The sequence below is a fragment of the Myotis myotis genome, unplaced genomic scaffold (genome assembly GCF_014108235.1).
Source record: "Myotis myotis isolate mMyoMyo1 unplaced genomic scaffold, mMyoMyo1.p scaffold_m19_p_62, whole genome shotgun sequence".
NCBI lineage: Eukaryota > Metazoa > Chordata > Mammalia > Chiroptera > Vespertilionidae > Myotis > Myotis myotis.
The window spans coordinates 2832-63779 of record NW_023416371.1 but is presented as its reverse complement, the minus strand read 5'-3'; the positions used below and the strand labels follow the sequence as shown (position 1 = coordinate 63779).

Here is a 60948-nt window from a genome sequence, read left to right as displayed (position 1 = left end):
GAATCCCCTGCGGGGCCCATCCTGGGCAGGAAGGGCGCTCCCCTTGCAGGTGTGGAGAAGACAGAAGTGGGAGCAGGGCCTGGCATCCTGAGGACAGGCTGGGCAGGTTTGGGGAAGAACCCTCCCTACTCTCCCATTCACCCTACAGCCTGGAAGAAACGAAGTGCAATTGGGAGAGACCAGCATGGAAGACAGAAGCCCGCTCAATGTGACAGTTCTGCACCCCGTCCTGGAACAGCCTTTCCACCACCATAACCGGGGCCTCCTGCCCTTGAAAGTGTCCCCTGAACCACAACTGACCAAGGACCAAACACATTCCTCTTCCGGGTAATAGGGACCGAGATAGTGAACATTTTCAGAGAATCTTCAAGTGACAAACTACCACAGCCACATCCTGTGCAGTCCACCCTTCCCTCGTGCCCTCCTCTCTGGAGACCTCCAGTGAGTTGTCTTTCCTGCAGAGTTTATTCATTGTAAGTGCCCGCTTCCTGAGTGGAGGGAAAGAGGAAAGACATGTTTAGGAAAGATGGGGGAGATGGGTTAAGGGCAAATTCTTGTTGAAAGTGTCATGTTTCAAACTGCCTCAGGGTTCCTCTGAGCAGGAAGGTCTCCCTGGGACTGGGGCAGGGCTCTCATATTGGTCACGTTGGACCCCTCTCCATATCTATGGAGCAGCTCTGTTTTGAACAGTTTGGGTTTGAACTGGGCATACAGTTCAGGTGCTGAAAACACTTGAAAATCTCCCATTTGGCTCAGTGCCGTCTCTGACAATGGAGGAAACTGACTCCTGAAGCAGAGCTAGTGGACTGAGGTCCCAGGGAGCCTTAGTCACCCCGCCCACCAGCCCAGTTCCTGTCCCCATGGTTGGCTGCCTCCCAGGAGGTGAGGGGACACTGGGAGACATTTGGGTGACAACACCTCCCCATGCCTCCTCTGATGGGAGAGGCCTACGCACCTGGAAACTTTCCCCCATGTTTTCTTCAATCGATGGACAGCCACGCTCTGCAGAGCAGCGAGGATGGCGTGCAGGGAGGAGAAGTTTCTTAGGATTCTGCACTCCTGGGGAAGGGGACACATGGGCTGTGAGGTAGGAGCTGCAGCTGGTGCTTCAATCCCCCTCGAATGAAACCCTCCCCTGGTGGGACAGATGCTCAGGGTGGGCACGTTTAGCAGCCAAAGACAAACTCTCAGAGCGAGGAGGATCCCAGCTCAAGCCAAGGAAGGAGCCAGGTAGGAAGTGAGCCTCCCAACACCAACACCTGGGCTACAAGGTCCGCGTGCCCCTGGTAGAGAGGACATGGAGGCTGTGCTGGGGCTCAGACCTCTGGCCTCAGTCCTGAGAGCTGACCAAGCAGCAGAGGCATTTTTCAAGGCTCCGCATAGGGATGCTGGGCCTCCCCCAACAGGCCTTGGCCACCTTCATCCAGTGCTCCACCACTTTGGCCCTGTCCTGGGCCATCATGCTTGGGTCCCCAAGGCAGGTGGTGATCACACAGGTGGCCACACGATTGAACTGTCTGACGGTAGCACTGACAGTGGAGGCCACGTGCTCCTTGCCAGGCTTCCTCCTCTGGGACCAGACAGAGCCCAGGCACTGGTGGGGCAGCACCTTCTTGAATAGCTCCTGGGGAGAACGGGGAATGTCATCAGCCCTGCCACACCGCATCTCAGGGTCCCCAGTCCCCTGAAGGGTTCACTAGACAAGACTGAAGCTCAGGAAGCTGAGGATGTGCCTGAGCCTTGGAGTCCATGGGATTCACTCTCTGTCCACCGAGGGCACCCAGCACTGGATGACCAAGGACCCAAGACTGGTGGGGAAGGGACAGGAGCATCTGCCTCCAGCCCATCCTCACTTACTCCAAGCTCCAGGAAGTGGCTCAATTCTGCTCACCCTAAGGGGGCATCTTCCAGCATCTGACACCCCTCTGGTCCAAATCCCCATTCAGTGCACATTCCCCTGTGGCAGCTACAACCACAGCTGTTTGTCTCCCTTATGGTTAAACACACATCAGGGGCCTAATAAGTGCTGAGGCCGCTGAGCCTCATAGGCACATGGATGGACAACCCATGGATCTGGCTGCACGCAGTGAGTTCCCCTCCCACAAACCAGGCCAGGCCCCACCCAGCATTCTGTCTAGTCTCCCTCATTCAATCTGCACAGCCACTCTGTGCAGCAGCGCCTGGGGTGCCCACCTCCACTGTCCACAGGTGGACAGCAAAGGCTGGGGGTTGAGAAATTTGCCCAGGACCCATGGGTGGTAAAGTGGTGGAGCTGAGATTTGCATCAAGATCATAGGAGTTGGGATCAGGGAAGGCAGGTCGGAGCGGCCAAGGGCAGAGGGAAGGCCTGTCCCACCCACCCTGAGAGCCCCAGACTCACCGCATCCATTGCTGTCAGTTGCTCGGCCACCAGTCTTGGAGGGAAGGTCAGGATGTTAACCTTCTCCTCCCTTATAAGGTGCTTAGGGGTCCCAGCCCTGGGGTAGTCAGTTGTTGGGGGTGGAGCTGGCTCTGTTGTTGGGATTCGGATCAGAGTTGGTGGTCCAGATGGCTCCAGCACCACCACAGCTGGACCAGGCTTTAGCCCAGGAGCAGGCCCTTCCTCCGGCTCTGGAGTGCGCTTGAGCTCTGGAGGTGGTTCTGGAGCAGGTTAAAGAGGCGGGTTCTCACACATGCCTCACTCTCCCGTGCATTTCCATAGACAGGAAAGATGCAACTGCCTTTTAGGGAATTCTGGCCCCTGAAACACCCCTGCCCCCTGCCCCACTCCCCTAATCATCTTCCCCGACTGCAGTCCCCTCACCTTCCCACTGTGCCTCAGTGGGCTCTAGATGCGCCAGCTCCACCCAAAGACTTCTGACGAGGCCCACCGGGTGTGGGGCAGGGCGACTGTGCAGCACCAAGGCCTGCTTCAGGCTGAACCAGGGAGAAAGGAGGGGCTGGCCCAAATATTGTGCCTGGTCCGGCCAGGTATCCATCACAGAAGCGGTGGCCCTGGGGAGAGGCAGGTGGGCAGCAGAGTCTGAGTCCTGGTCTTCCACTCTGCCCTACCATGGCACCCTTGTTTGGGACTGAGCCTCTGTGCAGGCCCCTCCCCTTCCAGCGCACAGCCCCATGCCAACCCCGGCCCCTGTGTGGCTGTCCCGGTGGTAGCAGGTGTGGGATCCATCAGGTTCAACACGGAGTCTGTGTGAGATTCTTCTTCCCACTGGCAGCTCTCCTGAAGGTCCCGTGCACTGGCCACCCCCACCCTCCAGGCCCTGGGCATCTGGGCTGAGGACTGAGACAGACTTGTGAGCAGCCTGCTCACCAGAATCCTGTTCTGCACCTGGCCACGGTGGTCAGGGGAGATGGATGTGGAGAGGGGCAGGCAGAGCGGGGTGGGTCTGTGGCGGGGAGGGGACTCTGAGGGACAACTCAGCCCAGCGTCCCCTCTGGGTCTACAAGGCCCGGGACCCCACCCACTGTCCTCTTTGACTCATGTCTCCTTGCAGGGGAGCCACCAGAGCTCAGCCCTCCCTTGGGAATCAGAAGATGTGTAAGATCAGGGTTCTGCCAGGCCCTGCCCAACCTAAGCCCCCACTCTGCTAACACAGGAGACCCACCTTCTGCACCCACAGACCACTCAGTTTGCTAATTGCTCCTGCGGTGTGTCTCCCCGGTCATTATGAGGAGGTGTCCCTCCAGCAAACACCTTGATGGCATCAGCTCTGATGGACAGGAACTGTGAATGATGGACAGTGTGACGACTGTCTGACTCACTGACTAGAACTGAGGCCAGAGATCGTGTCTGCTTCGTTCCTTGAGTCAGGCTAAGTGTCTCCAAAAGTGCCTGCCTGTAGTAGGAGCTGAATGCACATTGTCAAGTGCATCTGAGTGGGCCTGGGGCCCTGCTCTCCCCTGCCATCCCCCATGTGGCTCCACCAAGGACCAGGACAAGGTCAGCGAGGTGACATCTCTCACTGCTTGACAGGTTGTTCCCCATGTGCTTTTCCACACTCAGATGCCACAGGCCGCTGATGGGAGAGTCAGGGGACTTTCCATGGGACCGAGAGACATAACTGACAGGAACAACCATAGATGGTCCAGCAGCCCTTTCTGCAGAGTTGGCAGCAGATAGGCCCTGCCATGGCTTGTCCCCATAGCCGTACGTAACAGAACACTATGAGGTGGATCATGTACCACCCACTTTTCAGAGGAGCATTCTGAGCCTCAGACCGATGTGATGACATTGTGAAGACACACAGCTAGGAGCGGGCAGACTCCCCACTCTACTGAAGAGGGGACCCGTGCTCACCTAGTTAACAGCTCGTCCAGGAACCTTTGGGCTCTGGAGAAGGCCGGGTGGGTGGGCATCAGGGTGCAGATGTGGGGGATATTGCCAGTCAGGAAAGCTGGTACCAGGGATGCTGCCACCTTCTTCAATGTGCCTTTCTGCAGGGCTCGCATCCTGTGGGCCTCACACAGTGTCAGAGTGAACTCAGCTGCACACTGAGGGGGCAAGGAGGGACATCCAGTCAGCGGCATCACCGTGATTCCCAGGCGGATGGAGGTCTGGAGCTCACACAGGAGTCCCAGCCCCTCAGGGACGTGGCAAGAGGAGGGACAGGAGTGTCCAGGCTGAATGAGGTTCTAGGTTTTCAAAGTTCCACTTTAGTTCAGCAGGTGGGGGATGTTCATACAATTGTTACCTTCAGGGCATGTTTTTTGTTTGTGTGTTTTAGCTGAGAAACAACAAACTTGCATGTATTAATGGTTTCTATGATGAGCATTGTCCCCGTGAGTCCTCAAGAAACATCCCCATTATAGAGATGAGAACACAGAGGCTTAGGGATGTCACATGCCTTCTCAAGGTCCTGCACGTCAGAACTGTGAACTGTCCTGCATGACATTCTCTCACAGCTACCTGAAACTTATCTGCTCCCGAAATGGATGGAAAGGGTGTGGGAACCTTGCCCATCCCTGTGTGGGGACAGTGTACATGGCAGACATGGCCTATGAAAACCATGCCTTCAAAAAAGACACTCTCATTTCATCCCTTTACATTAAAGGGCATTTTAAGACCCTCAGTGTTGTGATCCCAGATTCTGCAAAGAGGCAAATGCCTGCAGACTCCAGACTGGAGAAATGTGATCAACAGGCAGGAATATTAGCAGAGGACTCGAGAGGGAGCAAATCCATGTGGTGAGTGTAAAGTCACAGGTGACTCAGTGTCCCTGTGAGGCAATTGCCAATGAAGGAACACTGTGGTTGCCTTGAACAGCCTGACATCAGACAGGTGAAAATTTCAATGAGTGAGAAAACCCTGGGCCAGGCTGGGAGCAAGGCAGCAGCCATCATCAGAAACTGCTGTTGGCAACGTCCCTGCCACAGTCCTTTGGATTTGGAATCTGCTTGCAGCCGTTACATTTTACATGTGCTCGTCCTTCCCCCAGCAGTGGGCGTCCATCTCCAGAGGGGGTGGTACATGTTGTGATCTGAATTGTGTCCCCCCAATTCCATGACTTTGGGACCCCTAGAACTTCATTATGTGTCTGCATTTGAGTTTTAGTCTTCAAGCAAGTCATTCAGGTGACGTGAATTCAGTGGTGTGGGTCTTCATCTAATCTGACCAGTGTCCTTAGAAGAGGAGGGGAGGACACGTGGCAGTGCAGAGGGGAGTCCATGTGACACACAGAGAGAAGACAGCCATCTACAAGCTGAGGAGCGACCCCCTCAGGAGATACCAGCCCCGCTGACAGCACCATCTCGCACTTGTAGCCTCCGGAATTGTGAGAAAATGAATGTCTGCTGTTACCACCACCCAGTGTGGTCCTATGTTATGGCAGCCCAAGCAAGCAACCTAACGCAGTCCATTCCGGCACACATCAGTGTTCCGGGCAGCACTGCTGACATGGCAGCTGAACTGAATTAGGCCCACGTCCGACAGCACTGGAAGGCTGCTTCACTGGCCAAAGGATCTCCGTTATTGGGCCAGGCCTACAAGGATAGTAGAGCTGAGTGCTCCACAGGATACTGGCAAGGGTAGTTTAAATAATAAAAACAGCGATAGGCAAAAGTGCTCTTGCTCTACCATGAAGTGAAACAATATTATTTCACTCTAATATTTCCACAGATATATGAGGAGCGTCTTTCTACTCTCTCATGTAACTGGCGGGAAGAGTGGAGGCCCGGATCCCTCTGTCATGGGGCTGAGTCACCCTTAGGGGCCATGGGAGGGCCTCTTAGGGTCCCCAGATTTGAGTCTGGGTTCTGGGCACTGCCAGGTTGTCTCGAGTTTGTGGGTGTAGAGACCCTCAAGGCCAGTTCTCACCTGAGTCCGGCCCTGGATGGTGTCTGTGGCCTGATGCACCTTCCCCGGGTCGAGGGAGGTCAAGTAGTTGAACCCATTGACCAGCCCTTCAGTGATGTCCCGGTTGGAGCTCTACAAAGACAGAGCCCGCTACCGGGCCAGAAGGCTTCAGGAACCTTCCACCCCAATCTGGGGCTCTACCCCATGGCAGGCATGGCAAACTAAGACAGTCTCTTAGGACACAGTGAGGATGTTCCGGCAGCCCTGCTGAACTAGCAGCAGAGGTGCAGCATGTCACGGTCAACAGCCCTGAGGAAGACTGCATCCTTTATGGGATGATATGGAGGTGAGTAGCCACAGCTACTGGTCCACGGGCCTACGGTGGTTTGCCCTGCTCTGCGAGATGACAAATTGCAGAGAAAAGTATCCAGTACTTTGCCTCCTCCCATCTTTTTGACAAGCCACCCAGTCAAGTGTGGAGGCTTAGAGAAGGTCTGCAAGGACAGTGGAGCTGACTGCTCCACAGGTTACCTGGGGCGAGTAGTTACAACATCAAAATAGCAAAATCCAAATGTGCTCCTGGCCTACTGTGAGATAAAACAACTTATTATAGTCTTTAAAATTCCCACAAATATGTGAGGAGTGTCTTTCCATTCTCTCGTGTAGCTGGTGGGGGGAGTAGAGGTTTAGATTGCTTTGTTATGTGACTATGGACACCCTAGTGGGAAAGCCCTGGGAGGGCCCTGGGGGAGTTTGCAGATTGAAGTCTGGATTCTCAGCCCTCCTTGGTCATGTTGAGGTCCTGGGTGTGGAAACCACCCGGGGCCAGCTCTCACCTCAGACAGATACTGGATGGTGTCGTCAGCCTGCTTCACCTGCACCCTGACCTGGTAGGTAGTGTAGCTGGGCCCATAGGCCACCACCTCCATAATGTCCTCCTTAGAGGTCTGCAAAGACAGAGAGGGTATTGAGCCAGCAGGTGTCAGGAACCTTCCACCACATCTGTGTTCCTGTGTAATGGCAGACCTAGCACACTCATACAGTCTATTAGGACACAGTGAGGTTGTCCAGCAGCCCTGCTGAAGTAGCAAGAACTGATTCACATCAAGGTCTAACAAGAGTGAAAGCCTGAATCACTGAGGAAAACAATGTCCTCAATGGGATGATATGGAGATGGGTAGGGCCACAGCTCCTGACCAGGCCGCATTTCAATGGTTGGCCGTGTTCTATGGGATATGAGGTTTTAGAGAAATATATCCAATACTTTAATCCCTTCCCATTTTTTTTTTTTAATACACAGCACTATTACGTGGGATGATGTGTAAGGTTTGAAGAAAGTCTACAAGGACAGTTGAGCTGGGATTGGTCCACAGGATACTTGGGGCAGGGAGTTCAACATTTGAAATGGTGTGGTCCTCTTTGGATTCCTTTTGTTTGGGGTTCTCAACTTGTAAGTCTATTTCTTTCACCAGGTAAGGGAAGTTTTCTGTCATTATTTCTTCAAATACGTTTTCAGTATCTTGTTCTCTCTCTTCTTCTGGCACCCCTATAATTCAGATGTTGGTGCGCTTGAAGTTGTCCCAGAGACTCCTTACACTATCTTCATATTTTTGGATTCTTTTTGCTTTTCTGGCTGGGTATTTTTTGCTTCTTCGTATTTCAAATCTTTGACTTGATTCTTGCGATCCTCTTGTCTGCTGTTGGATCTCTGTATATTATTCTTTATTTCAGTCAGTGTATGCTTAATTTCTAGTTGGTCTTTTTTTATATCCTCCAGGGTCTCACTAAATTTATTGGCGGTTTCTAGAAAATTCTTGAAAAACCTTATAAACGTGGTTTTGAACTCTATATCCAGTCATTTGCTTTCCTCCATTTCTGTCATTTGTGACCTGTTTCTTTGTCTCCGCATTTTTTATGCTCCCCTGTGTTGGTAGAGTGGCTTGTGTGCTAGGTGTCCTATAGGGCCCAGTGGCTCAGCCTCTCCAATTACCTGAGGTGGACACTCTTGGTGCACCCCTTTGTGGGCTTTGTGCACAGTCTTGTAGTTAAGCCTTGATTGCTATAGTTATCACTGGGAGGAATTGACCTCCAGGCCAATTGGCTGTGAGAATCAGCTGTGTCTACGGTGGGAGAACTTCTTTGCTGAAGATACCCTTATGGGGCAAGACTTGCTTCAGTGGGGCTTTGGTACTGAGTCTGCCCCCTCAGTGTGTCCCTTATGGATCTGAGGAGTTGTAATCTGGATGGTCCCACTCTGACCACTGGGTACACTGGCTCTTGTATCTAAGGAGGTGCTAATTTAGCCTCTGCCTGAGGCTACCCAGCAGGAGCTATGAAGAGATCTGCAGATTCCCCTTCCTTGTTTGGGGTTTGGAGGTGCCCAAATGAGGTCCAGCTGTGAAGCAATGCAAGCTGCTGTGGGGCCTTGGGCCTTCTCTTGGAAGTTCTGGGTCTGTCTGGCCCAGCTGCAGTTTGTTAGGTAATTTTCAGATTGCAAAGGACCATGGCATTCATATGCAAAAGCCTCTGCACACCGCTTGGGTGGGGCGGGGTCTCAGGGAAACAACAGGCAGAGCAAGCAGCTATGACTGATCCTCAGCCCTGCCCTAAGGGGACACTGATTACCTCAGTGTCCCGGTAATCACTGCAAGCACCTTTGAGAGAAAGCCACCCTCGAGTTCCGAGTTCTGCCCACTGCCAGACAGTCCAGTTTCTCTCTGTATGAGTTTGGGTCCCCAGAGACTCACCCGGAACTGGAGTTCAGAGCAGTCGGGGGCTTGTGACTCCCTCCCGATTCAAAAAGACAGCCGCATCCTCAGTTGCCAGCCCTTGCTGCGTGTGCCTCTGTACCTCTGCACTTCCGCACCTCCTCTGAGTCTCAGTGTGCTTTTCTCTTCCCTTCTAGTTGTAGAATTTCCACTCAGCCAGCCTTCCTGTGGTTCTGGATGATGTCCGTTTTGTCTTTTGGTTGTATTTTTGAATTTGTTGTGGGAGGCAGCAATTTCCCATGTTTACCTATGCCGCCATCTTGGTTTCTCTTATATTCACTTTTAAAGAAAAGACAACTCCAATAGTTGCTGGAAGACAAAGTTAATACCAGTATGAGACTAGGCCACCCTTACACAGTAAGATGAAAAGAAATGTAAATGAGTAAGTTGGAATATAAACCAAATGAAATAACTTGTTTTTTGCTTTGTTCCCTTATAGGTACTGTAGATGCTTTGTAGTTGGTAAGGGCTACATTCCAGGCAGAGTGGGTTTGTTGTAAAGATGGGTCCCAATCCCAAATGCCTGGCGAGTGTTGCTCAGTGGTTGACTGTTGACCTATAAACCAGGAGGTCATGGTTTGATTCCCAGTCAGGGCACATGCCCAGGTTAGAGGCTCATCCCCAGTACGGGTGTGCAGGAGCAGCCGATCAATGATTCTCTCTCATTATTGATGTTTCTATCTCTCTCCCTCTCCCTCCCTCTCTGAAATAAAAAAATACACATTTAAAAAAAATCATACAGAAGTCTTTAAGCAGGTAAGGCAGTTAGCAATTGTATGGCTTATGTTTAAAAGTGCACATGTAAATGCTTTTCCACCCATTAGCCTGAGATCCTCACAGCCCTGCTCTAAGGCACACAGATATGATAAACAAAGCTCAGAAAGCTAAGTGACCCCAGGCTTCAGCGTCCTGCCTCTAAAATAAGGACAGCACCGGACTTGAAAATGCTTCTCCACCTACCCTAAAGCCCACAAGCCTAGGACCCAGCCAAGAGGACACTGAGAATGAGGATACGGCTAACAGGTAGTGTGCATCAAGCGGGAAGCTAAACAGTTTACAGGCATTGCCTCATTCGATCCTCAGAACCACCCTCCCTCCAGATGGAGAAAGTGAGATTCTAAAAGGTGAGCACAGCCCGTCAATGGTAATAACCATGCGGAGGCAGAGTGGAGGACCCCACAGCGGCCTCTTCCCATCACAGTGCTTGTCCCCTTGACCTTGGCCTGTCCATTCACTTAGAGTTTTAGTTATGCCACAGACAGCTCATAGCATTTAGCTTAAGTCTTAGACATCCAAGTGATAACTATAAAAACCACCAAAAATGAGCTACAGCTGAGGCTACTTTAAATATTATGTTATATATTAATGTATTATATAAATTAAATCATATTCATAACACCTAAGCTATAAAAAGGGAAATCAGTCTTGGGGCAATCCAAAGTCTTTCTATTATGCAGGGAGAGAGTAAAGACACTGATTAAGTTCAGATTTAGTTAAGGCCCTTCTATAAGTCTTTGACTATTAAATAAGTCTGTTTATGTACAGAAAACCTGACAGCTCCCCTTTCTCTTACCTCACCCCTCACTGTTCTCCGTCCTTACCAGGTCACTCTTCTCTAAAACAAGTTAATGAATGACCTGGGGAGGCTTCTAGGTGCTAAAGAACTTCCTGTACACCAGGGTACAGCCCACCCTACTCTGGCACTGTGGGCTCCTCAGGCTAAAGGCTCACTCCCAGCCCCTGCAAATCCCTGCCCACGCACAGAGAACTTCATTCTCATTCAGGGAGTACCAGTAGGAAGGAGATCTAGATATACAACAGTAGAAAAACCTATAAGGTTCTCTACAATAATCAACCTAGTCCCTCATTCTGAAATAAAAATGGAAAACCCAAGCACCACTGGACGTAATAAAGAAAACCAGCAATATGGTGAACCTCATTCAGCACAGCCAGGGGTGAACCTGAGGAGGGGCAGTGAAGGATTAAAGAAGACAGACAAGAGAATACAGTTGGAGCTAGGTAGGTTCACTTGTGCCTGGATGAGGACATAGTGACCCAGCCTGCAAGCCAAAGCTTTATTTTATAGTCAGAGCACACAAAGCAAAACAAGGGAAGTGGTCAACATGTTTACAATGTTCTTGCGAGTTTCACCTTGTTTTGGCAGCACTTGCTGTACCTCCCACAGCCCATTAGCTATTTAGGAACAAGGAACATTTCATAGAAAGTTAAAAGAGAAAGTCTTTTAACTTAAAAGAATCTCCCAGGTGCAAACAAAAACTACTAGGGGAGATGAGACCAACAGAGTAGGGTATAGCCAGGAGGCTCAGTTCCTGACTCAAAGGTGTTTCAGGGAGAAGCAGAGGCGCAGAATAAAAAATGTAATTTAGTAACATTAGTAAATGAAAACTTCCCCGAGCTCATGATAGGCCCGAGTTTTCAAACTGAAAAGAAGCACTGAATGTTGAGCAAGATAAAAATGACAAAGACATCGTGATAAAATTTCAAAACTCCCAGGTTGAGGAGCAAAGCCCCAACAGGTTAGTTAGAAAGGAATGGCCATCACTTAGCATCACTGGGTGCAAGGAAGCCTGACCATGTCTTCGAAGGTTTCAGTAGAAATTATTTTTACTCTATATCCCTCCAGCCAATTATTAATCACACATATGGGCTAAAGTACATTTTCAGACCTGCAAGTCTCAATGTGAATTTTTAAAATGACTGTATAGGCCCTATACTATAGGGCAGTGGTCAGCAAACTCATTAGTCAACAGAGCCAAATATCAACAGTACAACGATTGAAATTTCTTTTGAGAGCCAAATTTTTTAAACTTAAACTATATAGGTAGGCACATTGTTATTAACTTAATTAGGGTACTCCTAAGGCTTAGGAAGAGCCACACTCAAGGGACCAAAGAGCCGAATGTGGCTCGAGAGCCGCAGTTTGCCGACAACAGCTATAGGGGATCTTTTGATACACAGAGAAGACTATTTTATGGTTACTTGGGTTTAAAACTAATTATTTTATTAAAATAAAATTTAAAGACCTAGTTTCCCCTGGGGCTTAAAATTCAGCCTATAAATCTTACTCTATTTTAAATTCTAGCAAAACAAATACAATCACCTTCACATTCTTTCATTATTGTTTAATTTAACTTGACCTAAATTCTTTAAACAATCACTCCAACTAATAAATGTAGCTAATTAAGTTCCCTTAGATATTTTAAAATTCATATAAATTTAATTTTGCTTTTATGCACTTTGGATGCTGGACTTAAGTAAAATTTCTTTTTTAAGAATAATTCTTGTTGCCAAACCGGTTTGGCTCAGTGGATAGAGCGTCGGCCTGCGGACTGAAGGGTCCCAGGTTCCATTCCGGTCAAGGGCATGTGCATTGGTTGCGGGCACATCCCCAGTGGGAGGTGTGCAGGAGGCAGCTGGTCAATGTTTCTCTCTCATCAATGTTTCTAACTCTCTATCCCTCTCTCTTCCTCTCTGTAAAAAATCAATAAAATATATTAAAAAAAAGAATAATTCTTTATTGTTGAAAATATAACATGTCCCCTTTCTGCCCCCCCTCCCCCCCCCTTTCTCCTCCAGCCTGTCCCTGTCCCTCCACCCCAGGCCCTCACCACCCCATTGTCTGTGTCCATGGGCCATGCATATATGCATAAGGTAGAAGTTCTTCAAAAGATTATCATTTAAGCTAGTAGAAGGAACCTCACATTCTTTTGAATGTTATAAACTCTTTAAATACCCCAAACACACAGATTATCTTTATTGTTGACACTATTGCAGATGTCCCCCAAGATCCTCCCCTTTGCCTCCCTCCACCGAAAACCCACCCCTCTGGAAATTATCTTAATAATGTCCTAAACTTAATTCAAACTTATTACTATTCTAATATGATTTAGCTCATCATGACTATATAATTTTACAGTCTATTTAATTTTAAACTCTCCAAGGGATTTTTTAAAAATCAAAACAAAACAAAACCTCTTATCCACCAAGAGAACAGTTTTCCCACCTTAAGGAAATTGGAATTGTTAATAGACGGAGATTTCTGACCAGGTCACAGACCTGGGCCTACACAGGCCAAGGACCTCCCACAATCCTGCTTCAGCCACCACGTTCACTCAGCAATTTCTACAATTGCTGTCACAACAGCAAGCCCACCACCTTCAGGTTTAGGGTGGTTTCTAGACTAGACCCAAGTGGGGCCACCATGTAATTCCTCCACTGGATTCTATGGACCAAAGCCTGCTTCTGCGTGGCAACTTCAGCAACGTTCTTCCTCTTGCTTCACTGAACCCTGCGTTTCTCAGCAAACTTAGGTATTTTTATTGCCCCTTCAACTCTAATGTCTCATAGCAAAGTAATATTAGAGAAATTAACTAACTGAAAGGTTCGGAGTGGGCTGCGGTCGTGCACCTATGACATGAGGTCCTAATGTATCAAAAAAGATTTATTCTGACCACCTGGGTGCGGGTGGGCTGAGACCTAGAAAGGCATCAGCGAAGAGAGCAGGGAGAGATAGGTTTTTATTAATTTTTGCTGGCTGCAAGCAGCTCTGCTGACATAAGGGTCTGGTCCGTCCTTGGTTCCTCCCATGCCAGGTGTCTTCTAGTTATCTGAGCTATGCTGTGCTCAAGGCTGCAAGCTTTCTGCAAAATATCTGCTAAACGCAATAAGGTTTTCTTTGCCCCATTTTATTCTCCTTAACCCTTTCACTACTCACGGTGAACCTCAATTTTCTCATGGTATATTGTGAAAATTAAGAAAAGTTTTCACAGTGTGGACCACACTGCTTGGTACATACAGAGTACAAAATAAATTAAGTTACCTCTTTTGAACATTTGTTGTTGTTGTTGTTGTTAATCCTCGCCAGAGGATATTTTTCCATTGATCTATTTTTTTGTATTTTTTATAAAGAGTGGAAGAGAGAGGGAAAGACAGAGAGAAACATCGATGTGAGAGAAACACATCCATTGGTTGCCTCCTACACAAGCCCTGACCAGGGCCTGGGCCAGGGAGGAGCCTGCAATCAAGGTACCTGCCCTTGACCGGAATTGAACCCGGAACCCTTTGGTCTGCAGGCCAACACTCCATCCACTGAGCCAAACCAGCTAGGGCCAAACATTTCTAATTCTCAGTTTAATCTTATCATTCCAGTATTTAGACCTGGTAGATATAGGTAATTGCAAGAAAGATTTTAAATACATTTTCAAAAATTTCATTCATTGTTACCATTCAATATTATTTTTCATTATTAGTTTTTTTTTTCAAATTTTAAAGGTAATATGAGATGTGGATATGTTTTAAATTTAACTTCTGATTTGCAGAAAAAAGATGACCTTCCAGAGCTTGGGGAAGTGAATGTATGTTTAAGAATGCAATTACATTTTCCACATAATGGAGTCATCTAACTGTGTATCCAAATGAAGCTAAAGGATTTCCACGTGATTTATCTAAGGGTATTGGAGTTTGTATTATATCAGTGATGGCGAACCTTTTGAGCTCGGCATGTCAGCATTTTGAAAAACCCTAACTTAACTCTGGTGCCGTGTCACATATAGAAATTTTTTGATATTTGCAACCATAGTAAAACAAAGATTTATATTTTTTGATATTTATTTTATATATTTAAATGCCATTTAACAAAGAAAAATCAACCAAAAAAATGAGTTCGTGTGTCACCTCGGACACGTGTGTCATAGGTTCGCCATCACTGTCTTATATCAATTTTCTTATAGTTATTATTTTCTAACAATTTGCTAATTATTTCTGGTCAAACTTCGCTTTGAGTAAATGAAAATCTCTTTTTATGCTGTGCCATATATGGAACAGCAATTAAAAGAAATGGTTGCAGAAAATTCAGCCTTATTTTTTTTCTGAAAGAAAACATTTGAGAAGTAAGGCAAATTAATTATTTTAGTTCTGTTTTAAAGAAATTAAAAATGAGTGAGATCTTTAAAAATATTTTAAGATTTAAAAGAATAAATACATCCTAGCCTATATTTTAATAGCTTCATTTTTTATTAATCTTGGTTTTATTTGTTTTGCTATTTAAAAATAATGGAGTATATATTTGAATTTTCTTTGAGATCTTGTTGAAGGATATGTGGAAGCTAGAGTATAGCAAATTTATGAATCACTTTAGGATTATTCCTCAGCTACAACGTGCTTATAAAGTTTATAAAAATAAATCCAACTGGGTTTAGAAATTAAAAAAATTAAAAAAAGGAAATTGTACTAATAAAAAAAAAGGAAAGAAATAATTCCTCAGTTTCAATGCTCTAAACACAGCTCATTGCAATGCACATACAGTTCTTGGGCAGCTTATAACATTGAGTATGCTTTACCTTTGGTAAATATCTCACTTTTTACTGGCTTGTAGAGCTCCTTTCAATCGATACTCAGAAAGCAAACTATCAACCTATAATAAATGGAGATGTTAAAATATCATATTTATTCTTAAACATCATGTAACCCTAGGGAAAAAAATTTAATCTTTTCCTCAATATTTTATGATTGACACATACAATAAAGTGGAAAGAATTTTATAGTGAACAACCCACTAGCTAGATTCTACCATTAACATTTTACTATACTTATTTGATCCATCTATTCATTAGTCGGCCTTATTTTTTTATGTATTTCAAAATAAACTGCACCCTAGCCAGTTTGGCTCAATGGATAGAGCATCAGCCTGTGAACTGAAGGGTCCCAGGTTTGATTCTGGTCAAGGGCACGTATATCGGTTGCAGGCTCCTCCCTGGCCGGGATCCTGGTCAGGGGCATGCAGGAGGCAACCAATCGATGTGTTTCTCTCACATTGATATTTCTCTCTGACTTTTCTTCTCTCTTCCACTCTCCAAAAATCAATGGAAAAATATCCTCGGGTGAGGATTAAAAAATCTATATAATAAAAGCCTAATATGCAAATCGACTGAACGGCGGAATGACTGGTCACTATGACGCGCACTGACCACCATGGGGCAGATGCTCAACACAGGAGCTGCCCCCAACCCGCAGGCCCCAGGCCAGCCAAGGCGGGTGCTAGCAGGGGCCCCTGATTGCCCCACCAGTCACCTGCAGAGGGAGGCCACTGGCAGTGGCAGTGGGGGGTGGGACTGGCACCAGGCCAGCCAAGGTGGGTGCCAGCGGGAGCCCCCGGATTGACCCACCCGCTGCCCCACAGATCGGCCCTGATCGCCGGCCAGGCCTTGGTACCCTACCTGTGCACAAATTTTGTGCACCAGGCCTCTAGTAAGTAAATTAAAATAAACTGCAGCCCTGGCCGGTTTAGCTCAATGGATGGAGCCTCAGCCTCTGAACTGAGGGGTCCCAGGTTCGATTCTGGTCAAGGGCATGTACCTTGGTTGCGGGCACATCCCTAGTAGGGGGCGTGCAGGAGGCAGCCAATCAATGATTCTCTTTCATCACTGATGTTTCTCCTCCCTTCCTCTCTGAAATCAATTTTTTTAAAAAAATATATATATATATTTTAAAAAGAGTGACACTGTGATGAACGTTTTTATACATTAATATCTGGCCCAACTTTTTGATTATTATGTGTGATAAATTCCTGGAAATGTAATCATCCAGCCCAGGAGCCTGAATATTTGCTACATCCTGTCAAACTGTCTCCAGAAAGGCTGCCCCCTGTACTCCGGAGCAGAGCTATCCAATGTCTGTTTCATCACACACTCCCCAGTACTGAATACTGATTTTTTAAATGCTCCAGGTATCTTTCCTTTGCAATCCATTACCTTTGAAGTGAACGTTTCTCATGTATATTAGTTACTTTATTTCTTCTTTAGTTCAAGGTCTTTGGCGGAGATATTCTTTGATTAATCCTACTTCATTTGCGTTCAGGGGAAGCAAAGGCAGCTTCCATGGAGGAAGGCTGCGGGAAAGGGGACTGGAGAGTGGAGAGAGTGGTGCTGGGCCAGATGTGGTTGGCAATGGCTCCTGTTAAAGGATTAGATTCAAAGGTGAGGGGGTTCAGGGAGGTGTCAGGCTCGGAGACTGAAACGTTAGGGTGAGGGCAGGCAGAGAATCAAAGGTCACCGTTTGGGAGGTTGGGCCCCTGGGGTCTGGCGGGGAGGATGAGGGTCAGACCCGGGTTTGGTGGGGGGAGCGGTCTAGCTGGGAAGGCCCCTGGGTCCGGGCGGCTCCCGGGATTCAGGGCCCCGCACTCGCCGCCAGGACCGGGGCCCCGCACTGTCCAGGCTCCGCGACAGCAGGTCGGACCTGCAGCTTCAGCTCCGGCCGCGCTGCAGGGGCTGCGGGGAGGCGCGCGGCCGCCCAGCCTGCACCTCCTCGCCTCTGAGCGGGCGAGCGGCCCCTCTAGGTGACGTCACCGGGTGGCGCCATCAGCGGGCGCTGGTCGCACAGCCTGATGCTGCCCGGGCTGGGGGAGGCTTTCTGGAGGCGGTCCTGTCCCCTGACCCCGCCACCGCAGGTCGCAGGTCGCAGCCCTCAGCCCCGCCAGGTGGTCGTCTGTAACCGGCACCCTGAGGCGGGGGTGGCGGTCGGGGGCTCCCACGGCGTCGGAAACCGCACGTCCACGGGTCCCACGGTCTCAGTGTTGCCACGTGACTGCAGGGCTCGGGTGTTATGCCAGTTTTGCTAAACCAACCTGATACCATGTGAGCACCTTAAACTCTTAACCGCAAGGACAGCTTTCCTCTGCGCCCTCCGGGACCCCCAGTTCTGTTGCCTCCGCTCCTTGCAAAGGGCAGTTTCTAGTTCTTGGCCACGTGGGGTGTGGCTGACTTCTCATTCTAGGTTTGCACGTGGCCATCCTGAATTCTGTGAGGATGCGGACTCTGTTCTACAGCAAGCCTGCGAGCGAGTAATCATCCCCATTTTACATCTACTCTCAGACTGCAGTGACATTTCCCCAAGTGGGACTGGATCCTATAAACCAATCCCCGCGCTCCACTACACTGAACAAGAATGAGGATCGGAGCTCAGCTTTCACACGAGGAGCCGCTAGGCTCCTTCAGAACCACACACAGTGATGCACTGGCCCAGTGGCCATTCTGTTCGTGTACTTTTTTTCTTCGAGTATAATTTAAAGTGGCAACAAGCGCCCACCTCAGTTTTCACACTGAACACTCCCCCACGTCACTCACCCACATTAGGATTCAGAACATGACAAGCACCCCAGCAGTCTCTCCTCTAGGCCAGTGGTTCTCAACCTTGGCTGTACATTAGAATCACCTGGGAATCTTTTTAAAATCGTGATTTCTGGGCCTCATCATTAGTAACAAAGAAACAATTTCCGGAGGATGAGGCCCAGAAATCAGGATTTTAAAAAGATTCCCAGGTGATTCTAATGTGCAGCCAAGGTTGAGAACCACTGCTCTAGGCCCTACCCAGTCCACCCCCCTCACACCAAAAGTAAACACGACCCCAACTGCTAACAAAACCTGGCTTTGCCTTTGGAACTGTGCGATGGGATGATGCATTGTGCCCTGGCAGCATGTTGGGCTTTTCCCTCAACATGTTTGTGAGATGCACCTGTATCGCTGTGTGTAGTTGTAGTTTGTGATGGACTCAGACTCATTCCTTGTGCTGTTGCTGGACAGTGGGTAGTTTCCAGTTAGGGCTACTACAACCTAGTGCTACTATTTACATATGTACATAGTGGGAACACGTGCTCAATGCTGGCCACACGGCATGTTATATGTTCGGGTTTAGTAGATACTGTCTGTTTTCCCACGCTTGTCCTGATTTATTCTCTACCAGCAGGGTATGGGTTTTTGTTCATGTCCTGGTCAACAGTGGGTACCATCTGCTTTTTGCAGCTCATGTCATTATTTTAAATTAATTTCTCCAGTATGGCTCATAATACTTAAGTTCGCTTGAATAGCAGAACATTTCCATTAAAATGTTTGTAATCAATGAGAAAGTGGTAAATGCTATATTTTAAAATGGATTACTAAATCACTACTTCTAAGTAATCTTGTAAGAGGTAAGCAAAAAGAAAAAATAATTACACTGACGATCCATTTATGAAATCCTTATTTTAAATGTCTATAAATAAATTAGGAAAAATTTTTCTGTATCTGATTTATAGGGATATATATATATATATATATATATATATATATATATTTCAGAGAGAGAGGGATAGAGAATCATTGATTAGCTGCCTCCTGCACGCCCCACACTGGGGATCGACCTGGCAGCCTGGGCATGTGCCCTGACTGGGAATCGAACCGTGACCTCCAGGTTCATAGGTCGATGCTCAACCACTGAGCCATGCTGGCTGGGCAAGGGATGTGCTTATTTTAAATGGAAATGAATAAAATTTAACTCTATGTTGAAGGAAAAAATACCCCCCCTACATATATGTGTAAGTATGAGCAGTGAGAAGGATGATAAAAGTATATTACACTTGTTCACCTCAGGTAGAAATATGACTTCAATTTTACATATTTTTGTTCCATATTCAGAATTACAAGCATTTATTCCTGTGAGTCCTGGAACAGCATAGCATCATCATTGAAATTACTAGGGGGGAGGGGTGGGGCAGTTGCTGAAACATGTATTTCCATGAGTGAACAGTTTGTTATTTCCAAGGTATGTGACTGGCATCATAACCTATCTCCCAACCTTTTCATTGCCAATTTTGCTACCATGGAAAAAGTCACATCTCCACGTGAGACAATGTTTTGAGGGAAAAACCAACACACATTTATGTAGGGCAAGGGGTAGATGGCTAGAGGAGGAATGGTGACAGAACCAATGTCAAAGAGAATTGCCCACCACAGAGCTGGGGACACAGGGCCAGTGTGAAGAGGCAGGAAGCAGAAAACGAGAGAACGATTAGGAGTGGCATGGTGTGGCTGAAACCACATAAGCACCTGGAGAGGACTTGGGGGGTGAGCAGCACATGCCCTGAGGTGAAACAGGAAGTGAGATAGGAGAGGGAGATGAGTGTGTCAGGGCGCTCCATGTAAGTACACTGTAATGGGAAACGCCAGGGAGCACCATGTGCCTTAAGAAACCTGTCCTGTCTCAACGAGCCTCAGCTCTGGAGCCTCTTGGTAACTTGGAATGAGCAATGGCAGCTAGGATACTTCAGCAACCTGCAGCCCAGATGGGATAGAGCTCTCAGCACCTGCATGCCAGTCCCTGAGTGCTGCATTCACAGAATGAACATAAGGTTGGAACTAACAAAGCATAATGGCTCCAGTGAAATGGATAAACTAAAGCTTTCTGTGGAAACAACTTTTCTGAATTTCCTGGTGTTAACCTGGAGCTGCTATTAAATTGGCTAAGACAAAAAATTAATCTTTAGAGGAACAAGCAAGGGCAGTGTTCTAGAAAACACCTCTTGCAAATCCACAATAACCAGGGACTTGGTCCCTCACTCTTGATTTTTACATATAGTTTGTATTTATCACTAAGCTCTCTCTATTCAAGAGGGTTTCTCCTTCACATGCACATTCCATGCTCCTGAAAGTGCAAATGTCTTATATACAGCACTCTTACCCCAGTTATTTCTACGCAGCCTCTTGCTTTTCTCATCAGGTTCAGTAAAAAAACCAACCAACCAAACAAACAAACAAACAAAAAAACTGACCAAAAGGACTCATAACCGTGGCCAAGCCAACTCTGCTTTGCAGTTGTACCCAGGAACTAGCATAGATTCCTTAAGAAACAAGGTATCTGCTTAAAAATGCAAACAGATCAGTTTTGAGCATGCAGATCTCTTGATGCAGTGAACTGCAGGGCAGGCAAGATACCCCTTGTCCTTTTAATTTAATGAAAGTTTCAAAGATGTTTAACATTTTATTTTAAAAATAAAATTGATTCATAAAGTGTAAGGACAGATGATTTCTATCCATCTTCGACAAGCTGTTGGGAACAGAAAGAGAAAAAAAGAGAGAGAAATAATCATTAACTTCAACTTATCCTATTGTAGAGCTAAACCATGAACTACAAGACCTGGTGTTACAGGTAAGAAAACGGACACCCCGAGCGCCTGCATAGCCCCAATGAAAAGCCAGGACTAGATGCAAGGCTCCTGACTTCCAGGCCCTTCCCCTTTCCATTCTGCCAGGCTGCGGATCACCCAGGGACTCAGACTGGAGAGTGCAAAACACGGACGCAAGGACTACGGTGCTAACGAGGACATTGCTGAAAAGACTGATGAGAGGGGAAAGGGTGGCAGGGACACCTCGGTCCCCTCTTTCGTTTTCCCTTTCGCTTTCCCCAGTATTTACACTTTAAGTTAAAGGCAGCGACATTGCACGTGGTAAGTAACTCACAGCAAACACAGGCAATGAACTGAGCTAAGACACCAGAGCTCAGTTACTGGGGAAAACAAAGCTCCCTCCTCTTTCTGGTGTCCGTGGGAGCAAGCCACCTCCTGTGAGCTGCCCCAGACCCCCGCCCCACTCCCAAGGCTCCCGTAGACTTCGAGCCGCTGCAAGCACTGCTCACCGGCACTGGGCTCTGCGGAGGAGGCTGGCTCAGGCTGGAGGCCCCGCGCGGGCAAGGCGAAGGGGCGCGCGGCGAGGGGGCGCGCGGGGGCGGCGGGGCCCGCGGGCTCAGGCCAGGTCCAGTTTCTTCTGCATCACCGCCAGCTTGTCCTGCAGCCTTCGCTTCCTCCAGTCCAGGTAGCGCCTCCGCAGCCGGTTCGCCTGCCAGCCCACGAGCACCCCGGAGGCGAAGGCCAACAGCACGGACAGCTGAAACTTCCTCTCGGACACGTCCGCCATCGCGGCCGCCGGCGCGCGGTCGGGCCTACGGCGCGGGACGGGGCCCACGGCGCGCGGCCCTGGGGGCGGAGGAGGCGAGCCCGGCGCCACCTGCTGCGCGGTGGCGGACCTGCAGCGCCTGCACCGGGAGCTTGGGACAGATCTGTGACTTGCTGGGATGTCCTGTGATCACTAAAACTCCTTACCAGACTGCAGACTCTCCTGGGGTTGGAGGAAGCAAGCAGGCCTGCTGGAGAAGCTCAAATAGCAAAGCACTGATGTCGGCGCAGGGAACGGCGGCAGCCCCAGCCAACAGCTGGAGCCTCTGTCCTACCACCCACTGACCTCAACGTGAGTAAGCAGATTCTTCCCCAGCCCAGCCTCCAGGTGAGAGTCCAGCCTGGATTCTTCCCAGTAGCCTTGTGAGACCCGAATGGAGGACTCTCGTGCCTGGACTCTTGACCCCTGAACGTTCTGGTAATCTGTTACACAGCAATAGAAAACTGATCCAGGATGGGGGAGGATGAAAAGGGTAAAGGGGTCAAATATATGGTGATGGGAAATAAAGCTTCTGAACTCTAGTTACAATGTAACTAGACTGTTATATTGTAAATCAGAAGGTGCCTTAATCAATAAGCCAAATTTATTTGAAGTCTTTTTCATTTTGCTAGTACTAGCGGACCCACAGGAAATATTGCTTCTCAAATTCTGGGGCCCAATATGGTGGAAGTCTTCCTTATTTATACTTTTTTCAGCTCTTTGTCTTCCAAATTTGGAATGAGACTTCCGGACCTTCTGAGAAAGAAGGCCTGTGCGCTGGGACAGGGCCGTGAGACCATATCTCAAGGCCTGGCCTGGGGCCAGCACTGACAACTCTGTCTGGGGCATATTTTATGGTGTCTCTGGAGTGGGGAGTAGTCTTATTTTTCCCTGTGATTTAAGCAAGCAAACGTTTACAGAAGCCAGAATAGCAGGGTTAAAATTTTAAACAGCAGTTTTTATCCAAGATGGATGCTTCAAGACTACCGGTGGTGAGCACACAGTGCAATGGACAGATGATGTATTGCAGAACTGCATACTTGAAGCTTATATAATGTTAGTGTGGACAAAAAATGGGGCCACATACTAAACCTGACATGCTCAGCGGAGGCCTGCGTGGTGGGTCTTACAGATTCAGAGACCAAAAATAACCACATACGACGGTCTGAACTTAAAATCCCTACCTGAAAGTGAGTCATGGGGGTTAGTCTCATCCTAGACCTATTGTCTTTTGCATCTAAGATAACATCTTTGGACTATCAGAGAAACTCCCTTTTTTCAGACCCCTCAGGGGACAACCTTCTACCTGGGCACAGGCCACAGAACCCTGCATTATTATCTGCTCCCTGCATACTATCTGTGCTGTAAATGTTAACTATCCTGCCCCCTCCAATGTAAAAAAAAAAAAGGTATGGCCCTAGCCGGTTTGGCTCAGTGGATAGAGCATCGGCCTGCAGACAGAAGGGTCCCAGGTTTGATTCCGGTCAAGGGCACATGCCTGGGTTGCGGTCTTGATCCCTGGTGGGGGCATGCAGGAGGCAGTGGATCAATGATTCTCACTCATAATTGATGTTTCTATCTCTCTCTCCCTCTCCCTTCCTCTCTGAAATCAATAAAAATATTTTAAAAAAAGAAAAAGAAAAGTATGTGTCTTTCTGTCTTGCTCTTTATCCAATCTGAGATTTCCCGCTTTGCTTTCTCCTGCCTCCCTAATCTACCACCAATGAATTTCATGTAATACCCCTCTTACAATTCCTTCTTTGATTTGTATAAAATAAACTGCAAAACTGCCATTCGTTGGAGCATTTTCTCAGTCCGTTGAGATTTTGTTTCCCAGCAATTGTCATCAGTTTGGCTCTGCATACATAAAGGAGCCACATGCTAACCTGACTAACCCAGGAAAGGCCTGCGTGGTGGCCTTGCAAACTCTGGAGACCTAAAGTAACCACAAGGTGTGAGATGCCACGTCCCACATGGCTTAGGGTTTGGGAGCTGGAGAAGGGCCACGGGCAAATGACAAGATGAGACAATCTAATCTAATAATAGACAAACATGGTAATTAACCGTGCCTCCAACACGCTTCCCATTGGCTAATCAGGGTGATATGCAAATTAACTGCCAACTAAGATGGCGGTTAACCATCAACAAAGATGGTGGCTAATTTGCATACTGCAGGCAGGGTAGGACAGCACAAACTGCCATCCAGGGTCCTGTGTGTGACCTGGGTGTGGGCAGGGGGCTGGGGCGAAGGCAAGTGATGCCGATCACCTGGCCGGAGCCCTCACCCACCCACTGGAGACAGGGGGCCCACTCCCGTGTGTGATCTGGGGGCGGGCGGGGTGGGGGCTGGGGTCAAAGTAAGTGGTGCCGATCGCCTGGCTGGAGCCCTTGCCTGCCCACTGGAGACAGGGGGTCCACTCCTGTGTGCGACCCGAGGGCGGGCGGGGGCATCCCTTGTCTTAGCATGAGCCCCACCCGCACGCTGGGAGATAGCCAGCCCAGGGCCAGGAAGGCGGGAGGCGGCCCTGGAGCGCTGGAGCTACCAGGGCTCTCCCCGCTGTCCGTGCTTCATGAATCCCAAGTTTCCGCAGAAGCGACGGCTGCAGGATGCAGAGCGGGAGACAGGGGAGCAGGCCAAGTGCTGCTTGGGCTTGACGGAGGGCACCAGCCCGGAGGAGATCCCCCCAGTGGGCAGCGGCTCCCCCTGCTGCCGGGGAGATCTCCTCCGCGCCGGTGCCCTCTGTCAAGCCCGAGCGGCACTTGGCCTGCTCCCCTGTCTCCCGCTCTGCGTCCTGCAGCTGCCGCCTCCACGGAAACTTGGGATTCATGAAGAGCGGGTGGTGGAGAGGAGGAGACACCTAAGAAGTCCCCGGCTGCCGGCGCCGGAAGCTGGGAACTTTGTGTCCGGCGCTCCAGCGGAGCCATGGCAGAGGGGAGCTGGGACTCTGGCCACCACCGCCGCCACACCCCAGCTGGCTCCGGGTGCTTGGTGCGCTGGCTACTGCTGCTGCTTTGGGTGCTGGAAGCTCCACTGCTGCTTGGGGTCCAGGCGTAGGAGGCTGGCCAGGGTCCTTGGCCAGGTCAGCAGCCCCTGCCGCCGCGGCCTCAGCAGCAACAGAGTGGGCAGCAATACAATGGTGAGTGGGGCCCTCTCTGAGAGAGAGAGGGAGAGAGAAAGAGAGAGAGAGAGAGAGAGAGAGAGAGAGAGAGAGAGAGAGAGAGAGAGAGAATTTGGCACCCCGCATCCCTCCCTGATTGACCACTGCGATTCCAAGCCAGCGAGGGCTGCCTTCAGGCTGCAGCTCCAGGTCCCTCATCCCCACCCCAGGCCTGAGAGCATAGTGCTGGGCAGGGGCACCCAGGGGTTCAGAAATGCAGCGCGAGGGGCCAGCACGACATTGGGCGGAGGGGTGGGGGCTGTGTTTACACCGCCAAGTTCCCCACTTCTGCCCTGGCCTTCATCCCTCCTCCTTCCCCTCAGAGGCCCAGCTCCTGCCTACATGCTTGCTGGGCAGGCCCAACTGCACCAGGGAGTGAGCCATGGAGATCAGGATGGCCACTTCCTGGGATGGGATGGCCAGACCACAGGGATTCATGAGGGCGATGAGGCCAGAGGGGCATGCGCAGCCCTCCGGCAGTGGGGGTGGCTGGCCAAGCCGAGTCTGGCTTCAGTGGGGCCAGTGGGAGCCGGAGGCCACCCCAACCCCCACAGGTCCTGGGCAGATGGTGGCTCAGTGGAGGGCGGTGTCTCCATGCATGGTGCCCAGGGGCGACTGTGAGCTGCTGCAACCCCACCCCACGCTTCAGGGAGGGGGAGAAGGCTCACAGACACCAGAATCCTGGGCTGCACCACCTGGCCTGTGCCTCAGCCTGCCAGGTTGGCAGGGTCCACAGCAGGTGAGCTGTTCCCTTCCCCCAGTGGTAGAACAAGGAGGAGCACGCTGGGTGCAGGGAGGGGACCTCAGCTGGGATCTTCCTGGTGTGGGCCCTGGCAGGGGCCGGTGCAGAACTACCAGGGAAGAGTTGCTTCGGTGTCTCGGTGAAGTTTGCAACTGACCCAAGGAGGAAACCTGAGAGGCGAAAGGCCGGGAGGCATGAATTGCCAACACTTTAGCCACTTGAAAACAGCTCCACTTGGAATGTGAGGCGGTTGTATGTTCAGCTGAGAAGTGAGGGGGCTGAACTCCACCATCGCTGGGCTCCTGTCAGTCCAAGGCCCAAGCCATGACAAGGAAAGAACAGATGAGGGGCCCGGAAGAAGGGAGGACAATAGAAGAAAACTCTCTAGACTTTCCCCAGCCCTCTCCTTCCTTCTGCTGCCTACAAGAGCCCCAGGCCCAGCCACAATTCTGTCTCCACCTTTTAGTCCCCTATTCTCCAACCACAGAGGAAATAAATAAGGAAGGATTCTGTTCTGCCTTCAGAAAGTATCTATATACCTGATTGGCCAGTTGCCTTCCACAGAGGGCGGCCAGACTGCGGCTTAGGCCCGCTTCCCACAGGGACATCAGTAGGACATCCTGTGAGGGCTCCCAGACTTAGAGGGGGCAGGCTGGGCTGAGGGATGCCCCCCAAGTGCACAAATTTTTGTGCACTGGGCTTCTTGTAAGTAATAATTTGGAAATTGGGGGCCAGGTGGAGAGTCCAATGCTAGGGGAAGGACCTCACTGGTGCCCAGGCCCTGCCAACCTTTTATTTAATTTTGGATACACATATTGCCCTTAGTAAGGCAGGCAATTCTGGTAACAGACAGACTATCTTAAAGGTCAATAAATGTTAGTAAAGATTTACTTTGAGACTATTTGGTCAGGAAATTGCCTGAGCCACCATTGTCTCGACTAAACAATCAGTGCATACCTTTGGCCCTTGCCAGAGTTCAAGGTTCACCAGCATTCTGAGCTCCTTGTTTACACTTTTCTGATAGTGAAGACAATGTATAGCTTCTAACAACAAGGGATGGTCTGAAATTAAAACCTTTTAACTAAAAGCAGTTTATGGCAGGTAGTCATGTCCTACACTAGATTCTTCCCTGACAAAAGTCAATCTTTGCCTTAACTAAGCCTGTCTATTGTCTCCTGCATCTATGACAACATATCATTGGACTCTCTGGATAACTTGTAACTTCCCTTTTTCCAGACCCCTCAGGGCACAACCAATGCACCAGGGCTCCAGGATGAAGACTACAGATTCCCTCGCTGTTACTGTTACCTTGTTCATTGTTGGCTGTTAACTATCCTGTACCCACCTATGTGAGAGAAGTATATGTCTATCATTTTACTTTTTATCCAATCCCAGAGATTCCCCTCCCCTTTTGCTTTCTCCCCTTCCCTAATCTATCACCAATGGATTTCATGTAATCCTCCTTTGAATCTAATGTATAAAAATAGATGAAAAACTGCCATTCTCTGGAGCACTATCTCAATCTGTTGAGATTCTGCTTCCTGGCAATTGTTGACAGTTTGGCTCAAATAAACTCACAAAATTCTTTATAGGTTTGAATGTTTTCTTATGTTAACAGCTCAAATAAAATTCATAAAAATTCTCTACAGGTTTGAAAGTTCTTACATTGACATTATTAACCAATGTCACCCCAAAAACCTTAAACAAATAAATAGAAAGAAAGAAAAAGAACTCAGCCATGAAAGTGAGACTATAGGTGGAGCCTGAACTCTTCATTGGGGGCCTGACAAGCCTCTCTATGGACATCTCTTTGCGTACTTGAGACAAAACCTGACTTAGTAGGGAGATGCTAAAGACAGATTTGGTCCAAAGGGGGATGGGGGTGGAAGGTGGTAGAAGACTGTAAAAGGGGGGCAAATGGTGATGGAAGGAGACTTGACTTGGGGTGGTGAACACACAGTACAATATACAGATGATGCATTATAGAAGTTACACCTATAACCCATATAATTTTATTAACCAATGTCACCCCAATAAAAGGGTAATATGCAATATATTAAAAAGATCATACACCATGATCAAGTGGGATTTGTTCTGGGAATGAAAGGTTTTTATAATATCTGCAAGCCAATAAGTGTGATACAACATATAGCCAACATAAAGAATAAAAATTACAAGATCATATCAGTAGATGCAGACAAAGCACTGGAGAAAATCCAGCGCCCATTTATGATAAAAACTCTCAACGAAGTGGGAAGAGAGGGGTCATACCGCAACATAATAAAGGCCATCTGTGACAAACACACAGCCAACATCATACTCAATGGGCAAAAGCCTAAAGCATTTCCCTTAAGATCGAGAACAGGATAGGGATGTCCGCGTTCACCACTCATATTCAACACAGTACTGGAAGCCATAGTCACAGCAATTAGAAAATAAGAATAAATAAAAAGCATCGGATTGGAAAGGAAGAAGTAAAACTGTCATTATTTACAGATGACACAATATAGAGAACCCAAAAGATTCCGCCAAAACACTACTAGACCTGATAAATGAATTCAGTTCAGTAGCAGGATATAAAATAAATATCCATCAAGCAGTTGCATTTTCATACAGCAATAGTGAACTACGAAAACAATTTCATTTACAATTACATAAAAAATAAAATACCTAAAAAGAATTTAAACAAGGACGTAAAAGACCAGTACTCAGAAAATTATAAGACACTGAAGAAGGAAATTGAAGTCCTGGCTGCTGTGGGTCAGTGGTTAGAGCGCTATACTGCACACCTAGGGTCATGGGTTTGATTCCTCGGTAAGGGCACATACCTGAGTTGCAGCTTCAATCCTAGACTGGGTCAGGGTGCATCCTGGAGGCAACCGATTGATGTGCCTCTCTCATCTCTCTCTCTCTCTCTCTCTCTCTCTCTCTCTCTCTCTCTCTCTCTTTCTCTTTCCTTCTCCCCCCACTCATTCTTCCTCCCGCCCTCCCAGTTTCTCTGAAAAAGCAATGGAAAAAATATTCTCGGGTGAGCATTAACAAAGAGAAACCAAAAAAAAAAAAAAAAAAAAAAAAGGAAAATGAAGAAGATACAAATAAGTGGAAAAACAAATAAGTGGAAATTTATGGATAGGAAGAATTAACATAATTAAAATGTCTACACTACCCAAAGCAATCTATGGATCAACACAATTCCTATCAAGATACCAATGGCATATTTCAAAGAACTACAACAAATAACCCAGTAATTTATATGGAACCACAAAAAAACAAAAACAACACGCCAAATTGTTACAGCAATCTTGAGAAAGAAGAACAAAGTTGGAGGCATCACACTACCCAATATCAAACTATAGTAATAACAATAGCATGGTACAGGCATAAAAACAGAAGTTTATATAAATGGAAAAGAATAAAAAGCCCAGAAATAAACCCACGCATTTATGGTCAATTAATATTTGACGAAGGTTGCAAGAACATACAATGGGGTAATGATAGTTAATTCAATAAATTGTGTTGGGAAAACTGGACAGATACATGCAAAAAAAAGTGAAACTAGACCACCTTCTTATACTATACATGAGAATAAACTCAGAATGCATTAAACAGTTAGATGTTAGATTCCAAAACATGAAAATTCTAGAAGAAAACATAGGCAGTAAAACCTCGGGCATTTCTTGTAGCAATATTTTTTCTGATATATCTCCTCAGGCAAGGGAAATAAAAGAAAAAATAAAGAAACGGGACTACATCAAACTAAAAATTTTTGCACAACAAAGGAAACCATCAACAAAATTCAAAGATAACTCACTGAATAGGAGAACATATTTGCCCATACATCTGATAAGGGTTTAATAGCCTTAATTTTTAAAGAACTTATAAAGGTCAACTCCAAAAACACAAGCAATCCAATTAAAAAATGGGCAAAGAACCTGAATAGACACTTCTCTAAAGAGGACATTCAGATGGCCAATAGACAGCACAAATCATCAGAGAAATGCAAATTAAAAACACAATCGAGATATCACCTCATGCCTGTCAGAATGGCTATCATCAATAAATCAATAAACAACAAGTATTGGAGAAGATGTGGAGAAAAGAGAACCCTGGTATACTGCTGGTGGGAATGCATTTGGTGCAGCCACTGTGGAAAACAGTATGGAGTCACATAAAACAATTAAAAATGGAATTTCCTTATGACACAGCAATTCCACTTCTGGGAATATATTTCAAGAAACCAGAGACACTGATTTGAAAGAATATATGCACCCCTATGTTCACTGCAGGGTTATTTACAATAGCCAAGATTTGGAAGCAACCTAAGTGCCTATCAATAGATGAGTGAGTAAAAATGGTTTGGTACATTGACACAATGGAATACTAGTCGACTGTAAAAAGGAAGGAAATTTTACCATTTGTGACAGCTTGGATGGACCTGGAGTGTACTATGGTAAGTGAAATAAGCCAGTCAGAGAAAGACTAATACCATATGATTTCACTTATATGTGGAATCTAATGAACAAAATAAATTAACAAACAAAATAGAAACAGACACATAGAGAAGAGACTGACAGCTGTCAGAGGGAAGGGGTTTGTAGGGCTGGGTGAAAGGTGAAAGGATTAAACAAAGAACAAAAACAACTCATAACAGTATGGAGTTTCCTCAAAAAAATTAAAAATGGAACTCCCATTTAACCCAGTAATCCCACTTCTAGGAATATATCCCAAGAAATCAGAAACACTAATCAGAAAGGACCTATGCACCCCCATGTTCATAGCAGCACAATTTACAATAGCTAAGATTTGGAAACAGCCTAAGTGCCCATCAGTAGATGAGTGGATTAAAAAACTGTGGTACATCTACACAATGGAATACTATGCTGCTGTAAAAAAGAAGGAATTCTTACCATTCGCAACAGCATGGATGGACCTGGAGAGCATTATGCTAAGCGAAGTAAGCCAGTTGGAGAAAGATAAATAACACATGATCTCACTCATTTGTGGAATATAATCAACAAAAATAGAGCCAGAGCCAGAGAAGCATTGAACAGACTGTCAAACTTCAGAGGGAAGGCAGGGGAGAGAGCATTAAAGATCAACCGAAGGGCCGAAACCGGTTTGGCTCAGTGGATAGAGCGTCGGCCTGCGGACTGAAAGGTCCCAGGTTCGATTCCGGTCAAGGGCATGTACCTTGGTTGCAGGCACATCCCCAGTGGGGAGTGTGCAGGAGGCAGCTGGTCGATGTTTCTCTCTCATCGATGTTTCTAACTCTCTATCTCTCTCCTTTCCTCTCTGTAAAAACTCAATAAAATATATTTAAAAAAAAAAAAAAAAAAAAAGATCAACCGAAGGACTTGTATGCATGCATATAAGCCTAACCAATGGACACAGACACTAGGGGCGTGAGGGCATGTGCTGGGGGTGGGGGTGGCCGGGGAGAGGTCAAGGGGGAAGACGGAGACATATGTAACACTATACGTAATACTTTAAACAATAAAGAATTAAAAAAATCTAAGAGTGAAAAAACAAACAAACAAAATAAACAAAAAACAACAGCTCATAGACACAGGCATCACTATAGTGATGACCAAAGGGAAAAGGTGTGGGAAAGGTACAAGAGGGCATAAGGGGATACATGGTGACGGAAGGAGATTTGACTTGGGGTGGTGAACACACAACACAATGTACAGATGATATGCTATGGAATTGTTCACCTGAAACCTCCACGGTTTTATTGACCAATGTCACCCCAATAGATTCAATTGAAAAAAAAAAAAAAAAAAGAAGAAGGACATTGTGACACATGCTACAACCTGGATGGATCTTGAAGACATGCCCAGTGCAAAAGCCACTCACAAGAAGATTACTATGCGATCTCACTCACATGAGGTCTCTAGGGCCATCGCAGGCAGAGGCGGAAGGTAGGATGGAGGGTAGGAGCGGGGAGGGTTGTGGGATGGGGAGTTGTCCTTTAGTGGGGACAGATTTTCAGTCGGAGAAGATGGGAAGGGTGATGGGAGATGATGGGGGTGATGGCTGCACAACAGTATGGATGTCCCTAACACCACTGCACTGTGCACTGACAAATAGTTAAAATGGTAAATTTCACAATGTATATTTACTGTATGAGACGATCCACAAAAGAAAAAGGAAAAGAAGGCCAGGTCTTAAAACAGAGCGTGGTGGGACGCGCTCAGGCTACGTGACTTCCCGCTCTCAGGAGGCTCTGGACACTCAGTGATGAGCAGAGCCTGGGTGTGAGTTCCGGTGAGCAGCGCTGGACAAGCCTCGGTTCCTTCCTGTCGACCCACAGGCCTATTGAGAGAGCAAGGGATGCTGCGTGGGGGGTCGCCATTGTGTGGTGCGGCTGATGCGGAGGGGTGCGGAGGGGTGCAGACCCAGGCCGGCCGATGCGGGTCACACATCTGAGGACAGCGCAGCCGCTCGCCTGATGCACCGCAACCCCACAGCCAGCCCGCGGAGGCCCCTGAAGGAGCCACTGAGAGGGGCCAACGGGGCTTCAATGGGGGCCGATGTCAATGTTTACATTAATAAAGATTTTAATCCCAAATAACTGATTCCATGTGATAACTGTACTACCACAGAAAACTGGAGAATTTACTTTCTAAAGTGCTGCCTCACAGGGCTGTGTTGTGATGTGTCCACTACAGGACACGTGTTAGGAGCAGATGGCATCCTTGTCCAAGGCTGTCCAGGTCTCGCTGTGACTTTAACGTCATCTGAAGAGGAGACCAAAGGTCTACATTTAAGGCCTTGAGGTTACAATGAAAGAACTCCCTTCCCAGGGCATGCACATTCATATACACCCATTAACAACCACTCATACACGTTGACATTCACAGTCACACACACACATAGTTACACACTCATGCACACATGTACTCACCTTCATACACACTTATGCACACATTCACATATTCAGTCACACATTCATACATTCGCACACACAACGACACAATCATTCAAACACATTGACACACACAGTCGCACACACAGGCATATACACACCTTCAGACTCGCTTACACACATATTCACAGTCACACACACACACACACACACACACACACACGGGCAGGAATGAGAGAGAGAAGTGGGGAAGTCTCTGCTCCTCCAGGAGCTCAGAATAACTGAGGATCTGCAGCGGGAGAGGCCAGGACTTCCTGTCAGAGTCCACTGTATGTGAGGCATGTGGAGAGCAAGGCACCTGTTACAGCTCAGGAAAGCCGTCCACTCCTCTGAGGTTGCTGCCTCCGCTCCCCCTGCCAGATCCCTACTCCACGCACTGGTCACTCTGTGAGTGACATCGCTGCAGGGCTGTGGGCATAGGACTGGCCAGACAAAATGACCTCAAATTAAAAGACAAATAATCTCCACCTTCACAGATGTGTCTTGGAAGTCAGCCCACCGCTGACTACACACAGGTCTCACTCAGGAACATCTTAACCTTATTAGAAATGTCACCTTTTAGATACTGGAAACCTACAATTATTTTTGACAGTAATGTAAATTTTTAAAAATACAGAATTCTTAAAGTTGATTTTTAAATGAACACTAAAGTATTGTAGACTTTCTAATTTAAAAAAAAATTTTTTTAGGAAGTAAAATAAGAAAGTTATTCTAGTATATAAAACTGGGCAAACTATGAAATTGGATCCAAACATAAGATCCAATTTCTAATTTAAGAAACAGTGTAACCTTAAATATAGCACGATAGAATGTAAGAATTGCGGTTTTGACTTTGAAGAGAAATTTAACTCAAATTACTCCATTAGAATTTTCAATTTTGTAACATCTTAGATGGATGTTAGTTGAACCCAATGTGCTAATCATTTTACAATGTACATAAATCAAACCATCATCTGTCTGCCTTAAAATTAGACAGTGGAGTATGTCAATTACTTCTCAACAAAACTGGAAAAAATAAAGAGTGCCTTAAGAAATGGAAAAGAAGTGTGTTAGGCATAGAAAAATGCATACACCATAACTAAAAGGAAACAAACCAGGATACACACATAATAAATGTATCACCTGAAAACTTAAGGCATTTGTACATCTCCATTCACAAACAACAAAAGGAAATACTTAGAAATGCTGACAGTGGTTAACCTTGGATGGTGGAGAGAAGTGGTTTCTTTTACTGTATACTATTCTAGTAAGGACCCTGTATTATGTTGATAATGAGAAAAAAAATATCTTCTGAAAATACCATTTAAGTAACTGTTTTTATAGGTGTAAAATGCACTTTGTATCCATGTCCAGTGACCATCCACTTACCTTTGAGAAACTTAAAAAGTGCTTTGAGTTGTGAAATGTCCTGGGCCGGTGCTTTAAAACGCATTATTGCACCCAAACAGCTTCCTGGTGAGAGCCCTGGGCTTTGGAGAGGCTGGGTCTGCTTGGAAAAGTAATGTGGCAGGGGCTGGGGCTGGGGCAGGAGATGGGGCCGGACAGGGGCTGGGGCTGGGGCAGGAGATGGGGAGGGTAAGAAACCCTGAAGAGAGGCTCCTGGGCAGGATGCCTCAGGTCCACAGCTCAGGCTGTATTGGAAGAATTCCTCACTGGAAGGCTGATGTCTACAGTAAAGGTTCAGATTTGATAACCTTTACACATGAGCCACAGCAAATTTTCTTTAAAAACTGTTTTTGCCATTGTTATCACAAAATCATGCTGTCTAGACCCATAAGAGGAGCATATTTATATATAAAAAAACATTTTTAAAGGATTAAGGTGTCCTAAGTCACAGCTCTATGGTTCTTCCTCAACTGGATCTACAGAGGCTGACAGGAAAGGTAGGAAGTGCCCTGGGCTTGGATTCTCATTTTATCTCTGCTATTAATTAGGAATTTCACTTAACCTTTCTGGCTCTCCTAGCTGCATCTATAGATGAGGGTAAAATTAATTAAGGTTTCTACAAACTCTTTTTTTTAAAAAATATATTTTATTGATTTTTCACAGAGAGGAAGGGAGAGAGATAGAGAGTTAGAAACATCGATGAGAGAGAAACATCGATCAGCTGCCTCCTGCACATCTTCCACTGGGGATGTGCCCGCAACCCAGGTACATGCCCTTGACTGGAATCGAACCCGGGACCTTTCAGTCCGCAGGCCGACGCTCTATCCACTGAGCCAAATCGGTTTTGGCTCTACAAACTCTTAAAACAATAATTCTAGGCTCAGATTTCTACAATCTTCCCAAATGTCTCCTTTCCCTAATTCTCAGCAGTAATAAACTTTTCCTTGGATTAACCTTTGTGGTTTCAACACTTCACAAAAATGTAAACAAACTTTTATACTACTCCTCATCTCAAAAATACACAAATGTCTATGAAACTTTTCCTATAACATTTTGGTAGACTCTATTAAACATTTTTTTAGTAACTGTCCTAGTCTGGCCCCTGCTAGGGACTGGCAGGTTCCCCCCCCCTCCCCCTCCTGGGTGGCATGGAGGGAGGCCGCCCAGGCGGGTGAGCAGGTGGGCACTCACCGTGAGGACAGTGAGGAAGGTGGGCTTGTCCCAGAACTGCAGCCCCAGGACATCAGCTCCATCTCCTCCTCCCAGAAGAGGGAGCGGAACCAGCTCACAGGCCAGAGATGAGCGCCAGCATGGTGATGGCGGGGGACAGGGCAGACGCTCTGGTGACAGTGGCGGCTTCCACAGGAGCGAGCCTTGACCCCCAAGGGTTCCGCTGCCCGCGACACTGGCTGATGGGGGCGGGCTCAACTGCGGGAACCAGGAAGCCGGGTGGGTCACAGGCCTCGCCCGATCCCCCAGGCTTGTCCCCTCCGCCGCAGGGGTGCACCTGGCGTCATTGGGGAGGCCTGCTGGAGGTGCATTTGCCGCTGCAGCGCCACCTGGTAGGGACTTTGCGCAGTACCGTTTGTGTGTGTGTGTGGGGGGGGGGCGGGGGTGGGGGGGGGGGCGTTCCTCTCCCCTGTGTTCCTTTCTACCAGGCCCTCCTTCTTCCCTCATTAGTGTTGGTTATTTCATTCTTTCCACCATTTGTTTATTAACAGTCCACCCCCTGCAGGAAAACGTCAAAACAGGACACTTCTGCATTTGGGCCAACTCAGTGACAAGAGCCAGAATTTTTCATTACATCACTGGTTTGCCCATCATCATGGAACATCAGAGCTTTTGACTTTTGACTTTATTTTATTAAATATTTTACATTAAGAGGTATATTATTTCCATGTAAAATATGTTATTAATTTATCCTGTTATAGTTTGTAGACATTTAGTCATACCAACACATGCCTTCTGTAGATTACTTGCATGAATAAATAATGAATCCAAGTTCTAATTCTGACCATATCTCCTTATCAGTAACAATGGGCAAAGGCTGATTTTATCACCATGAGTCCATTGACCATATGTGTTAACATATTAAGGTTTTTCTACTCATAAATCTTACAGCCAGAGATGCGGATAATAGGAGAAGCATGTTCACTAATTATACATAAAACTGACATATTAGGCTTTCTGAAGTATTAAAATTCTGAACCTAGATGGCATTTTTTCACATTATAGGGATGACTCTGTCACTGTCCTCATATTCACTTGAAGGATGAGTCTGTCCGGATGCAGGGACCTCATTCAGATGAGATCCTTTGTTCCAGCTCCAATTTTCAGTCCTGACTAAGCAGGCAGCAGAGACCAGAAGCACCCACAGTGGGAGAGTGAAGCTGGCAGGAGTGAATATTGCTGAGCTTCTTGCTCTTAGACAGCTTGTGACAATATTGGAGAGCCACCAGGTGTCGCAAGACAGGAGAAGGGAAGGAATGTGGGGAAATACTGGGGAAGAATTGGCAGGTGTCATAAGAGGGGAATGAGAACATTAATAGAAGAGAAGGAGGGAAACCCTGGGGAGTCAGTATCTGATAGATTTATGTGGAAGGAGGAAAAGGGGAGATAAAATCTAGGGGAACTGACAAATGTTATAAAGGAGGGCATGTCATTTTATTATCTATATACCAGGTGTCAGCAAATTATGGTGGGTGGGTGAAATCTGGCCCTTTATCTGGCCCATGAGATAAGAATAATTTTATTCATTTTTTAAAATTAGAAAACAATCAAAAGAATATTTTGCAATACATATAATATAAAATTAAAATTTCAGCGTCCATAATTAAAGTTTGAGTAGCACACAGACATGGACCTTCACTTATATGTTGTCTTTGGCTACTTTCATGCTACAATGGCAGAGTTGAGTAGTTATGGCTGTGATGATATTATTTATAGAGCCAAATCTATTTACAATGAAACCCTTTATATAAGAAGTTTACCCTTGCCGGTTTGGCTCAGTGGATAGAGCATCAGCCTGTGGACCAAAGGGTCCTGTGTTCCATTCCAGTTAAGGGCACTTACCTTGGTTGCAGGCTCCTCCCCGGCCTGGGCCCTGGTCAGGGCATGTGCAGGAGGAAACCAATGATGTGTTTCTCTCACATCGATATTTCTCTCTGTCTTTCCCTCTCTCTTCCACTCTCTCTAAAAATCAATGAAAAGTATCCTAGGGTGAGGGTTAAAAACAGTTTACTGACCTTTGTCCTCCCCAGAGAAGTCGAAGATCATGCTCATCATTATTAGCACGCTATCTGGATTTCAGAGATCTTAAATGTGATATATTACACATCTTAAAATGAACAAAATATGGTACATTTTCATGAATAAAGGAATACAAACATAATTCTGAAATACTTATATGAATCAATATTACACTGCAGTTAAAATCAATAAAGAACAAGATAAAATGAACCAAAAATTACCTAAAATATGATACATGTATATAAATATAGAAAGATGAAATAATACTACATATGGTTGATTGATATATGCATCTACATTAATAAAAGTGAAACATGGTAATTGGCGTAGGACCGTGACCCTTCCCATTGGCTAATCTCCCTGTCACTCACAGAGTAGGGCAGAGATATGCAAATTAACTGGCAGCCAAGATGGTGGCCGGCAGCCAGGCAGCTGATGCGAACAGGGAGGCTTGCTTGCTTCAGTGATGGAGAACTCCAACGTTCCCCGCCTGACTTGCCGGCCTCTCAGCTGCAACTCTAAGCAACTATGTTGCGAATAAAGAAGCTAAAAAACCCCCAGAAACCTGCTTTACTCAGCTGAGATTCAGCCAGCCGGACCGCAACATTGTATCAAATACAGATGGTAAACAAAGGCCAGAAACCTGTTTTCAGCAGCTGAGGCCTCAGAGCTAAAGCTGGTCCAGAATAAAATAAAAAAAAAGAAAAAAAGGAGCGGTTGGGAGCTTCAGTCCCAGCCTGAAAACAGCCCTCAGCCCCTCAGCCAGACTGGCCAGGCACCCCAGTGGGGACCCCCACCCTGAAGGGTGTGTGACCAGCTGCAAACAGCCATCATCCCCTCACCCAGGCTGGCCAGGCACCCCAGTGGGGACCCCCAACCTGATCCAGGACACCCTTCAGGGCAAACCAGCCGGCCCCACCCATGCACCAGGCCTCTATTCTATATAGTAAAAGGGTAATATGCCTCCCAGCACTAGGATCAGCAGAGCCGCCAGGCCTCCTGGCACCGGGATCAGCGTGACAGGGGGCAGCACCCAAACCCCTGATCGCCCTGCAGCTCTGTGTGTGACAGGGGGCAGGGCCCCAACCCCCCCGCTCCCCACGGGCCCTGCTCTGTGTGTGATGGGGTAGAGCCATAACCTCCCCATTGGCCCCGCCCTGAGTGTGACAGTGGCGGCGCCCCAACCCCCTGATTGGCCCTGCTCTGTGGGTGATAGAGGGCGGCGCCCCAACCCCCTGATCCGCCCTGCCCTGAGTGTGACAGGGGGCGGTGCCCCAACTCCCCTATCGGCCCTACTCTGTGAGTGACGGGGGGAGCTCCTCAACCCCCTGATCGGCCCTGCTCTGTGCATGACAGGGGGGAGCTCCCCAACCCCCTGATTGACCCTGCTCTGTGCATGACAAGGTAAGGAGCCCCAACCGCCCGGATGGGCCCTGCTCTGTGCATGACAGGGGGTGGCGCTGCAACCTCCCCATTGACCCTGCCTTGAGTGTGACAGGGGGCAGTGCCCCAACCCCCTAATTGGCCTTACCCTGAGCATGACTGAGGGTGGCATCGCAACCTCCCAATCTGCCCTGCTCTGTGCATGACAGGGGAAGGCGCCCCAACTCCCCAATCGGCCCTGCTCTGAGCCTGACCAGGGGCTGCACCTAGGGATTGGGCCTTCCCTCTGCCACCCGGGAGCAGGCCTAAGCCAGCAGGTCGTTATCTCCTGAGGGGTCCCAGACTGCGAGAGGGCACAGGCCGGGCTGAAGGACCCCCCCCTTCCCCCGAGTGCACAAATTTTTGTGCACCGGGCCTCTAGTATATAATAAAGGATTAAAAACTAAATTGGGAGAATGATTAGAAAATTCATAATGGAAAAGTAATAAGAGAAATGAAACTGAGGAATGTTATAGACTATTATTGTATTGTATTATTTCTTTATTACTGCTATTTACTTATTCTTTTTTTAAAAAAATCCTTACCCAAAGGTATGTTTATTGATGAGAGAGAGAGAGAGAGAGAGAGAAACATCTATGTGAGAAACATCTATTGGCTGCCTCCTTTATGGGCCCCAACTGGGGATCCAACAAGCAAACTTCTTGTCAGGGCATTTCTTTATTTCTTAAAAAGTGAAAATATGAAGAAAGATGGTAAGATATGATTACTGTTTATTCTACATGGTTAGTATATGCTTGTTAAATGTTTTCTGTATCAGAAATATAACATCATAAAAAGGAAAGCAACACAGCTATGGAAGTATTTATTTTTATTTGTTGCCTAAAGAAATGTAAATGGTGGAAATGCAGTTCAGATCTGCAGAGTTACCACTAAAAAAGTAAATATAATTGATGGTAATCTTTGGATTATGATTAGTTATCAGACAATCACTATATTATGACTGGCTTATCTTAAAAGAAAACTACATAACAGCCAATAGCTTTTATAGACTACACCAGGTGTCCTCAAACTTTTTAAACAGGGGGCCAGTTCACTGTCCCTCAGACCGTTGGAGGGCCGGACTATAGTTAAAAAAAAAACAAACTATGAACAAATTCCTATGTACACTGCACATATCTTATTTTGAAGTAAAAAAACAAAACAGGAACAAATACAATATTTGTATTTGCATGTGGCCCGCGGGCCGTAGTTTGAGGACCCCTGGACTACACAATAGATATATTAGAAGAACTAATGTGGTATGCAACAGGGAACTGTCCCAAGACCAAAGATCTAAAGTAGCATCCTGGATATTTGTGTAATATGTCCCAAAGGGTTGTACTTTAGTGATAAATCGCCAATAAATTACGTTTCAAGGCTATTTTTGACATGGGCTCTGCTGAGCCACCTTCCAGAAGCTCTTCACAGTTTGCCATTCTTGGGAAAAAAATGTACCTGACTCCTAAAAGTGATCATTTCCCCATTGTACTAATTCTAGGAATAACACTGAGCCTTACCTGCAACTATTAATATTATTGGACTTGGAAGATAACATGGCATCAGATGTACAAGTTGGGGCATCTTTTGGCAAAGAAAGCTTCTTAAAGCTTAGCCTTGGTTACACCAAGAGTATACATTCCTCTTTTACCACCAAGAAGTGGACTGTGAATAATTGAAAAGCAGCTTTTTAAATACAGTATTTGAACAAACTTCTCAGCGTCTGGTTAGTCAGGATTGTTAGAAAGAACAGTTAGGAATAAAACAAAAACAATGAAATTTTAGTGAGTTTAGTGAGTTGTCATGTGAAACAGAAGTCTTACATTGTGGTTAGGGATACCATAACTTCAGGTTTATTATAAATATCACATTATTTCAAGTAGAAGTAAACGAAAGTGAGTTTTACTAACTCCTCATGGGAGGATCTGAACTTAACTGTCTTCTATGTGGGAATGGGGACAATTTGGGAGGAGAGTAACCAAGTACAGCTTGAAAAGTCTGAGACTATGGAGAGCTACCTTTAATTCTGCCCCTTATGGATAAGTGAACGACTCAGGCATTTTCCATACTCGAAAGTGTGTAAGCTCTGTTTTGAAGGTGGAGTCTGATGGCCAAAACATTTAACCCTGGCCCTAGCTTGTTGCTCAGTGGTTAGAGCATTCACCCACTGACTGAAGGGTCTCAGGTTCAATTCCAGTCAACAGCATGTACCTGGGTTTCAAGCTCTATCCCTGGCTTCAGTTGGGGTGCATGTGGGAGGCAACTAATCAATGTGTCTCTCTCACATTGATGTTTTTGTCTCTTCCCCTCCATGCCATTTTCTCTGAAAAATCAATGGAAAAATTATCCTTCCATGAGGATTAACCAAAAAATAAAAATAAAAACTTAACTCTGAAGACATGATTTTTTTTTCTGGTTAAACACAGACTATTGATATTTGAGTAAGGATTATTTAACATTAGTTTCCTTGTTTTTGTTTACATAGCCAAAAATCAGGTAAGGCAACTATGAAACATGTCAGATATTTGATTATTTATTTATAATGCTTTCATATCTTATTTGAATTCTTAAAATTTATTTTTAGTGTCTACAGGTATATATGATTGCACATAATTTTATTGCTCTATTATGCTATTTCCAATTTATGGTAATTATGAGGACATATGTGTTATTGATAGGGAACATGTAAATTAAACTGTAACTTTCTATGTGGAAATTTAAAGCATACAAGAAGGTTGAAAGAATAGTATGAACACTCTTATATCTTCCACTTAGATTGGCCCAGTCCAGGATCCATCACCACACTACAGGAGCGGAGGTCTGCTTTCTACAGGCCCAACTTGGGGGGAGGATACCACCCACAATGCATCCACCCAATGTGGTATCATGTTGAGCCCAAGCCTCGCTTTTCAGAATCGCTTCTATTGCAGAATGTTCTCAGCATTGAAAAAAAACACAGCACATTTCCTGGAGAATCAGTGGTCCCTCCTGAGCTGGGGGAGGGGTGGATTAATTTTTAATCAAATCAAAGTGGACATTACCCCCCAAATGCAAAAAACAGAGACTCAAACAATGCCAGTAGGGCTCAGGGATGCCTGTGGGCTGGGTGGAAGCAGGACTTTCCAAAGGTGAACTGATTTGAGGGCCCAGAGATCAGGGGGCTACTCTGAGATACAGAAGGAGGTTCAGTTGCAGTGGGCCAGGTGCCTGAGGGATGGAGAAAAGCAGGCTGGGGAGACCTCTGGGTGGAGGAGACAGAAGAGGCCTGGCCAGCCCTGGGAGAAGGACATAGTGTGCCCCACAGCAGTGGGAACACCCCAGGCAATGGCAGGAATGAGTGAGGGGCCGAGCAGGCAGAGGCCCCACTTCAGGGGAGCAAGGTGGCTTCTGCTTCTTTTTTCTTGTTAATTCTCACCTGAGGATACTTTTCCATGATTTTTAGAGAGAGTGGAAGGGTGGAAAGAGAGAGATCAATGTGAGAGAGCCACCTCAATTGGATGCCTCCCACATGAGCCCCAATGGGAGCTGAGGATCGAAACTGCAACCCGGTTACATGCCCTTGACCTGAAATCTAATTTGACACCTTTCAGGCGTGTGGGCTGACACTCCTACCATTGAGCCACACTGGGTGGACGTTTACTATTAAGAAAAATTCAGAGCCATTTTCTCTTATTAGATTGATAAATCTCTATAACTTCCTTTAGTTGCTAAACTTCAAGACACTTCAAACCCACCAGAGGACCAGGTGGCTCAGTAGCTAGCAACCCCTCCTGCTGGGCAGATATTCAGCCTATGCAGACACTGCTCCTCCCCTCCCAGGGGAAATCAATGGTCAGTCCACTCACTACAGTGGACTAGGTTGTGACTGCCTGGGTCACAAGTTTTTGTGAAGCACATATTGATTTCCCAGGTCACAACCCCCCAAAAGTAAGAGTGGCCACCAGCCTGGCCTTGGACTAGTGAGGGCCTCAGAGCCACATACATGGCCCCAGCACCAACTCCTCCTGGAAACTGCTCTGGGATTTTTCCTGCCCACTCCCACCTGCCCAGCTGCCACTGTTGCTCCCAGCCCTGACACCAGAGAGGAACCTGGGCTCCTCAATCACCTGCATGGAAGGTGCAGAGACCACAAGGGGCTTGTCCAAGCCCAGAGCTTCTCCTGGCTGCTTTGGTGTTAGTTCCAGGAAGCACAATGATGCCATCATCCCCTATGGGTGTTTGTGCAGCTCGGCCTTGGTCCCCCACCTGCTACATCGACAGCAGAGGCACCTCCCCTCCTGTTCTCTTGGTCATTTCATGCTCTGCCCTCATGAGAACCCTGGCTACTGGTTACCATGTGGTCCCTGGGCTATGGCTGGTGTTCACATGTGTGTGGACTGACTGGGTGAATAAAACAAAGATATTGATTTTAGAGAAAGAAAAATGGGGAGAGTGAAAGATCAATTTGTTGTTAACATAATTTTATACATTACTTGGTTGATTTTTGCATGTGCCCCGAGCAGAGATGGAATCTGCAATCTTGGCATTATTGAGATGATGCTCTGACCACCTGAGCTATCAGGGCATGACCAGACATATCTGGGATTTTAAGTTAAATAACCCACTAATGTAATTGGGGATAGATAAAAACAAGAACAACCATGCTGGTAGGTAATGATGGAAGGCTAGGATAGGATTCATGGGGTTTCACAAGCATTTTCTTTATATGAATAAAGAATGTCAACCTATGAACCACGAGGTCACGGTTCGATTCCCGGTCATGGCACATGCCCAGGTTGTGAGCTCTCTCAACATTGATGTTTCTATCCCTCTCTGAAATCAATAACAATATATTTTTTAAAAATCAAGAAAATAGACCTCCTGTAAAAAAAAAAAAAGTCCCACCCTGTTTTAAGAGTGACAGATAAATTTATTTCACGTGAGATGGTTTCACAGATTTATCCCTATGTCAAGGCTCACTAAAGAGTACAGTTAGAAAAGTGTCCTTAGTTGCATGTCAGTTCTCATTTCCTGGGAGGAACAGCATTGCCTCAGTGGCAGCAAATATTGGCAGCACGCGAAGACTATTGCCCTCGGAACCAACAGGAATGCTGACTGGTCACTAAGACACATCCTGGGACTGATTACAGGACTACCCTTTCTCTGGCTTGGAGTTCTTGCCTGTTGAGAAAACCTTGAGGTGAACATCCTACAGAGGCCAGGGGAATCTACAAAACCGTTGGATCATTTTCTCTGTCAATGACTTCAGCTACAGGAAACAGTTATGGAGGTCCTGAGAATGTCTGTACACAAAGATCACACAAGCCACAGGCCCTGGATCATTTGTGGATTTGCATTCAGAAGAGGCATTTTTCATCTAATTTATCACAGTCTCTCCCATCACTATGAAAATAGAGTTTGTACCAATATTAGTTTCACCTCAGAGTCTTACAACAAATGACACCAGCCTAAGAAATTTCCTACCTGGCTCCTTTGCAGTACATGGAGAGGACTTCCCCTTAAGATTGCTGAGACTTATGTAATACATACTGTGCACATATAATATAATTCACATTGTTCACAGAAGCACAGCAAAGGCCTTCTCTTCTGGGTGACCACTGACCTCCCCAACAATCGAGGTACCAGACTGCAACTTAGAACCACAAAGTCATGCAGTCTTTCTTTCAAGGCCATGGGCAGCAATGCAGAATAAGCCAACATTGGACCAAGTGATTTTCTGTCATCATGTTGTACCTTCCAAAGCACAGAAAGTTTGGGATCCCCATAATATCTACATGCTCTGTGTTTACAATTATGCTTTCAAATCACCCCAGGGAGTGAACAGAATCATAAAATTTAAGTTACAAAAGAAAAAAACACCTTTACTAAAGGATCATAAACCAGACCAGTATACAGCAAGCAGTTTGCAGGTTGGTGAATTAGAACCTGAAACAATTCATCACAGCATGATGTGAGAACCACAATGTTCCTGAAAGAGCTAGCATTTGTTAGCTGAGGATTGGTGTTCTGGATGAACTCTGGGTCTGGTCAATTCCCTAGTCAGAGAATGGAATGAAGATCCTGCCAAGAGATAGTTTTCTTAATTTCATCATTAGAAGTGATAAGACATAATTCATTTTCCCTGAGCAAGCAGGGGTTGTGACTGATGCACACTGCATAAGCGAGCCAGGTGGTAGAGGTGAAATTACTTCAGCCACAAGTACACACAGTGACATCAATTGGGTAGTAGGCCTGGGTAGGTTACAAGTATAATGAAGCTCCTTAAAGCCTCACTTGTGCCTTGTATCTAAAAATTATGGGTAACCTAGCAGAGGGTATTTTTCATTAAAAGAGGTTTATATTTTCGTAAATGGGTATCAAAGAGTCTCTTTCAGTACTGCTATTCTGAGTGACAAAAATAAAACACTACTTGCACATTTAAGGCCTTTCTCCAGAATGAACTCTCAAGTGTCTAACTATGCTAGGTTTGCGGCTAAAAGATTTTCCACATTCACTACACTCATAGGGCTTTTCTCTAGTGTGAACTCGGCAGTGTTTAATGAGGTGAGACCTTTGATTGAAAGACTTCCTACAGTCACTACACTCATAGGGTTTTTCTCCAGTGTGAACTCTGAGGTGTTTCGTGAGGGTAGATCTTTGACGGAAGGACTTCCCACAGTCACTACACACATAGGGCTTTTCTCCAGTGTGAACTCTGAGGTGTTTTGTGAGGGTAGATCTTTGACGGAAGGACTTCCCACAGGCACTACACTCATAGGGCTTTTCTCCAGTGTGAACTCTGCAGTGTTTAATGAGGTGAGACCTTTCACGAAAGGCCTTTCCACAGTAAGTACACTCATAGGGCTTTTCCCCAGTGTGAACTTTGTAGTGTTTAATGAGGTGAGACTTTTCACGGAAGGCCTTTCCACAGTAGGTACACTCGTAAGACTTCTCTCCAGTATGAACTCTTTTGTGTTGACTGAGCGTAGAACTTTGGCTGAAGATCTTCCCACAATCACTACACTCATATGGCTTTTCTCCAGTATGAACTCTTTGGTGTTGAATGAGATTAGACTTATTTCTGAAGAACTTCCAACAATCACTACACTCATAGGGCTTTTGTCCATTGTGAACCCCCTTGTGCTGAATGAGGTTAAACATTTGTCTAAAACCTTGCCCACATTTGTTACACTCATAATTCACTTCTCCAGAGCAGACACCCAGATGCTGAACAACCTTCTGGTAGATGTTGGCAGCTTTTTCACATTCAACACATTGGTGATGACTCTTTCCACCGAGAAATTCATGGGAAAACTCACTGCTACTGTGTGGCTCCTCAGTGCTAACAGTGGCCTGGTGTTGGAGAATATCTGAGATGGCTGGCAAGTCTTTGCCAACCTCCCTACTGGTTGAAGGCACCCATGTTAAATAGAAGCTGCACCTGGACACAAACGAGGCCCCGTCCGTATCTTCTCTCCAGGGCTTCTCTCCACTGGCATCTCTTTGCTGCTGGTGACAGTTTGCACTTAAAAAGAAGTCTTTCACAGATGTGTCACTGAAGAAGGCTTTCTGCTCACAGTATGCTGCTTGTAACTCTGTCAGGTGCAAAATATCTTTTAAAACTGAGAAGCACCACTTACACAGGTAGGTCTTCTGGGTTGCTGGAGCTGTCTTAGAAACCCCGACCTGAGACTCTCCTACAGATACACTCTGCTCAGGAGGCACCTCCTTCTCATCCATTTTATGCCAACACCCTGAAAACAGAGAAATGGTGAGGAACTGAATGTTGACTGTAGTGACAGGGGGAAGTAACATTCCAAAAGGGTGTTACACATAATATGTTGGTTCCATGCAATTGTCTAAAAATAAGAGATATGCTGGAAGGATTAATAAGAGGCTGCTGTGAAGCTTTGGGCCTCTGAATATCACAAAACAGGAAAGACCTCACCAGAAATGGGACACAAAGATGGCAAGCACTATCTGGGAAGCACTACGATGGAAGAGAAGCAGGATCTCCATCTCATTCTTCTACTAACAGTGCTCAGCATGGCTAGTCAGCTGGTTATATGGGCAGCTGTATAGGAGGTTGGTTATGTCTCATTCCAAGTAAAATTCCACAAATGTGTAACCAGTGTTTGAGGGGTACTAACGCATGTATGTGCACCTCATAACACATGTGCAGGTCAATGTCTGAGGATACTACAGAAAGAGCAGTGCAGAGGATCAGGTGATGCAAAAAGACCACAAAGATGCAGTTAGTCAAAGCCAGCAAGCCATAGAGGAAATGACAAGTCAGCAAATTGTCAAGTACAGCAAAAAAAAAAAAAAAAAAAAAAAAAAAAAAAAAGGTAGAAATGAGGTGTTGCCAATGGCACTTTCACCTAAAGACGTTGGAAGTGAGCAGGTTCCCGATTATCATCTGTACACAACCCTTATGTCATACCTTCCCTCAACTGGCACTCAACAAAACCAGGCCTCCTCTGAGAACATCTTGCAAGTTCACCCTGTGGAACAAATCAGGGTTCTCCCTGTACCTTCCACTGTATAAGTACATAAAAAGTAAATATTCTGAGTATTAATGAAAGACAACAGAGGTGAGCAGCCTGCACTGGCCCAGAACTATTTGGTTTACCAATAGTATTCAGGGAAGGGAAGATTACAAACAACAGTTGAAGGAGGGTCTTACAGGAACAGCCATGGTTCATGTAAGTGAAGAACATAACCAGGCACAGACAGTCACAAAGAAACTTTAGCTAGAGGAAGGGGTACAAATGGAAGCCATGGGTCTGGATATGGTCACCCTCTCAGGGAGAAGAAAAGCAGGTGGGAACCATTAGGCTCCCTATAAGACCCCTGACTCCCAGACACTTCCTGCACTTTCTGAGGCAATTTGTGTTAGGAATGTTCATAGAGTCCATTGCTCAGGGCTCTCCACACAGCTCAGCACTGGCAGCCAGAGCACATTTGACAAAACAGTGGGGGAAATTATCAGAACACATGGCCTGGCTGTGGTAGACAAAAGGCCAAGTCTTGAGACTTAAGGAAGAGAGGACATCACTTTAGGACACTAGCAGAGATGTGAAGGTCTTACCTACAGACGATACAAGTGCAAAAACTTCTAGCATCTCTTCACAGTACAGAAGTCTCTGATCCTCATCAAGAAGATTCCACTCCTCCTGAGAGAAGGCAACAGCCAAGTCTTCAAAGTTCATATCCTGTCATAATAGGGACAAGTTCAGTCCACGGTCAGCTTCTCTCCTAGGATTTTACATTCGTCATACTCCCCATCCATCTGCTCCCTCTACTCCCCCATCAGAGAACATGCCAGGCCTAGGTCCCATCAAAATCACTCTCTCCTTATATTCCTATTGATACTGTGCCTTCCACCAACAATAAGGGAAGATGAACACATTGATGATACCTGAGCTCTAAGCCTGACATGTAGGCCACACTGCCTCTCGTCAATACAGTGGGTTTCACAAACATAGGCTGGGAGAGATGTTGGCCATAAAGGTAATCTGAGTGATTTGACACTGGTTTTGGCTGGCAATCCTTTTGTGGTCCCCCAGGTTTTCTCTCCAAGTCATCAAAAAATATGGCATCACAGTTCAACCTTCCTACCCTAATCCCAGGGTGCTAAGGCCCTCACTTCGTAGTACCTGCTGCATATAATTATTTGAACCCCACTTCTATCCCATAGCTTCATTCTCAGAGGGACAAATTCAAAAGTATTACAAATATGCCAGGAGGAGGACAGGCTTCCTTCCTCCCTCCCTCCCTCCCTCCCTCCCTCCCTCCCTTCCTTTTTTACCGCGATACTTTCCAAGGCATGGGCCTCTCTCTCAGGGTGAACCCATTCCAGGACAGGTTGTTTTCTAATCAGCTTCTTTTCCAAAATTCTAACTCACCACTTCTGTAATATATTACTGTCTTCCCCTTTTCCCTTCTCCATGCCAGTGGAGATTTTCAAGCCAGGTGACACTGATGTATGCTCTCTCATTCCTGTTGATCACTGTGTCAGCCCTCAGACTGACAAAAGGCAGGTGGGCACATATTTGGCATCTAAGCTATGAATCTGGCATGTAGCACAACAACATCCCCTCTTTACAGAAATGACCCTAAAATTCCCATGTCATGTCATCCAGACATCACCAAAAATGGACACACACTTCATTCTCTTATGTCAATGTCAGATCCCTGTGTCCATGAATTCACCTTCCATCTACAAATTCACATCACTCTTTCTACCACACCTCTCTCACACCTGCATTCCCACAGGCACAGCCCCTATAGTCATCTCCTTGTTCTCTTACTCATTACTCAGCATGGGCGTCCAGCGAATTCTAAACCTGTTCTAACAGGATGAAGTACTACCCCGACTCTGATAGTCTACACTTATGGAAGCATCCTTGAGCACTGTTAAAAAGGCCTCTGTCCTTGATTATTTTTTCCCTTCAACCTCACCTATTAAGAACTACCTCAGATTTCAGATATCCAGAGCTCACCTCCACTGGTGCTGCACTTGATGTCCCTTCACTAGTGACAGCATTTATCTCCCCACTTAACTGTCACCCAAATCCCAGCCCAATGACTCCAGGCTCAGTGAGTCTCATAGTTGACCACTAGTGTTCCTAAGATAATCCATCAGACTGACCGCAACACCTCAGGCCATTCAAAGGGTCATAACAAAATCCTGGTGAGTGTTTAAGAAGTAAATATGCATCAGCCCCAGGCTTATCTCTGAATTACTTTTCGGCCTCCAATTCATCTGGCAATGACTCACCTTTCGTGGGTTTTAGCTACTGCCAAATGAGAATATCTCCTCCACCATGTATTTGAACACTTCTGTCCCTATGATATGCTGTGACACCTAACTCGCACAAACTGGAAACCCAGCAGAAAACCCAGTCCTCAGGGTGACACTCTCCTTCCTGAGTTACCATTATCATCCTGAATGATTCCCCATTTATTTATTTTTAAAAATATATTTTCATTGATTTAAGAGAGGAAGGGAGAGGGAGAGAGAGAAACATCAATAAGAGAGGATCATTGATTGACTGCCTCCTGCACCCCTACTGGGGAATTGAGCCTGAATCCCAGGCATGTGCCCTTGACTGGAATAGTATCCAGGACCCTTCAGTCCCCAGGCCATTTCTATCCACTGAGCAAACCAGCTAGGGCATGACTCCCCATATTGAAGTGATCTAAAGCCCAGGTTGGTGTTGCTCAGGTGGTTGAGCATCAACCCATTCGCTGAGAGGTCACTAGTTGAATTGAGCCCTGGTCAGGTCACTTGCCCGGGTTTCCTACTTAATTTCCAGTAAGGGGCCTGCAGGAGGCAAGCAATCCTTGGATCTTGCTCATCGATGTTTCTCTGTCTCTCTCCCTCTGCCTTCCTCTCTATCTCTAAATTCAGTAAGAACATAGTTTTTAGAAAAAGGTGATCTATACCTCTACTCTAAAAAGGTCCACTACCTTTTTAAGAAATTTTCATTCTGAATTGCTTCTCAGAGTTCCAGACTCTGGTGAACTGCCCTCTGTAGTATAGTATGTTATACCCTAACAGGCCAAAAAAACAAAACAAACAAACCCCAAAGCCAAAGTTATTATATTCCCAAAGAACATTAATCTACCTATAAATGTATCCATCTCAATTGATGATGCTTCCATTTCTCAAGCTGCTAAATCCCAAACCTCCCATCATTGCTCTTACCTCTCTCTCTCAACCTCAAAATTAAAAATCCAGGTGGCCACACCTAAAACATTAATCCATAATCCAACTGCTTCTTCCATCCACAAACCTGTACCTGTAATTGATTGTGCATTTGCAGGAATCTGTAGAAAGATAAAGGACTATTGAGAGCCTGGCAAACACCACCAGGATCCATGGGCTTGGCCACCCAGTACCCTTTCCCAGCCTTGGGGTCAGGTGATCTAGAGATGACTGTATTACCTCAGGCCTCAGGCCTCAGTGCACAGGCTTGCCAAGTTTGTTATCTTTCAAAGGACTTCTCCTTCCTGTCCCCAACAGGTATCCTCTCTCTTCTAGTGTGTTCTTCCTCTGAGCAGTTTTGGGAAACGTTTGGAACCCTACCTAAGACAATGTTCCTCTTTTGTTCACAGCCATTGATGGCCCCAGCTTCCTGAAAATGAAAGGAAAACTTCTCTTGCAAACCTTCGCCTCATCTTCTCTGTTGCCTTTAGGAACAAAGCAGGCCCAGGATTCCGGAATCCTCCCAGCTCAGCCACACCAACCCAAACCTTACACAGTGGCATTGCAGCCTGTCACCCTCTTTCACCCCGTCACACTGCACGTCACCCACGAGAGACTCACGGTTCTGGACGCTGCAACCTGGGCTGCAGGACCTGACAGACACCTGGACCCAAGGATGAAGGCTGAGTTGAAGTGTGTAAGCAAAACGGAATCTGGGAGGCACGGGGACCTCAATCCCGCCTGTTGCAGCTAATCAAGCCTCAGACACACCACTGCACAGCGGGGACACGGCTTCTGGTGCCTCGTCCTAATAGGGACTCTGAGCACCAGAGGCTTTAACTACCTTAACAGAACAAAGAGTTCAAAATGACCACCAGGAGAAAGACACAGGAAGTCACTCCCAAACCAATAATGCGCTGGTCCTGGGCTTTCATTGGCTAAAACCGGCCATCATTAGGCGCATTGCCCTTTGGGTAATGTACTTTTCCAGGCCCCACAGGTGGCATTAGGATCCCAGTCACTCACTGACCATTGCTAATATTGGTTTTGATGTGCCTGAACGGTGTTGGGAAATGACAATTTTAGGTTTTGGGAGATGGTCACAAGTTTCTGGGAAGTGTTGTCTGCAACTGATCTCTTGTTTTGAGATATTTTTTAGATTTAGTGAAGTTCAGTATCATTACTGAGGTGAAAAGTATTATTTCAATTATTCCTGAAGGGTACAAATGTAAATGGATATATATATATATATATATATATATATATATATTCTTTTATTTGACTCTTTGAGACAGAGAAAATGAGAGAGAGAGAAATATGGATCAGCTGCCTCCTGCACGCCACCCACCCACCCACTGGGCATCGAGCCAGGGAATCTGACTTGTAATTGAACTGAGCCACTCCAGCTATCCAATTTTTTTATTTTTAACATAAAACATCACATTATTAAGAGAAAAAGCAGGCTGTGAGAGAATACAAGGTAAATTGCCTGATTGTAGAGTTAATAAAAGACGGGGCTGGAAGGCAAACCCATGTGTCTCTAATAACAGATTTCTTGCTTCGAATGTTAGACTCTGCTACCTCCTGCAGCTTAGAATAGGGGATGGGGAGTCGGGAACAGTCAGGGGCAACGGTGCCACCCCTTTGCTCCTTACAGGTGGTGCCCACCCTTAACTGCTGCCTTCCATCCAGCCTGATTCAAGTTTTCATCCCTACATGCTTCCCTACATACACCCACTCTAGGGCTCTGCCCCATGTGCTGTCAGGAAACCCTCTCCCCGACACTATCTAAGGCCCCAAACTTCTCTGCTCCCTCAAACACACACCCCATTAGCAGACTGTCCCCCAGAGTCCTGGGTCCTTCTCCACGCTATAGGAGCAGGGGTCTGCTCTGCCAAGGCCAAACATAGAGAGGGAGGATATCAGCCACAATGCATCCCCTCAATGTGATATCATCTTGAGACCAAACCTGGCCTTCTGGAAAGCCTTATGTTGCAGAATGTTCTCGCCATTGAAAAAACACAGCACCATTTTTTGGAGAATCCATGGTACCTCCATGACTGGCTAGGAAAAGGGGCCTTTATTTTTAAATAAAGCAAAGTGGAAAATTACACCAAGAAATGCTAAAACAGAGACTCACACTGTGGCAGTAGCCCTCAGGGGGCGTGTGTGCTGGCCAGACACACGACTTTCTAAAAGTGAACTTATTTCTGAACTGAAAGCATCAGGGGCTGAAGTGGGACAGGTGCCTGGGGCATAGGGACCTGGAGAGACCTCTGGCCGGAGACAGAAGAGTCCTGGCCAGCTCCTCTCAGGCAGGCACAGGACCCAAACCCTTCCCACAGCCTTGCTTCAGGCTCCTCTCTGCCAACCACTGACAAGAACAGGCCATGCCCCAGCATCAGTGGGGACATCCCAGGCAAAGGCAAGAAAGAGTGTGGAGGTGGGCATGCAGGCAGGAGCCCCGTCTCAGAGCAACAGGGTGGATCAGGGAATTTTCTCTGACAAGATTTATAAATATATGCAGCCTCCTTCAATGGCTAAAATTCAAGACCTTTGCCACCCAGGAGAGGACGTCCTGGCTCAGCAGCCAGCAAACCCTCCTGATAGGCAGAAAGAGAATCGGCCTCTGCAGAGAGAGTCCTTCCCCCTCCCGGGCAGATCAATGGCTGGGCCACTTTATTACAGTGGATTGGGGTGCACCGTCTTGGTTCACCAGGTTTCTTGGAGCACATGCTGGCTCCCAGGTCATGACACCTGGGAACTCCTGCAGCAGCTCTTGCTCCATTTCCCATCAAGCATGGCCCCAAAGAACAGAGTGGCCACCAGGCTGAGCCTTGACTAAAGAGCACCCCAGCAACACACACATGCCCCCTGCCCCGCCACCAACTCTCCCTGGCAACGGCCCGGCTTTTTCTCCTGCCCATACACATGCCCAGCTGCCACTGTGGCACCCATCCTTGACTCTCAAGAGGAACCTGGGCTCCTCAACCACCTGAATCTGTAACAGCCCAGTCTCAGCCCCTGGCTGGAAGGTGCAGAGACCGCAGGGGGCATGTCCAGGCCCAGAGCTTCTCCAGGCCCCTTTGGATTCAGTCCCAGGGGGCACAGATGTCATCATCCTCTGTGCGTGATTGTGCAGCTCAGCCCCCATTCCCTACCCTCCACACTGACAGCCGAAGCACCTCCCATCCTGTCCTGTTCTTGCATCATTGTGTGCTCTGCCCTCATGAGAACCCTGGCCACTGATTCACCATGGGGGTCCCTGGACTGTTCTGGTGTTCACATGTGTGGACTGATTGGGTGAAAGTAAACCCCAACAAACATATTGATTTGAGAGAGAAAACTGGGGGTGGAGGGAGAGAGAGAGAATTTGTTGTTCACTAATTTTATACTAACACTACTTGGTTGATTCTCGTAATTGCTTTGACTTGGGATGGAACCTGCAACCTTGTCGTTATCGAGATGGTGCTCTAACCAACTGAGCTACCTGGACAGCGACAGACATATCTGGGATTTTAAGTAAAATAACCCACTATAATGTCTGCGATTAGATAGATATGAGAACCACCATGATGACAGATTATGATGGAGGTCTAGAAGAGGATCCATGGGTTTTCATAAGTGTTTGCTTTACATGGAAATATATTTAAATAAACTATTACAAAGGCAGAATGTGTCCTTGCATCAGTTATTTTATATGTCAGAAAGAAGCACTGAAAAAGGCAAGGGGACATTGGTTTCAGGGATGGAGGCATGTATGGAAACATCAAAAGTATACATTTTTAAAAAGGTACATTTTAGCCCTACACTTTTTGGCTCAGTGGATAGTGTCAGCCTGGGTACTAAAGGGACAGGGTTTTGATTCAAGGGCACACACTTGGTTGCAGGTTTGATTCCTGGACTCAGTGAGGGTGTTTGCAAGATGCAACCAATCGGTGCGTCTCTCTCACATCTGCTCCTCTCTCTGTGTCTCTCTTCCTCACTTCCACTCTCTCTAAAATATCAATTAAAAAATACCCCGAAGTGAGAAAAGTGTACATTTCAAATCAATTATCCTTGAATCAAACTTTTAAAAACGTTTAAAACTTGCCACTTCCCAATTATTTCACTGTTTTATTGTGAATTTTTTGAACATAATTTGTTGCTACTGTCTCACGCTGGTAAAAATAAAATATAATGACTTGTTACTGAAACATGTCCATGTTCAGGGCCATCATTTTGGCAGTTTGAAACTGATGATGTGGAGAGTATTTACACCAGAGATATTGATAAATACTACAAACAAGACTTCACTTAATGTATTATTGAATGCTGAGACTTAAAAAAGCGGTCGGGAATATTAGCAATGCATATAAAATAAGTGTATGGTACAAGTGAGCTTTAAATTGTACATAAGATAAAAATGGAGAGAAACAATTTTCCTTCTAGTATTCAAAACCTATAATTCTAGCGAAGAAACCACTTGAGTCATTGAGGAGTGAGTGAATTTCAAACATATATCTTAGATGTTGCACTATACTCCTATTGGTTAAAACAATAAATTCATTTAAAAAATGGGCAAGAGATTCTGAGCAGACATTTTAATAAATAAATTAAAGAGATTGTAAATAAATGAATAATAAATACGCACCACACCCTAGATGGTTTAGATCAGTGGTTGGAGCATCAGCTCCAACTGAAGGGTCCCGGGTTCAATTCCAGTCCAGAGCATGAACCTCGGTTACAGGCACCATATCTGCCCTGATTGGGGTGCCTGCAGGGGGCAACCAAACGATGTGTCTTTCTCACATTGATATTTCTCTCTCTCTGCCTCTCTACCTCCCTTTCACTTTGGCTACTGGTTGACCAGTATGGGCCCTAAATATCAATGGAAAAAATATCCTCTGGTGAGGATTAACAAAAAAGAAAAATGTTCACCATCAAAAATTCTTAGGGAAATGGAACTAAATGAAATCCAGCTAACACTAGACTCATTTCCAGGGATATTATTTAAAAATATCAACCATTGCATGTGCTGGCAGGGTTGGAATTTTCATTGCTGTGGGTGGGAAGTCAAAAGGAATGACCATTTTAGACCACAGTTCTGCATATCTTAAAGTGTAAAACATTCACCTACACTGCAACAGTTTAAGTAAAACATATATGAATATAAAGATCTGAACAAAAATATTTTCATGATATTTATTATAATACTCCAACACGGGAGATAACCCAAATCATAGACAGATCAATAGATAAAGTGGTTATCCCTAGAAAACAATATTACTTAGCAATACAAAATTAAATATTCACATAAGCATTAATGTTGAATTTCAAAATAACTGTGTGGCATGAAGGAAACAAGGATTTGTTAGAGAGTATAAACTTATTTTGCCTATAAAATTATGAAAAATATGAAGTAATCTATTGTAAGGAAAGGAAAATTAATGACTGAATGGAGGGCTGGGGAAGGAAAAAAGAGAGATTATAAAAGGGCAAGAGGTAGATACAGGGTGTGGCAAAAGTAGGTTTAGAGTTGTCAGTCTGGAAAATAATACAACAATCCTATCTAATAAAATAGTAATATGCAAATTAACTGTCATACCCTTACTCCCTCTGTCACAAAGATGACAGTGGCCATGGAGCTGGAGCGAGCAGGAGTCTTGAGTTGCCCTGGTGATGGAGAAAGCCAAGCTTCTCACCTGCCCTGCTGGCCCTGAGCTCTGCTCAAGTCTACAAAGTTTCAATTATAGAAGATAAATAAATCCCAGGTACCTGCTTCCAGCCTGCGCCCATGGCCAGCCTGAAAACGGCCCTCTGCCCCTCACCCAGGCTAACCACACCCCCATGGGGTGAGGGTCTCCACTGGGGGGCTTGATCAGCCTGCAAACAGCCATCAGCCCCTCACCCAGGCTGGCCAGGCACCCCAGCGGGATCCCAACCCTGATCCGGGACAACCTTCAGGGCAAACCAGGCGGCCCCCACCCGTGCACCAGGCCTCTATCCTATATAGTAAAAGGGTAATATGCAAACTGACCCTAACAGCAGAACGACTGGGAATGACTGGTCACTATGACACACACTGACCACCAGGGGGCAGACGCTCAATGCAGGAGCTGCCCCTTGGTGGTCAGTGCGCTCTCACAGGGGGAGCTCTGTTCAGCCACAAGCCAGGCTGCCAGCTGCCAGCCCAACAGTGATGGCGGGAGCCTCTCCTGCCTCCTCAGCAGCGCTAAGGATGTCCAACTGCAGCTTAGGCCTGGTCCCCGCCAGCAAGTGGACATCTCCCGAGGGCTCCTGGGCTGCCAGAGGGATGTCTGACTGCCAACTTAGGCCCGATCCCCCGGGGAGTGGGCCTAAGCCAGCAGGTGGACATCCCCTGAGGGTCCCAGACTGCGAGAGGGCACAGGCTGGGCTGAGGGGCCCCTCCCCACCCCTGGAGTGCACAAATTTTTGTGCAACGGGCCTCTAGTAATTAAATAATAATACAAGTATAAACTTTGCCCTGGCTAGTGTGGTTTAGTTGGTTGGGTGAAGTTCCTTGCATTGAAAGGTCATTGGTTCCATTCCAGACCAGGGAACATGTCCACTTGTATCTCCACTAGGGGGCATGCAGAAGATAGCACATAGAAGTTTCTCTTTCTCTCTCTCTCAAAATTTAATAAAAACACATTTTGAAATATATAAAATACTTATTCAAAAAATAGAATAAACTCTGTGTTTTGGGTACCCACACTGTAAGCCTGCTTTTGCCCCACCCTGTATATGGGTGACAGAGAAACGTATTTCACGCGTGACAGTTTCACAGCTTTATCTGAATGTTAAAGCTCACCAAATACTACACTTTAGAAAAGTACATTTTCTTGCATGTCAGTTATAAATATCTCTCTATATAAAAGCCCAGTGACCGAATGGCAGAATGACCAGAATGACCAGATGACCAGACACTATGATGCACTGAAAACCAGGGGGCAGAACTCAATGCAGGAGCTGCCCCCTGGTGGTCAGTGTGCTCCCACAATGGGAGCATGGTTCGGCTGACCAGGATGAGTGGCTGCTCCCACTGCTGCCACTAGCAGGCCCAGGGTGAGGCTAAGTCTCTGCACCTATCAAATACCTGAGACAATCCAGAATCTGGCCTGAACCCACCAGCTGATGTAGGCCCTCTAAGGTGTGTTCTAGAAAGAGCACAGGGAGCTGCATAGGCGGATGGAAAGAGGGGATGTGACTATGGACCCCCCGGGGAGGCTGTCCTGATGGCTGAGGATCCTGGAGCACAGCTGCCTGAACATCCCCAATGGTGTCACTGACCTGGCATCACACATCAAGGACATTCACTGAGTGGCTTTTGGATGCAAAACTCTCTGCCAGGTTCCTCCAGGACACAGAACACACCTTTACCCAAGACAGTACCCCAAAATATCAGCTCAGACTAATTTCTTTATTCAGCAGCCACTCAGAGGGTGGGTCCACAGCCGCTAGGCTAACCAGGATGAGTGATGCTCCTGCAGTGGGCCAATCCCCTCAGGCCACGCCCCCACAAGTGCACAAATTCATGCACCAGGCCTCTAATATCTAAAAAAAAGCTTTAAAAAGTGGTTCCAACTGAACACCTAGATATTCCTATGTTGTTAGAAAATTAATGTCAACCCTATATGGACTCTACATCTCTTTCCTCATTTCTTATGAGGAACAGCCTTGCCACAGTGGCAGCAAATATTGGCAAGCAGTGAAGACTATTGCCATTGGAATCAACAGGAATGGGACTGATTACAGGATTATCCTTCCTCTAGCTTTGAGTTCTTGCCTGTTGAACAACAACCTTGAGGTGAACACCCTAGAGAGCCCAAAGGAATCCACAAAACCATTTTATTTTTTTCTATGTCACTCACTTCAGCTACACTGGAACCAGTTATGGAGGTCCTGAGGATGCCTGCACACAAAGATCACACAAGCCACAGGCCTTGAATCATAACACGCAGGAGAGGCACTTTTCATTGAATTTACTGCAGTCTTTCCCACTCACTATTTTTTTTTTTTTTTTTTTATTGCTTAAAGTATTACAAAGGGTATTACATATGTGTCCATTTTATCCCCCCGCCCTAGACAGTCCCCTAGCCTCCCCTATCCCCCAATGTCTTATGACCACTGGTTATGCTTATATGCATGCATACAAGTCCTTTAGTTGATCTCTTACCCCCCTACCTCCTGCCCCGCAACCCTCCCCGGCCTTCCTGCTGCAGTTTGACAATCTGTTTGAGGCAGCTCTGCCTCTGTATCTATTATTGTTCAAAAGTTTATAATAGTCTCTATTATCCATGAATGAGTGAGATCATGTGGTATTTTTCCTTCATTGACTGGCTTATTTCACTTAGCATAATGCTCTCCAGTTCCATCCATGACGTTGCAAATGGTAAGAGTTCCTTCCTTTTTAGAGCAGCATAGTATTCCATCGTGTAGATGTACCACAGTTTTCTGATCCATTCATCTACTGATGGGCACTTAGGCTGTTTCCAGATCTTAGCTATGGTGAATTGTGCTGCTATGAACATAGGGGTGCATATATCCTTTCTGATTGGTGTTTCTGGTTTCTTGGGATATATTCCTAGAAGTGGGATCACAGGGTCAAATGGGAGTTCCATTTTCAGTTTTTTAAGGAAACTCCATACTGTCTTCCATAGTGGCTGCACCAGTCTGCATTCCCACCAGCAGTGCACAAGTGTTCCTTTTTCTCCACATCCTCTCCAGCACTTGTCGTTTGTTGATTTGTTGATGATAGCCAGTCTGACAGGTGTGAGATGGTATCTCATTGTTGTTTTGATTTGCATCTCTCGGATGATTAGTGACTTTGAGCATGTTTTCATATGTCTCTTGGCTTTCTGAATGTCCTGTTTTGAAAGGTGTCTATTTAGGTCCTTTGCCCATTTTTTGATTGGATTGTTTATCTTCCTTTTGTTAAGTTGTATGAGTTCCCTATAAATTTGGAGATTAGGCCCTTATCAGATATGACATTGGCAAATATGTTTTCCCACACAGTGGGTTTTCTCGTTGTTTTGTTGATGGTTTCTTTTGCTGTGCAGAAGCTTTTTATTTTGATTCCCACTCACTATTAATACAGTGTTTCTGTCCCAGTCTTGGTTCCATTTAGCCATCAGAGTCTGACAGCAAATGACACCAGCCTGTGAAATATTGTACGTTGTGGCACATGGCTCCTTTGCAGTACCTGGAAGGGAGTTCCCCTCAACATTGCTGAGACTTAGGTAAGACATGCTGTGAACAGAGAATATAATTCACATTGTTCACAGAAGCACAACAAAGGCCTCTTCTTCAACAAAGGTCACCTGGTGACCATTGACATCACCAGTAATTGAGGCAACAGGCTGAAACTTAGAACCACAAAGCATGCAGTCTTTATTCAAGGTCTTGGGAAACAATGTAAAATAAGCCAATATTGGACAAAGGGTGATTTTCTGCCATCATGCTGTCCCTTCTGAAGTACAGAACGTTAGTGAAGGTAGACCTTTGAGGGACCCACAATATATGTTCACTTTTACATGACAACAGATTACAACTGTGTTTTCGAATCATCCCAGGCAGTGAATAGAGCCAACAAAATTAAAGGTAAAATAGCAAAGACATCTTTACTAAAAGATCATAAACCAGAGCAGAATACAGCATGTGGTTTGCAGGTTGTTAAATTAGAACCTGAAACAATTCATCACAGCATAATGTGAAACCCACAATGTCCCTGAAAGAGATAGCACTTCTTAGCTGAGGACGGGTGTTCTGGGTGAACCCTGGGGTCAGGTTCATTTTCTAGTCAGAGAAAGGAATTAAAGTCCTTTCTCAGAGGTCAGAGTTTTCATAATACTCAAGTATAAGTGAGAATGAAGAATACATTTTCCCTGGGCACACAGGGGTTGTGAGTGATGCACAGGTGAGCCAGGTGGTAGAGGTGAAATTGTTTCAGCCATGTATCATCTCAGTGCCATCAATCTGGTGGTAGGTCTAGGCAGGTTAGCAAGTGCAATGCAGCTCCTTCAAGCCTCACTTGCACCTGAAAGTTGTGAGCAATCTAGCATAGTGCATGTTGCAATAAGAGGGGTTTATGTTCAGTTAAATGTTTATGAAAGACTCACATTCAGTGTTGTTATTATGAACGAGAAAGATAAAACATTCCCTGAGCATTTAAGGCTTTTCTCCAGTTTGAACTCTCAATTGTCTAACAAGGCTAGGTTTGTGGATAAAAGATTTCCCACATTCACTACATTCATGAGGCCTTTCACAATTGTGACCACTATGGTGTTCAATGAGCTTAGATCAGGGGTCCTCAAACTACGGCCCGCAGGCCACATGCGGCCTGCCAAAAACATTTATCCGGCCCACTGGGTGTTTTTGCCGCTGCTGCCTGTTGCTTAGCAGCCAACTCGTCCCGGGCCCGCAGTGCACATGTGTGGAATGTGCGCCACACTCTCCGACTCCCCTCCTTCTCTCTGTCTCGGGTGTGATTGGATGAGTCACGAGCTTGCCTGTGCAGAGCCTGCTGCTGCCTGAGGACCGAGGTAAGAACTCTG

The 60948-nt window shown here is 46.3% G+C and overlaps 3 protein-coding genes and 1 long non-coding RNA gene across 5 annotated transcripts; all 4 read right to left on the bottom strand.

The window, feature by feature from the left end:
* Window positions 1-306: 306 nt before the first annotated feature.
* On the bottom strand, window positions 307-4847 carry LOC118659632 (ral guanine nucleotide dissociation stimulator-like). Its single transcript, XM_036315875.1, has 5 exons — window positions 4298-4847; window positions 2804-2994; window positions 2381-2640; window positions 956-1059; window positions 307-488 (listed from the first exon to the last, which is right to left on the bottom strand). Exons 1-5 carry the CDS (start codon window positions 4525-4527, stop codon window positions 356-358), a joined length of 918 nt encoding a protein of 305 aa, XP_036171768.1. The 5' UTR covers window positions 4528-4847; the 3' UTR covers window positions 307-355.
* A 10497-nt stretch (window positions 4848-15344) lies between these two features.
* LOC118659629 lies at window positions 15345-35349 on the bottom strand. The gene is made up of 3 exons (XR_004968651.1): window positions 35224-35349; window positions 16830-17031; window positions 15345-15493 (listed from the first exon to the last, which is right to left on the bottom strand). It is a non-coding gene; the product is annotated as an uncharacterized LOC118659629 (long non-coding RNA).
* LOC118659628 (mitoregulin) lies at window positions 20856-21834 on the bottom strand. The gene is made up of 2 exons (XM_036315872.1): window positions 21523-21834; window positions 20856-20934 (listed from the first exon to the last, which is right to left on the bottom strand). Exon 1 carries the CDS (start codon window positions 21798-21800, stop codon window positions 21630-21632), a length of 171 nt encoding a protein of 56 aa, XP_036171765.1. The 5' UTR covers window positions 21801-21834; the 3' UTR covers window positions 20856-20934; window positions 21523-21629.
* An 8239-nt stretch (window positions 35350-43588) lies between the features above and the next one.
* On the bottom strand, window positions 43589-51267 carry LOC118659631 (zinc finger protein 501-like). 2 transcript variants are annotated; one of them, XM_036315873.1, is made up of 3 exons: window positions 51014-51267; window positions 47771-47894; window positions 43589-46433 (listed from the first exon to the last, which is right to left on the bottom strand). In XM_036315873.1, exons 2-3 carry the CDS (start codon window positions 47889-47891, stop codon window positions 45118-45120), a joined length of 1437 nt encoding a protein of 478 aa, XP_036171766.1. In that variant the 5' UTR covers window positions 47892-47894; window positions 51014-51267; the 3' UTR covers window positions 43589-45117. The 2 variants fall into 2 exon arrangements, with proteins under 2 accessions (XP_036171766.1, XP_036171767.1); XM_036315874.1 differs by lacking the exons at window positions 47771-47894; window positions 51014-51267 and adding an exon at window positions 47123-47618.
* Window positions 51268-60948: the final 9681 nt, after the last annotated feature.

Coding starts and splice junctions, on each gene's coding strand:
- LOC118659632 (XM_036315875.1), bottom strand. CDS start 4,527: ATGCCGCTGACTGGATGTCCCTCCTTGCCCCCTCAGTGTGCAGCTGAG. Junction 2,995..4,297: donor CTGGACGAGCTGTTAACTAG/GTGAGCACGGGT, acceptor GCCTCTCCCCAG/GGCCACCGCTTCTGTGATGG. Junction 489..955: donor ACATGGGGGAAAGTTTCCAG/GTGCGTAGGCCT, acceptor CCCTCCACTCAG/GAAGCGGGCACTTACAATGA.
- LOC118659631 (XM_036315873.1), bottom strand. CDS start 47,891: ATGAACTTTGAAGACTTGGCTGTTGCCTTCTCTCAGGAGGAGTGGAAT. Junction 46,434..47,770: donor TGCACTTGTATCGTCTGTAG/GTAAGACCTTCA, acceptor CTCTGTTTTCAG/GGTGTTGGCATAAAATGGAT.
- LOC118659628 (XM_036315872.1), bottom strand. CDS start 21,800: ATGGCGGACGTGTCCGAGAGGAAGTTTCAGCTGTCCGTGCTGTTGGCC.